At 44.0% G+C, this 72,089-nt stretch overlaps 2 protein-coding genes and 1 long non-coding RNA gene across 3 annotated transcripts in view; 2 read left to right on the forward strand and 1 right to left on the reverse strand.

Annotated features, from left to right (window-relative positions):
- The first annotated feature begins 8,669 nt into the window (after positions 1 to 8,669).
- Positions 8,670 to 18,107, forward strand: LOC144146813 (glutathione S-transferase 1-like). The gene is made up of 5 exons (XM_077678739.1): positions 8,670 to 8,882; positions 12,609 to 12,667; positions 13,702 to 13,843; positions 16,030 to 16,200; positions 17,893 to 18,107. The coding sequence occupies exons 1-5, from the start codon at positions 8,742 to 8,744 to the stop codon at positions 18,034 to 18,036; spliced, it is 657 nt and encodes a 218-aa protein (XP_077534865.1). The 5' UTR covers positions 8,670 to 8,741; the 3' UTR covers positions 18,037 to 18,107.
- Positions 18,108 to 26,907: 8,800 nt separating this feature from the next.
- LOC144144857 (uncharacterized) lies at positions 26,908 to 50,334 on the forward strand. Its single transcript, XM_077676348.1, has 5 exons — positions 26,908 to 27,242; positions 33,948 to 34,009; positions 35,795 to 35,907; positions 46,824 to 46,871; positions 50,125 to 50,334. Exons 1-5 carry the CDS (start codon positions 27,126 to 27,128, stop codon positions 50,181 to 50,183), a joined length of 399 nt encoding a protein of 132 aa, XP_077532474.1. The 5' UTR covers positions 26,908 to 27,125; the 3' UTR covers positions 50,184 to 50,334.
- Positions 50,335 to 68,346: 18,012 nt separating this feature from the next.
- LOC144144859 (uncharacterized) overlaps positions 68,347 to 72,089 on the reverse strand; it is a 7,835-nt gene continuing 4,092 nt past the window's right edge. Inside the window, exons 3-4 of the long non-coding RNA XR_013317359.1 lie at positions 70,763 to 70,819; positions 68,347 to 68,549 (exon numbers count right to left, since the gene is read on the reverse strand). This is a non-coding gene — a long non-coding RNA (uncharacterized LOC144144859). The remainder of the gene's footprint in view (positions 68,550 to 70,762; positions 70,820 to 72,089) is intronic.

Below are 72,089 nucleotides of genomic sequence, written 5' to 3' on the forward strand. Positions count from 1 at the left end.
GAGCATAACCCCTCCAACCGTTCCTTCTCCACGGCCTCGGTATCTCTGATTTCATGGAGGAGATGGATAAGAGGACTTCACAGTTGCTCCCACGCACACTGTACCGCGCGTGCCACCTCTGATGCTCCTGACGACCTCGGCGGTGGCGAATCAGTCAAAGGTAACTCGAAATGGTGCTAAGCCCAGAGATGGTGGTCCGTTGATAACTCCCAGGACATCAGACGACGACATGGTCGTCGCACCGTTCCTGCCTGCATCGCAGCGGAATTAAAGGGTTCCTTCGTCCAAATATTAAGAAATGCCAAAGAACCCCTTTGGGAGACTCACAGCCCCGGAAGACCTTACATAAACAATCACACTCCAATAGCTGTGAGTGCTTAAAAGGACAGACAACCGATATATTTCGAGTTTATTTTTTTATTTTAAATGAAAGGCACCACTTAATACACTTTAGCCTGAAACAGTTTTGCTGATAGCACCCTAGTACTTTTGAAATAGGAATTTTTAGATATACGAGCCATACATATCCCACCAACACAAATGCTGGCCACCATTACAGTGAGTCGTGCGGTAACTTACCTTTGACGGACGCCATATTAAAAGAGGTGACTAAGAACTTGCCCCAACTTTCCTCTGCCTTCATGCGATTATCGAACCATGCTTTGAAATCGACGGAAGTGTTTGGACACGTAAGTTGGCAACACGTTTAGACACTACAGTCGAACACGGATATATCGAACTCCAATGGGATCGTGAAAGAATTCGATATATCGATAATTCGATATATAAAATAGGCCTATCTGAAGATTATCTGACAACTCCGCACATCACTGAGAGTTTTCTGAAGTCATGGTAAGCGGTAATTTACCGCTTTGACCGTCAAAGCACGGAAAATTCGAACCGCAGCATGATGACCCCCGCACTTTAATTATCGTTGAAATGTCTTTGAGCTTCGCTTGTTTTTTCTTCTGCGTCGTAGAGTTCGCCAAATTGTCTTCAAGATTACAAACACACACAAATGAGAAAATCAACGCTGTACACTGTGCCACAACAGAGGCGAATAACGCTGATGTAACCTCGGCTGCAGTAGGCGGTTGGGAACGTTGTCAGGCACTGCGTGCCGTTATCTTCAGTATCCGAACCGAACACCTCCGCCACCTGGAGGCGTTCAACGAAGTCGCCTTGCACCCGACACGCTCAGGAATAGCCGGGGCGGGTTGTGCTGCATTCGCCTTTACGTCAACGTTGATGGGTGCATCGCCCTCAAAACTACAGCGAGGAATTCCGAACGCCTTTTCAACCAACATCTTTTCAGCAGCCTGCACCCGACGAATTCCCGCCTTCGTTGCTCCGAAATAAATGCCTTGTACAAAACAAACATACAACGCCGCATCGGTCCCCCTGTACGAGCCACCAAACAGCTCAGTCACAGAAAAAGAGTGCCTCCGGTCAATTTCTTTTGCTCCTTTATGTCTTTTCGCCCCAACCACTATCCCCGTTCTAGCTATCATGGAGCTGCCCCTCGTGCTAGCGTGAAAACAGCTGTTGTAGGCCATCGAAGCGACATAATGCCGCGGACGTCGCCTCTGTCTCACCAAGCCAGGCAGCGCCTGCGATGAGTCAACATTATCATCAACTCCACCCCATCAGAGGACGCAAACTTTCATGTGAGCCTTCGGCACGGAATTCGATATATCGAATTTGCCCGTGATCAGGAGTTCGATACACGCGCACAACAGCCCTATACTTTTGCATGAGATTTTCAAGGGGATGTTTGCACTGTTCGATATAGCCAATAATTCGATATATCCGTGTTCGATATATCCGTGTTCAACTGTATATGTCTCCACCTTTGAGCGATTTGAATGCAAAATTAACATTATTACCGCCTGTTTATTTAGAACTTACCGGCGATTACCCCAGTATATGAAACGATGGCTTTCATGTGGGCTAAACTACAAGCACTCAACAAAAATTGCTTGTATGTCCCTTTAATAATGGGATAAAATACTGTTCAATGGAACTGCAGAAGCCTCCTTGAAAATTTTGATAATGTCTACGACATACTGTACTCAAAGCAGCAAGCATAACGTGTGTCCAGAACCTCACCTTAATAGCAAACAGGCAAGCTTCCTAAAAAGGGCATAGTATTCAGAATAAACAGCGATGCTGCACACACTCTTCAGGCGGTGTGGCCATTTTCGCCCGCAAATCCAGAGCCCGTAGGAGCATCGCCTCAGACCCAGTCCTTGAGGCTGTAGCAATTCTTACAATGACATTTAATAGGTTAATAATGGTATGCTCCCTTTATATCCCTGCTGACTTCCAGCTATGGAGCTCTGATTTAGAGGGCCTCGTGGATGAACTAACCGAAACCTGAATTTTTATAGGCGACCTGAATAAGCATAACTCTCTTTAGGGCTCTGCCCGCAAACATGCTCGAGGTCGCCTTATTGAAAAGTTACTATCATCTTCGGCGGCATGTCTATTCGACACAAAAGGATATAGTCTATTACACAACACCTACTAACACTTACTCACACCTAGACTTGGCCATTACATCATTAATTCTTTTTCTATCTCTTGAGTGGGTCGTGGGCACGAACCCATATGGTGGTGACCCCTTCCATACGTCACTAATATATACATGCTGTTACGACAATAATTAGAACACTAAATTTTTTTCTGAGGAAACCGCTCCTCGGTTAGCGCTCGAACTTCATAGTATGGTCGCATTTTGTGTTCGGTTCAGTTTTGATACCTGGAACAGCGACGCTACTTTCCCGTTTGTTCACAAAATAACTTAAATACGATTTTTGCTTGTGGGAGAATAGCGGCCCATTTGGACGTGCGAGCCAATGCAAGCTAACTTTTTTTTTACCCCTGACACGGTTAGTGTCAGGGGTCAGGACTCCCCTGACAGCTTTAGTCCCGGTTGCGGGCTAGGTCGCAGGGACACCCTACAGCGTTTATTGATTTGATCGTACGGTTCTACGCCCCGACGCTATGCAGGTGACGAGACCAACCGTAGTGGAAGGCTCCGGATTACTTTTGACCGCCTGGGGATCTTTAATGCGCCCAAATCTTGTACAGACGGGCGTTGTTGCGTTTCGCCTCCATCAGTAAAGTGGCCGCCGTGGCCGGGAATCGAACCCGCGTCCTCGTGCTCAGCAGCCAACGCCATAGCCACTGAGCCACTGCGGCGTGTGACAGCTCACAGCGGTGAGCAGGATACAATGGTAAAAAGGTAAACAGGCAAAAAAGCAAGATAAAATTACAACGGCTTTTATGAATATATATAAACCCCTTTTTACAGTACCCATTGTAATGACTACCTGCCGCGCTGGCTCAGTGGCTAAGGCGTTGCGCTGCTGAGCACGAGGTCGCGGCGGCCACGGCGGCCGCTTTTTTGATGGAGGCGAAAAGCAAAAACGTCCGTGTGTACGAGATTTCAGCCCAAGTTGGAGAACCCCAGCTGGTCAAAATTAATCCGGAGCCCTCCACTACGGCGCGCCTCATCGCCTGCGTTGCGTTGGCGCGCTAAACCCTACAATCAATCAATCAATCATTGTAATGACAATGCCATGGCTTAGATTGGCCGAGAATATTGTTATAGTGCGGCGATCAATGTTTGTTGAGAAAGTGTCTATTTAGAAGAGATGCGATGAACGTATTTACAGAATGTACATGGCGGCCAAAAGATAGAGCGCCCAAGGACATCGACACTTCGTCATCTTCGTCGTCTTCCATTTTGAGCCATGGCAGTATGGCCGGTACCCGCCGATGTGTACCGTGACAATATTTTGGTACTTTTTAAATGCAGAGCATTTCAGTAACTCACGATGTCACCCGCATTGACGTCCGTAGTCCGCACCGCACGCCTCCCTACTATATAAAAAAAAATACTATCCGGTGGCCGGTTTCGATCCCTCGACCCTGCGGGCGAAACGCAATGTACATGGTGCTCTACCCAGCGCGCCACAAAGCCGACACAGAATGGGACACTACGAACGTGCTTTATATCGTTGACTCATTCAAATTACTGCTGGCGAGCGCTCTCTCGTCAGCAGTTTCTACAAGTGCAACAACAGTAACGTAACGTAAACTACTTAACGTCGTGCGCCCCCGGAAATTCTCTGCCTTTGATCGTGCCCCTCGCGAGGGGGATGTTTCCCTGCGTCTTCTCTTGGTCGCGGTACCCGTGGCGCCATCTGGCGGAGGCGCGGCACAACTCGTAGCACTTTCTTTGAAAAATCGCCTCAAAAGCGCGGCAAATATTAAATAGGGATGACGCGCTTTCGAGGAAATCCGCCGACGCGGCTGCTTTTCAAATAAAAGAACCATATAAGGCAAACTAGTACAGTCAAAGAAAGAATTTAGAACGTAGATTGAAGAGAGAAATAGAAAAAGAAAGAGGAACGAGAGAGCCTGGCCAGAATAATTTTTTAATTCCTAAAATTCCGGGGGCAGTACGCTTGAAAATGTTCTCCTAATATATACATTTCAATAACTGTTCGATTATTAACAGTACAAATAAGGTAATTTTACTCAACCCGGCCGAAAATTAGCAAATATGTGAAAAACGTTTGTCTAAAAAATTACGGCGATTCAGTAAGTTTTATGTTCGCTCTTACACGTCGCCCAATTTTCCCCACAAGTCGTGGAAGTAGCCCTTTCTAATGGCGTCCTATGAATTCTTTACTAAACCAAAAGTTGCCTTTTTCAGAATGTCAGCCGCTTGGTGGAGACAGCACATCTTTTATGTAATATCAAAGTTTAATCCTGGGACCCTATTCCCGGCACCATATTTAACCGCGACCTGAATTCCCCCGAATATTTGTGTGATTGGGTTTTGCTTTTAGACACGCGCTTCCGGTTGACAAAGCGATTGCGCGTGCTTTCGTCATTTTAACGTTTCATGACGTTTACTGGTAAAAGTTTTGAAGGTTTTCTTATTGCTCTGTAGGGAAAGCGCATAATTCTTGCCCGCCAATGAAAAACTAGAAATGCAGCGGACATGGCAAAGGCTGTCTTTGCTATTCAACAACAATACATCTTGGGCGACACGCCCTCTCTGTGATTGGTTGACAGGGTGTGATGTAATATAAACAGTTGGCGGGACGGTTATAAATAGTTAGCGGAACACTTCCCTCAAGTCTAGAGACAGTATATCCTACTACACCCATCATACCTTTAGGAGACGAGCCCATGTTTTCAATCGCACGTGTTTAAGGGTTCCTTACCGGCATAAACTTTTACGCCTCATTTGTTCTCATTCATCTTGACAACCTGGCCCTTTACACCAGCCACCTTTATTACCTTCTGTATTACTTTATTTTTAATCAGATGCTTTACTTTTTTTTATTGTCCCTCTCATGAATTGACTTTCGTTTGACGCTCTTTGCCCTTATTTGGCCTTGAGTCATTAAAATCCAATCATTATCGTCATCATCAAATGGAGCAAAAAGTTTCTCCCACCTTCGGCGCCGTGAAATTTCCGTGAATTTGCAGCAGACAATAGCATCGCGCGACGCGTGGTTTAAAGCGGTTTTCTAGAAAAAGAAATGATAGTTTTGACTGTTTCCTAGTCAGCCACAACGGGGCACTAAAATATGGTCTCGTGTTTTGTTTTTCGGTTGACAATAAAATAGCAACAATAATTGGCATTACAGTGATATAAGAGGGCAGTACAAGCTTCTTGCAGCCTACTACTCCGAACCTAGCCCTTACCAGCCCTTATTGCGTCATGCAATCGATGGTCACGGCCGTATGTTCCTGTGGTCACGCCATAGACTTATAACATAGCAGTAGACGATAGAGTGGCTGCGGTGGCGGTAGGGAAGGTGATAACACGACAAAACTTGTATCGAAGCAGAGAGCTCTACTACGTTACTTAAAGCAATTGAAAGAATAAAAACATACTGTATTAAAGATTGTGTGGTGTTCTGTAGCTCAACACTCGCCATTCGCTCGCTTTTGGATAAGAGTTTCTTGATCGCCGTGTGGTGTTAACTCCAATTTTAACCAAAAATGTGCTTCTCTTGCTAACCACAGGTGTCTTCCTAATTTTAAAATACGTTCCAAGTGTTTTTATGTCTCTTATGCGCTATATTTGATCGCTTCGTTGTAATCTTTGTAAGCTTAGCGTCAAACTACACTGGATATCGTCACAGCTATGTGTGCATCACGTCATTGATTGCTTACGTTTTGCGTACGAAAAAAAGAAAAGGATGAATTCACTGGGAATTTAGGCAGTAGCAAATAGGGCCCTTGAACAATAAATGGCAATAGCAGCAGATTGGTTGTCCTTACCTGCACACACCCCTATTTTTAAAGCGAAGCTTTTATCCTCTCAATGATGGTGTCTGTAGGCCATCCAAGATGCACTGCAGGAAATCCAACTTTGTCTCATGATGATGGTGATCGCGGATGCAGTCACAATACATGAAATCGCTTCCTCTGACTGGAATAAAACTTAGAACCCTCGCGCTATTATGAAGATGACGTCTATCGATTGTGCCATTCCAGCATGGTCGAAGCTGTTTGGATTTGTTGAGGATTGAATGTACGCGCGAAATCAAGCAGAAAATGCACCTCTACATCTGACGACGGCGATTGTTGAATGCTAGGGAAAGCCACGGAATGCTCATGTCAATAGAGCACTAGAGAGTACACTCGCAGTGAAGTAAACCGACCCGATAGGATATACCTTATTTGTATGGCAAGGTGGTGTAATGTGGGTCCGCCCGATTGTGGGTCGGTTCGTTTTGTGTTGGGCTTCACTTTGGAAAGCATTGCGCTCTTCTATCTTCGTCGTTTCGACAGGGAGGTGGTCAATTGTTTAAGTCTATAGAACAAAACGCTTTTGCAGGGAAATTACTTCGAAAGGTTTCATATGTTTCCTACTTGCGAATGCCCTTTGTAGCAACCTTTTTGTTCACGCTTTTTGAATTCCTGCAGAAATCGGTGCAACACCAAACTACGAAACCGCTGCCATCCGCGGAACGCTTTTCACCTGCCGGACAGCGAGTCTGGCTTTCGTGCTTATCTGAATACGCTCAGTGCACGCACAATGCCCCGATTTGTTATCGCGAGCTCTTGTAGACAAGAAATGTACAAAGGAAAGCACACTGAGTGATGAACCGGAATTCCAATACAAAGAAGGAAAACACAAGCTAGCAACTGCCCGGCACTCCTCCAGCGTGCGTGCGGACACTTCAACTAGGCGAAGTTCAACGACGCGGCAGACGATTTTGCAACCACGACCGCCATCCAAGACCCACAAAACAAACAAAGTTGGTGGAACTATCGCTGCTGGAACCTCGCCCTGCAATACAAGTCACGAAGCTCCCTTGCAGATAACCGAGTCGAAGGAAGGGAGAGCAGTAATTTTGTTACGCACGCGCTGTCGACACAATCGGTGTTGCGGCGATTGTTGTGCCTCCGCATACAGCGCTGGTAAGAGAAAAGGGATTAGCGGAATAAGCTTATAGAAAAACTGTGTGAGGGATTCGTCATCTACCTCAAAGGAGAGATGTAGCTGATGTTGACTTTTTTCAAATTTAATTCATCAACGCCTATATTTGCAGGCAGGTAAACTACGTGAAAAAATCAGCGTTAAAGCATGTATATCTGCATAACTCGGTGATCAGTTCGCTTATGCATCATGTTTTCTTACTGATGACCGTGAGGCGTGCGACATTCCATATTAACAAGAATAAATTATATAAAAAACGTGTTTTCGGCTGAACCAGTCACAAGTCAGAATGCTAAAAGTGTTAGCTAAATGAATGTCTGAACTGAAATACTTGATAACGGCGAAAGCGGCGGCTGATGTCTAAGGAATGTCCTCTCTTGGTGTAATTTATCCTGCACAAGATAAGGAAAAAATTGCGCATAACGTACCTTGGTTCAACCCCGCCTATTTCTGTTGAGCAGTGTGTGCAAATCTAAACGAAAACTTACCTCGAGCTCTGTTACACACGACGGATGCAACCATGGTACCGGGCCCTTTTTCTTCTTCCAGGCACCTAAACACCACAGCGATAAAGATCAGCCGAAAGCCCTTCCTCTGCCAGCCAGCCAGAGTCCCACTTCCCTTAGCGATATTGTAGGAACCCATTCAAATTTTGACGCTCAGTTACAAGCTGGTGCTGCGTATCTGCTAAGAGACTGGCCGGAGATAACCGGTATGGACCGATTTATACAATGTGGGGGTATCCAACGCGCGCAGAAATGTCAACGCACGCGTGAGTTTTCACTTTCTGCTGCGTTGACAAAGCACCACAACGGCCGTTACCGGAACGGCACCGTCGGCGTCAGCAGCACAGCGCATTAGGCACTACCCACTACGGCGGATTAGGGGAGGTAAGGGCCGATAAGGCGTGCTTGCGGGTTGGTTCCCTACTGCGTTGTACAACGAGCAGAAAAGGTCCAAACATTGCCTGAATATTTATTTTGTTCAATATTTGGTCTAGTAATCTACTTTCTAAATAAATGCGATATAAAAAGCTTTGATGGCTCGTCTACCTTCAGGCCGGTGAGCTACTCTTCATCACTACTTATGCGGGTACTGTAGTTCAGTGTAGCAACGCCAGTTGTTGATAGCACCATGCTCTTTGGACTATCGGCGGACTCGGTTTAACGCCCTCGTCGGCACTGTCTGTCGCTGATACGTAGCCGCGGCGCTCGTCCCGTTGTAAACAGCCTGGGTCCCTGTAACACTCCTATTCATCGCAGCCATGCCAGCGGATCTGTACAGTCTTCCCGGCTGCGCCCCTTGCGGATTTGTACGCTTGGTGGCCAGGCACCTAGGCGTCAAACTGAACGTAAAAGACCTCGATTTTTCCAAGAACGACCATCTCGCCGATGACTTCGTGAAGGTAGGGGCCGTTTTTCGCAGTTATTTTTATGCTGTGATCAGGGTTCGTGAGTACAATACAGTGCAAGATGTGGTAAAGAAAATCCACAAAATTGCAAAGAAGGCGTGATCACAGGATAAATTTTATTCTTGACAGTGCTAGTTTCGCAAGATTCGTGTGTCCAACGTTACCTAACATTGTCGAACCCTAGATGCACCCTTTAAGCCATAACTAAGTCAGGGTCACGTGTATTCCTACCGTGTTTTTTTTTAATGGAAAATCTGCAGCGAGTACTGCTCGCAATATTTTTCTCTGAACAACATTTCTGCTACTGCCACAGACAGCACAGCTAAGATATACCCCGTTTTTTTGGAAAGCTTTTTTCTGTGGGTTCACCAGAAGATTTAACCACGAAGCTGGTAGCAACCAGCAATGTCCTTTCTTGTTCTTCTGTGTTTGTAGTTATTCGCACATGTGCAACACTTGGTTTAGGATAAATTGTGTGGTTAAAAAGATGTGAAGGTTTTTTGTGTTGTTTTTTCTCTTAGGGAAGCTTACATATACAGCATCGTAGTATATACAAATTTGCAGTGTGGTGTGACTCGCTGCTTCAAAAATTACAAGGAACTGCTCCCTTCACTATTCGTTCTTAGGACCTCTGTGCTGTTTTGGCAAGGGTGACTGTCAAAAGGTTCACTGAGGGGGAAGTTGTTGTATAATGTGACGTGTGGACCTTGTGATTTTCTTTAGGTGCGGAGTACCTCAGGACCACACAAAGTCCTTCCGCGTCCGTGCGCATATCATTTACAATTGCGAAAAATTGTACAGGCGCCGTTAGGATTCGAGCCTGTGTCTGGTAGACCAGAGAGAGTTAGTGTCAGTCATCTCACAAACTGCGCTACGACCGTGAGTTGGTATCCCGAGAGTCAAACAGCTTACTCTCTCGTCTGCAACGGTGCTGAGTACCTTAGGACTTCCCTATGTCCATCCGCATCCATCCGTGCGCACACGACCATCAAGCGAAAATCAAGCGAAATTCGATTTGATCCACGAGTGGCAGTTTCATTCAGGGAATTATCAAGGCGCAACTCACGGCTCAAACCGAATGACGGTCCGTGCGCAAATCGGATGTCACTCGGGCCGCAACTTTTATGTCATTTCAAGTCCCCGTACTCCGCACCAGTGTTGTACGGAACGGCATTCCAAAGAACGGCGTTCGAAGAAACGGCGTTCCTGGAACTAGTTCCTTTTTAGAGGAACGGAGGAACGCCAACGTTCCATTAAGGGTCGGTGGAACTGTAACAGTAACTCGTTAGGTTTATGAAGGAACGGTAGGAATGCGTTTCTTCTGCAAACGTTACATTGCTAGGATTTGGCGGCTTTTGATGCCAAGGCTCGAGTATAAAAATCCATAATTCGCGACTGATAGATTGATTGTAGGGTTTAACACGCCGACGCAACGCAGGCGATGAGGCGCGCCGTAGTGAAGGGCTCCGGATTAATTTTGACCACCTGGGGATCTTTAACTTGCGCCGAAATCTCGTACACACAGGCGTTTTTGCTTTTCGCCTCCATCAGAAAAGCGGCCGCCGCGGCCGGAAATCAAACCTGCGACCTTGTGCTCAGCAGCAGAACGCCTTAACCACTGAGCCACCGCGGCGGGTCTAATTCGCTACTGTGTTTCTCTTCCTTACAACCTGGCCCTTCAGCGGAACATGCTTCCTCGAATGACTAAGGTGGAAGAATAACCACGCAGCTAGCCGCAGCTTGCGCTTGCTTTCATGCCGGTTGAGCTTACGCGACGTACAACGGGTGAATAGCGCCGCCGCAAGAAGGCTTTTCACTTTGCATCGTTTGTCGGGAGAGGTCAGGATGCGTGTCTGGGCGATAGAATTCTTCCCTGCGGGGCAGCGCTGCAGGGCTCTTGTGAAACCGCCATATCTGTATCAGAGTCCTTCAATGAAGGACTCTGTCTGTATATTGTCACCGCATTAGTTCGCTTGAGGTGCGGGTGCGTTGCTGTCTTGGGAGCTGCGCTCGCGGTGAGGTCACTCGAGGGTCACCGGCTATCAGTAGGGCTGGGCGCGCAGCAGTGTCTCGGGATGCTGGACTGCTCGAAGTTACAGAGTACGCATGCACTTCGTCACGGCGCGGTCGGTCGCCGTTCTGGCGGGAATTGGCCAACGGGAGTGCCAGGTTCCTTTGTATTGCACGCGTCGTGTACAAAAAGGGCAGGAATTTCGTCATTGTTGGGCTTAACTTCGTCGTGTGCCGTATGGACAATACCTGAGTGAGGCCACCCGATCGTGGACGGCCAGCGTTCAGACTTTCTTTAGTGTGTCGGGTTCAACCTGTGCTTTGATTTTTTATACTGTAAATGTTTTTTACGCACGTGATTAAGCTCCGCGTTATTTATTGTGCTTTTCTCTTCCGCGCATTTCTAACCACAGCAACTGATTTGTGCGTTGCGTCCACATATTTGGCTATCTGTGGTTGTTTCCTTTATCTAGTACGCTGATTGGGTATAATTTCGAATTCTTGCGCGTAGATTTCATGTGTGACTATGCTTTTTAATTTTATTTTTTTCTTCTTGTTATCGCCTCCCTACTTAAACATGTATTGCGAACCTTGTAGCCATTAATTAATCTGCTGCGTTTTGTTACTCGCACATTTTAGCTGTATTATCCGCAAAGCTTCAGATTTGTAACCCCCGTACTGAATTCTTTGCAAAGAGCCTGTACAGTAGTTTAAAGAAACTTTAATATTGAACAATCATTCATTAAACGACTATGTATTGTTCCTTTCGAAACAGTTTCTTAAGCAAGAATTTTGAAGATGTTCGGCATGCGGGTAACTTTCTATCTGCACATCCGAAGCGCACTAACCTAACTGCGCATTTGTAAGACCGAAGTGGAAAGTGCGATATGTGTTGCACCCATAATAGAGGAGCACAAACTTATAGTTGAATTTGTGTGGAGCTGACCGGTGCTCCTTGAACAAATTCATCTAGGAGCGTTTCTTTGGATTCTTTTTATCTCCAGATAATCTGCTGCCAGCGGTGTTCCTATTGGTATAGTATACATAGTTCGGTGTGAGTTTTAAATTTCTTTAAATAAATTTTAAATTCAATTTACCTTTATTTCGCCTCACAGTTACCCGAAACCATATATTAATTTTTTTAAAATTGAAATGTAACGCTAATGTAACGACAGGTTCCAATTTTTGAAGTGGAACTGGAACGCGTTCCTTTCGCAATAAAGGAACTTGTAACGGAACTCGTTTCAAAACTGGGAAGGAACGAGGAACGAGCTTTAGTTCCTGTTTTAGAGTACCGTTTACAACACTGATCCACACCCTCGCCATCATCCACGGAGTGGAGATGCGGCCATTTTTGTTTACTGTTGATGTATTGTAATAGTATTTTTCCCTTCCTCGCAACAATTTGTATTAGTGATACGGACGTACAGTTTTGTTTTCCCAGACGTAGTTAGGACTCTCTCCGAAATACCGTCGTGCAGCGAATGGTGTCTGATGCGCTCGGTATTTTTTGCACCACGCAAGATTGCTACCAATCTTTATTTTAAGGGGTTTTACTGATGCGTATATTGTGCCATGTTTAATAATTTTGTGGGGAGAAGCTATTGGTGCTTTTTTGCGCGTAAACGTTTATTGGTTTGACACCAGGCTGCGTCACATCTGGTGGGACTTTGATAGAGACGAGTTGACTATGGTTTTTCTTTATTTCAGCTCAACCCGTTTCACAAGGTGCCCACTCTTAACGATGAAGGTTTCGTGGTCTATGAGAGGTATGTTGATTGTTTTGTTTTGCATGCAATCATGATGTTACTTTCTCTACTTCTCAATGACTATTGTTCTTGGTGCTGTTTGGTTCCGAAGCTTCATCCAAGGCTTTTCTGTAGCAGTGTAGGTGCCAAGAATGAACGACCTTGGCTTTTCAGTGCCTGTAAACATGTTTGGCTTAGAATCACTTTGAGGCCTTGTTGTTTGAATTAATCGAGCACATTATTGTCTGACTCCCTCATTCTGTCGTTTTTACGCTTTGTTGTGTACTGAGTGTTTATTATGCATGAATTCATGCATAATTTTTTTGTGTTATGATCTGGTTCTGTCTGCGGTGTCAGGTAATTTTAATATTTTTTTTGAATAATACATGTCTTTAATTCCTATACAATACAGTAAATGCTAAAAAAACGTTATTTCGAGAGGTACAGTGTCGATAGGAGCTAATACAACATGGCGCACGTGAACAAAAGAAATATAATCAACGCTGGGAGAATAGATATTTTTGACAAAAAAAGTGGCTGCCAGAGAAATGTAGAGTAAGTAATCCTGGGGGATGGCTTTAGGGAAATGAATGAAAGCGTAAATGTATTTTACAAAAAGAAGTGTTTCGGGGCGCAGATATATTGATGCAGATAATGAAATGGGCAGGCGCTATGAACACAGGAAATTTCCTTAACGGCACCTATGAATAAAATTTTATGAATGGATGTCGCGGTTATTTCCAAACAATATTTAAGGCGCTTCTGAACGCTAACGCAGTGAAGCTGACACACAGCAACTGGGTGCATTTTTGCGGCCTCACCCCCACTGTAATCATGCGATGGTTTGAACTTCGGGATGTCGAAAGCGTGTTAGACGAGTTGACCGAAAATATCACGCGTGCGACCCAGTGACGCAACTCTCATTATAAACGAAACCGCAACGCCCAGACAAAAACATGTACTTGTATTTATTTCTTAGAATTCTTACAATGCTTACAATTCTTACTAATACATTTGATGTTTTTTCTCTGTTTGACCTTCATTTTTTGGCGCAGCAACGCCATCGCCTACTACCTTCTGCATAAGTACGGCCCCACATCTGACCTTTACCCTGTCTGCATAAAAGACCGAAGCCGCGTCGACCAGGTTATCGCCGCTACGGCGAATATAGTGCAGCCCCATGTAATTACTTTTTACGTAAGTACAATCGGGACTTTTATTCATGCAGACTAGGATGACCTTTCTAAGTTTAGTCCCGGGCGTTGTTCTCCGCCCAAACACGTTTGCATTCACCATTGACACCTATTGACGAGTGATTCCACGTCACGATGTTGAGTTATTTAAATTTCACAGAAATTCGAACCCACGAGAGTATAATTGTGAACAGAAGGAGTTTGTTGTTACCCGGTTTGGGTTTGATCTAGTCCTTGGGGAGTCGGAATTATGAACCATAGTAAAGTTCAATTTATTGCTCGCTCTCTATGAGGAAAAAAGGAAGGAATCGCGGGGCGCTAACCAAGTACAAAAATGCAATATTTATATATATATATATATATATATGATATGAGTTGCAAGCTGTTCAATGAGCTGGAAAATGGTCGATATTTATGTGGCCAGGACGTAGTGTAGCGAGCATGGGCATATGGCCGGCATGGTCCTTCCCGGCAGGTTCTTTGTAGCTGGCGTTGGATTTACGGTACGTGATTACATCACTAGCCGGGTGATTTCTTTCTCCCGGCTAAAACACAGGTGTTGCCCACTCAATCTTCAGAGAATGTTCATGCGCCTGCTCGACAGTGGTGTTTGTCGTATGATTATCCTTCTTGACATTACGGTGGTGCTCCCTAAGTCGTCTTGAAAACTCCTGTGTTTCGCTAATATGGAATTGATTGCAATCACCGCACATATTTTGTATACCCCTTGTGGGAACTAGTCAATCGGCAACCCGTATGTTACACACATGAACTTCCTAAAGAGCATGCTGGTCGCTACGCTGGGAATGTGCGTGCGATACTTTAAAATAAGCGCGATAATGATTTGCTGATTTTAGGGATGCGCGTGCATAGAACTTTGTGTAGTGTTCTTGACTTGTGAACATTTTCAGTGCTGCAGATAAAGCGTTTAGGATAGCGGTTTCAGCTGATTTCACAGGGAATCGTTCCTAATTCCGTTTTCAATGAATCGTCATATGAATAAACGCGTGTGGTACGCTTTATGAAGGGCGACCACGGGGTTTCTTGTGTCTGACTGGTTAGCACGGTCGAAAATTAAGTAACGACCGCTTCCTGCATACTGAGACGAGAAGAGTGCTCTTACCCTACCGAACCTGTAAGTGCCAAAAAAGTAGCATAGTTTTTTCGAAGTTCACCGTGAACTCTTTATGGGTATTCTGGGCTCTAGGACTGTTCAGGAAAGGCGGGACGTGTTGCTCCTTCAAAAATATATACAAAACCCCACAAAATAGCGCCATTAAACCTCAGTGCTAGAGTGAAGGTGGCGATTACCTTTCCCTCCCATGCTTACATTACAGAATTGACCGTGGTAACCGATATTTACGCTGCCGTTGCCATGGCATGTGTGTGCTGATTCAGGGTGCCACCATAAGAAAAGTGGGTGTTTAGATAAAACGTCAGCAGTCGCTGAGTTCGGTTACGTCTAAGGGAGTGCGCCCAAAAAGACCATTGTCTTCTTTTAGCGATTCGTTCCACGTGGCTGTTTTCTGACCCATTATCTTTTTGATTTGGTTTGTGTACATGTGTAGCACTGTACCCTTCTTTATTTTTCTCCTCCTTCTGAAGAGCTGTCCACTAGGCAAGTTGCTTATTTTTCACAGTTCTGTTTGAGTGCCAAGACGATGGACGAAGAATAAAGAAATCACAGGGCGCATGTTGTGTGTCTCTTTCTTTAGGGCCTCTACAGTTTTGTTTGCCCTTCCCCTCCAACCGCTACAAAAAGCAGTGGGCTCAACAGCTTGAAGCCGTGGTGCCGTGCTACGTTCTCAAATGTATCCCCCTTTCCACCATTCCAGTCGGCCCACCTGCAGACCCAAGAACAAACTTTAACAATCATGTTCTTTTTCTGTTGGTGTCGAATGTTGTGACCGATCCTTGCGTTGTAGAATAAGTAGTGTGATTTTTCTTGATCGCGTTTAATGCTAACTTAACTTTTCACGAAATGTTCGAGCATGGCAGGTGTTCCAATGTCACTTCGGAAGAGGAGTTGGGAAGTTGCGGTTGGTTAAAAAAAAAAGACCGCATTCCTACAATGCCATATCGCACGAACAGCAGAGATTAGTGCAACGCCGAGCCACGAACTCATTCGAACCAGAGAAATTACACTCGTTCGCAGTACAAAGCTGCTGCATTCTACCGCCTTTTATGCAGAATCTGCTCTTCTACAAACGGGCCAAGCCATCAAAGGAGCATGTTTACGCCTTCGAGGAGAATGTGCTCAAGTCTGTTGATCACCTCATCGGCGATGACAAATTTGCCGTCGGTGAGAATATCACTCTTGCCGACCTGAGCATCGTTGCCTACCTGGTGCTCGCTTTTGAGGTAAGCGCTGTACAGAGTTGGCTGTTTCTATATGTACCAAATAATGATCTCCGCAAAAACGAAGTGAGCGAGAAACCCCGTCATTTTTTTTTATGTTGAAGTCAACGAGCGAGCATTTCTATAGCGTCACCGAAAATGCTTGCTTCTCTTCGGCACTCCAGCATCTTGCTCCATTTATAGAAAGAAAGAAGGTCACTATCCCTGCTTATTTCTTTGCGGGAGCACCGGATACCCAAAACAGAATTTTTTAGTTTGAAATTTTATGTTTAGAAGAAGATTTATATGTTATCGCCTGGATGATGAGTTTTCCATATTTGTCTTGATACGGCGCGAAATGTATGAGCCATTTGTATTGGTTCCTGGGTGTTGCGTGGAGGAAGAAAACCTGCCGAAAATTTTGCAGCACAGGCATGCGAATAATACATGAAAAACAGCTCAATAAAGTGCAATATTTTTCTGGCAGCAAATCCAAGAAAATGATCTTTAGTTTGAGTAACACCAAAATCCCCGATTTCGCTTACCAACCGAACATTTTGGAAACCCGGAATACGCGGTTTGAACCACAGAAAAAAAAATACTGAGACATTTTAATGAATGCTGCTCTATTACTGATTTTCTTTAGCTGTAAATAATAAGCAAAATTTTCTTCGAGATTTTAGATCTTCGGGAATATGTCCGAGAGAAAAATGAAGGGTTCTTGTTTTTTTCGGCGCGAATGCCGAAAAAACAAGGACATTAGGCAGCTGTTTGCTGCGAGTTGGCTTAGGTCATCGTTAAAACCAAGTACAGTGGCCCTACAGAAGTTTTAAAAATGTTGTCATAGGTAAGCATGGTTATCACAGAGAAATAAACGGGGTTTTAATTCTGTACATTCGGAGTACTTCGTTTTTGTTCGGTACCGATATTGATGTTTCGTGCGAAGAACTTAACTGTCAGTCGAAGAAATTCCATAAACATACTGAAGGAAGCTTGTGTGGGCGGCAAGTAGTTCTGGTACATGCGGCAATGGCACATCTAGGGTGCAAGATTTTATAGCAGATTCCTCTAGTTGATTTCAATGAGCAAGCAAACCCAAGTATAAAGAAATCACATAGGGTAAGGAAATGTCCATTGAACCGCAAAACCGCCGGCCTCGTCGGTATCCAAAGTTTCTGACTAGCAAGAGATGGTTCTTCAGTGGAGCCAGTTCATGTGAGAAGACTAGCGAAACATAAATCTTCTCTTATCACAGACGGAAACAAACTTGCTCCACGATGAGCATTCTATTAGTTAGAATAAATTCCGTAATGCAAATGTTCATACGGAGATTACGGCGGTTCTACAGTATGCAGGCTTTTGTTCTATGCCCGTCGAACATTTTGCACTTCACGAGGGTTGGGGATTTGTCTTAAAAAGATTTATGGTACAGCGGCACATGCCATGTCATTGCTCCCAAGTTTGATATTATGGCTTCAATTCAGCCTGGAGTTACCTGCTACCGGTTAGTTACGAAGCAGGTTGTATTTCACAGCAAAGCCTTGCATTGCTCAATGTCAAATAGCATTTCTCATACGCTCGCCGTCTGTTGGCATGTTTAAGCCCGCTTTGACTTGCCCTGTTGATGTCACTGAGTTTCTCGCAAATGACTGTTTTATATTTTCTTCTTCAGCTGACTCGACTGCTAATGGCAAAACTTTTATTCTCTCACTTCAGACTGGCTTCATCGACAGCACCAAGTATCCCAGGGTAACAGCCTATTACGCCCGAGTGACATCTGAGCTTAAGTACTTCAGCGAGATCTACAGTTCCGGCATCAAGTACTTCAAGCAACGCTTGGCAGAACTTCAAATTGTTTAAGAGCTCAGATTTGAAATTTGGGCAAAGTGTAATCGTTCTGCTAGAACCATAATAAAAAGGACTGACGGTTTGTTTTCTGTAATTTTATTGATTTTAAACATATTATCTTGCGGCATTCAATATTGACGTTAAAATATTTCGTTTAAAACTAACAATCGCTTTTGTTTCTTGTTGAAAATACACAGAGATTACAAAATAGAATGACCACCTGCAAGCCGCCTTCGAGCAGACTTGGTTTTCCATCTTGTTGAAGAACACATTAGCTTACGCAAAATATAATCGGAATGGTGGTGGATGAAAAGATTAGTCGTAAAGCAGAGCACACCTTATAAGCAAAACATGAAAACATTACAACAAAACTGATAATGAACTGGAAGCAATAAAATCCTTCGCATTTAATGGGCGCCCTTAACGTATTCATCAGTTTTTAACACGTAGCATTCTTTGCCGAGTTCCCCCACAGCCGAGTTCCCCCTGTAAGCTGTCCGTGTCCACAAAAACGCAGATGTGACAAAAGTAACACCTTTAATCGCCATGGTAGCGTAAATGGAGATAACTGGTCATACTAAATTTTGAAAAACCTAAAGAGTAATAAAAATAGAATAAAAGGAAAATTTCAAAATATAATCTGCAAATCAAGAACATACATCTTATACATTTCGCCAACAAAAAACGAAAAATAATGGAAAAAGTCTGTAAATGAACGTTTGATAAAGGAATGAAATATAGCGTAAACGGACCATCTGCAGTACGCGAAAATGAAAAAAAAAACATAATTAGCGAGTGAAGGCACAACACCGCAATAATGTTCGGCTGTGTCAATTTCGTAAAATTTACTTCACCAATACATTACTCAGAAATAGATTATTGGCCCAACCAACTTCCGTTTCCACTCGCATTGATCATCGCCATAAAGTAGGACTTCCGTCAGGGCACACCAAGTGTTTTCAGGAGTCATTTGTTCCAAACACTTCTGTATGTTGGAATCATCTTCCTCATGATATTGCTGGTATGAAAGATGCCGCTTTATCTAAAGTTGCTGTCACTAATGTTATTTGCACGTAGCCTTAGTTCAACCCTGTAGCAAGCGATGTTACTTGATTGCAATTTTTCTGTTGTTGTATTTTGATTTGTGTGCTGTACATGTATGTATGTACCCACTACCCTCTGTAATGCCCTCGGGCCTTGAAGATAACTGAATAAACAAAAAAATAAATGGTACAAATTTACATCATTGGCGAGAACAATCAAAAGACAAATAAAAAATAAAATACTCCAACATCTTTTGTTTGTCATAGCCATATATCAGGAAATCACACTCTAGACAAGTGGCATGAGACTGCTACGTATTAGTATACAATTTTCTGAATTTGTGCAGTTTTTTATGTTTTTTTCTTTTGAAGCATTGCCCATAGCATGATCACCGCGATGGCAACAGATGTCCGCAGCGTATGTTTAAACCAGGGGATGCTACGTAAACCCATTACCTGTAGTCTTTACCTAAAGATACATTCTATTCACCTCCAATTTGACCAATCGTATACTACTTTCCTGGAATGGTAAAGACAATAACGTGACGTGCACCGTGTTCCTAGCGGTACTGCCATGATTCAAAGTAATTTTATTCACAATCCCACCTCGATCGTCGATGTCGAATGCAGCTGTTCTCCCCCCAGTCGGATATTTCAGAAGAGAAAGTGACTCCATTCGAGGCCAGGCTGGAAGAAGCGTTGCCACGAATTTGGTATGGCCAGGTTTCGCCCCCGCCTACAGAGAGGTGAGAACTGATCGAGTAGAAAACAGGTTTAGCCTTTAGTTCTGTACAGCAGTTATCACGGGAAACAAACAGGGGATCAAGAGTTCCAACCACCTAATATAGCATACACCACGTAGTGGTGTGCGGTCAGTTATGAGTGGAAATTTCCTAGGGAATTTTCCATTTGGAAATTTTCCATGTGGAAATTTTCTACGATTCTGCTTACGTGCTTTGAAGGCAAAAGCGCTGCGACACTTACCGTATGTACCTGAATCTAAGCACCCCATTTTTTCTACGATTACGACGCCCTAAGTGAGGGGGGCGGGGATAGCTTAGATTCTAAAATGGGAAATTACGCTCCCACCCGTCCTCGCCGCTTTTTTTTCCCGGCCCTATCTCGATGAGACAGGCGCAAAGAATGAGGTTTGATTTGGCAACCTTCAATACAGAAATAGGTGCACTGATACCAACTGCTTTTGTCTAATACCCATTCACCCTCACTGCCATTGGAGTTCCTTGTGTCGCTTGAGCCGCCAATCTCAGCATCCCACAGCAGGTCGCACTCTCTTCCCTAGAAGTGATTTGTAATTGAAAACTTCATAAATGACACGGCTAAAAAGTTACCTTGGTCCTGCTTCCACGCGTTTGAAACCCACCTCACGATGGTTGCTTAGAAAAGGGGGTGCTCAGATTCCCATGGGAACTTTTTTCCAAACTTTTTCCTCGAAAGTAGAGGAGGGTGCTAAAGACTCGGCGGGTGCTTAGAATCGCAAAAATACGGTATTCACGACTTGTTTACTGCTACATTTTATTTTCATCAATCTTTTCGCTTTCATTTCTTTGTCTTTTAGTGCGCATTACTTCGGCCTGGATTATTTTCTACTACACCGTGTGTGCGTCTCTTTCTTCGCTTTTGTTTCCCCGTCTTACGTCGGTACGTATTACAGTAAGCAAACTGCAACAGGTTACACCGTCCCTAGAATCATCGTTCCGCGGGGCTGGCGTGCAACTGCTCTTATAAAGAGCCACCACGTTCAGTTGTAATGCAGCCCGCAATATTCTACAACTTTTCCGTTTCCGATTTATAGTTTTTTGAATTTTTTGAAGCGAGAACATTAGCCCCTCAAACCTCCCGACCCATGGCCATCCCTCAAATGGGTATGCGAAACAAAAAGGAACAACTTTTGTTGCCCGCTGGCAACGTGCTGCCATAACACAGTCGGTAGAGCTCTGGGCTGCAAATGTGCAGTCCAGGGTTGAAATTACATCGGATGGCACTTTTTTTATTTACCTGCTTTTTACAGCGCGGCCATTTTCTGGAGTGGACATCAATGACAGCAATAGGGTGTTTTCACGAGAGATGGGACAGGGGTGTCCTGCCTACATCCTTAATTTTGACCAAAATTTTATATATATCTTCTTGTCAGAGCAAAACATGTCTGAAGCTTTGTTTTAGTAAAATAATGTCCCACCGGAAAAAAAATGCAAAAGACGGCTCGGGTGGCGAGACTCGCAAAAGTTAGAAACTTTTGGAGCTATAAAACACGAGCTCTTGTAGCTATATGTGCAGGTTTCATCGTATTGAAACTTTGTATTCTGTCAATTGAGCTGACATAAACCATTTTTAAGTATAAGGTAATATTATTTAAATGAAAAATTACAAATTTAGCACATTTTTGAAAATTTCTAGAACGTCAGACCCTGTTTCTCTGCATTTAGGGGAGTTAAGTTTTCAGTATTATTTCTTCATACTTTCTTATTCTTCGTCCCGATTGAATGCATGTAGAAAAACATGTTCAATATAAAAATGCACTGCTTTTCTGGTCAGTCGCGCATTTTGGTCTAAGTTGAAAGCCACTATAAAAGGTTCCATTTTTTAACTTTCAGAAATTGAAGCCAAGCTGTTCCCTCTCATAGTCCTTAAAAACATGTGTAGCATCTTGTTGTTTTTAGCTACAAAACACCAAATGTGACCTTAAAGCTGCCTTATGGGGATATAGCAGTCCGGTCTCTAGCAACTTATGACGGCAACGTAAAGCGGGAAAGGGCGGGTACTACTAAAACAATCATTAAAGTGAAATGGAGGTTAACCATGAAAATTAACCATTACAAAAGTACACAGCCTCTGAATCTGATGCAAGAGCTCTGCCTCTCATATAGAGAGTTTATGGCCTATTGACTAGTTGTGCCTAACCACACAGATTTAAAAACCGTTCTTTTGAAGACCGCTCAGCCTAAAGTGATTACAGAAATGATTACATTTGGTAGGACAATGTACTCTTGCTTTCGCCTGATGTAGGGACTTCAAGAATGATGTTTCAATTTGGACGGTTGCTCACAGCTGACTTTTCTTAACTTTCCAGCTCTTTCCACCTTCTCAACAGCTAATTGTGCTGAAGTAAACATTTCATCGGAAGCCGAAATGTTTGAAGAATCTAGTCAGTTCCTTGAAATGTGGAAACCTGTTCTCATACACTAAATGCGTACCTGGTATGTGGCGTCTTCACTTAGGGAGACCCCGCTTGAACACGACGTTGTGCAGATCGGTCATGCTGCTGAAGTTACTTTGATATAATTTTTTTTTATTTGCGCTTACAAAGAATCGGATCGAAACGGGCTTCACTGTATACTTAACTTGGGTCCTAACATGTACTGATGACTCGTGTAGTAGCCTGAATAATCTCAGGCAATGATCAGACAGAAACTGTTGCCAACTGGGAAATAATTTTGAAGGTCTTTCCTGCCATCTCTGATTGAACTCATGATCATGATTATTTTTGGTTTATTGGCTGGTTTTACATACATACATACATACATACATACATACATACATACATACATACATGCATGCATGCATGCATACATACATACATACATGCATGCATGCATGCATGCATACATACATACATACATACATACATACATACATACATACATACATACATACATACATACATACATACATACATACATACATACATACATACATACATACATACATACATGCATGCATACATACATACCTACGGGGCAGAAACTTGGAGGCTCACTAAGAGGGTTCAACTTAAATTGAGAACGACTCAGCGGGCAATGGAGCGGAAAATGATAGGTGTAACAATAAGGGACAAGAAGAGAGCGGAGTGGGTCAGGGAGCAAACTGGTGTTAAAGACATATTAGTAGAAATTAAGAAGAAGAAATGGACGTGGGCAGGGCATGTATGCGAAGGCAAGATAACCGCTGGTCATTAAGGGTAACAGAGTGGATCCCTAGAGAAGACAAGCGTTGCAGGGGGCGGCAGAAAGTTAGATGGGCAGATGAGATCAAGAAGTTTGCGGGAATAAATTGGTCACAGTTGGCACAGGACCGAGATAATTGGAGAATAATGGGAGAGGCCTTTGCCCTGCAGTGGGCGTAGATAGGCTGGTGATGATGATGACATACATACATACAGACACACACACATACATACATACATACACACACACACATCATACATACATACATACATACATACATACATACATACATACATACATACATACTTACAGACATACATACATACATACATACATACATACATACATACATACATACATACATACATACATACATACATACGTTGTGCAGATCGGTCATGCTGCTGAAGTTACTTTGATATAATTTTTTTTTCATTTGCGCTTATAAAGAATCGGACTGCTATATCCCCATAAGGCAGCTTTAAGGTCACATTTGGTGTTTTGTAGCAAAAAACAACAAGATGCTACACATGTTTTTCAGGACTATGAGAGGGAACAGCTTGGCTTCAATTTCTGAAAGTTAAAAAATGGAACCTTTTATAGTGGCTTTCAACTTAGACCAAAATGCGCGACTGACCAGAAAAGCAGTGCATTTTTATATTGAACATGTCGGTAGTACGATTCCGGCAAAACTCTCGGATTTCTCCTCTAATAAAGAGCTTTCTCTCTCTCTCTACATACATACATACATACATACATACATACATACATAGATACATACATACATACATACATGCATGCATGCATACATACATACATACATACATACACACATACATACATACATACATACGTACGTACGACGTACGTACGTTCGTACATACATACATACATTCATACATACATACATACATACATACATACATACATACATACATACATACATACATACATACATACATACATACATACATAGCAAACACTCAAAAAATGACCGTAGTTCCAAAAACAAATAATGAACACGCAATATCAATCACGGGAACTCAGCGAAAACACTATTAACATAAATTCATTTGCGATAGTAATACTCAATCATAGGTTTAGGCGCCGGAGCATCTCGAACAATTTGTGTGGGCGTTCCTAAAACATTTTCATAAAGTAAGAGATACCTACAAGAATATAATGGCCAAACCTGCAATTAACGATAGCTAAATTCAGTATAAATAAAGCACTAATACAAAATTAAATGTAGACCACTAATAACACCCTATCATTTCCCAGTGTCTGGGTGCGGTCATTCACAAATATTCTTCTGCAAATAGATGTTGCGAATACATGCAAATTTTCATGAAGGATTTAGGCGCATTAAGAAAACAGGTTTGTCTTTTCAAGCTTCCTTAGAAAGCAAAATTTAAAGGCGATCCCCCACAGAGCTTTAAAAAATCGGGAGACTTCTTAAGGCGAAAGCCCCAGATGTCTCATCAAATGCGAAAAGTGGCCGTAGTTGCTGGCAACTGCACGAATGAAACGAAAGTACGGCCGCTGTAAAAAGAACAAAAGGAAATTAAATAAAAATAGCGGCTTACTTGGGTTGAAATGGCATTTTAATCGGGTCGCCCAGACTAGCAGCCAAGTGTGTTAACCACAGACTTAACCATGCACCGTGCCGAAATGGAACAAGAATTTTCCGAATGCTTGCCGTATGACAGGTGTACGTGAGGGAACCGCAAACACGATGCAGCAGTGAATAAGGTTTCGAGAATTGCTGTCTTGCGCCTTCAAATCACTTAAGAGACTTAAGTGCCCCGTAAGCGTTTCGTTAACAGTGAAAATAATATAACTCTTACGTGCTGCATCACAAAAGTCCCAGCAGAGCTTCTGCTCACAAAATCTGCGGACGAATTCACGTTAAGGCACTGATTTTTGAAAGCGTTTTCCTCACAGGACACTAGTCGAATCAGGCCGAATTTTTCCGGAGTTCAGTTTTTTTATGTTATCCTGGTTGAAAAGAAACGAAAAGAACCCCTTATTTCTAGTGCCTTTTGTTTTCAACCGCTCACATGTCTGTGTAACATCGATGCTAGAGCAAGCGCCTGCACTTGACATCCGTTACGATGGCTATTTTACAACTGTTTACGGAAGCTTTTCATCGCAAAGATGGCGTGCAAAACAATTAAAATCAGGGCCCTTTCCTACGAGAAAGATAAATAAAACGTGGAGCTTTCTCCTATGCAACCTCAATCAAAGTCAAGTTCTCAACATAAACCTGCTTCGACCATGTGGGACTGACGCAGTTAGCTAGACGCTGGCTTCATAACGCGATGAACTCAGGTTTGATTGCCCCCTCGGGAAGAGTTTTTCTCGAGCGATCGATGTGTTTACTGTTATTATCATCATCGTTTCGCGAAACACGCAGTGTAAAACGGGCTTTGGTGCAGTGTGTTTTAGTGGTATTAACGACGCCATCAGTGAGGCGTAACAAGCTTCGGTTTAACAAAGTCGTTCAATGGTAAAGCTGCTTATCAAATCTTAATTTTTCGTGCGCGCAGCTAAACACACCAAGAAATGTCGGATCGCTCACGTGAGCGCGGGCCTGCCGACGACCGCCGAGCGTCCGCTGCGCACGTTTGTCAAGCCAATACCACCCACTTAGGCAGATACCAAGGCGTTGGAGTACGATAGTTGGTACATGTTCGAATGGAATAAAAACCGGCGGTAAACACAGGACACAGAAAAAAGCGACGGAAGAAGCTGGCACTAACAACTGGACGAACAAATTAAGGCGGACTTCTGGGCACGTTAGTATTCCATTGCAAGACCATTCCAAGCGCAAAACATAAACGGGGGACGACGAGAGGGCACAGGGCACAGCACGTGTCCCGGTGCCCTCTCGTCGTCCCCCGTTTATGTTTTGCGCTTCGAACAGTCTTGCAATGAACGAACAAGCACTTTAACGCCTAGAAATACCCTCCGGCAACTGCATTGAGCGTGTGCGAATATCATGCGTCGCATGAACCAAATGCCTCGCAAAGAGATGAAATCCTGTCTAGCAAAGAGATGAACTTCCTAAACGCTGTGGCTGCTTGAAAACATTTCCTTCATGCGACACATGACTATTCGCACATGCGCAGTGCTGTGGCGGGAAGGTATTTGTAGGCGTTGTAGTGCCTTGTTCGATCAGTTGCTAGTGTCAGCTTGTCCCGTCGTTCTCTTCGGTGTCCTGTGTTTACCACTGGTGTTTATTCCATCCCTTTAGGGTAATTGGCCAAGATTGGGGCGTCCGCACAGCCTTTAAAAAAAAATGAAGAAAATGCTGAGCGTTTGTGTCTGCGTGCCTCGCGGCGACGGAGAAGCGTCCGAGACGCCCGTTTATCAAGCCAATTATACCCAGGTAGGGATATTGACAACATCGGCAAAAAAAAAAAAAAACTTCAGCGTTTGCCGTAATCGCGGCAACACTTGATGGGAACGAGAAAGAATTTAGTGTTCGCACTTAATTCTGGCCACACTTTGTCGGAACGAAAAAGACACGTCATAGTGTACGCCGCTCCAAAGGGTGGTCCAATGATTATCCCTTCCACAAAAAGACGCTGCACACTTATAGCAACAATGATGGTGTAAAGGTAGTCGCGAAAGCGAAGAAGCAGCACATCGGCTGCGATCGTGAGCTTAGACCTTCGTGATGGTTGCGAAGGTTGCGTACAGCTTCGATATCTTCACGTCTTACGCGTTAATGAGAGGTTCCTTCGTTTTGTCTAAAGATGTACGCCCAAGTTAGACTGAAAAGCAAATCCCTAAATTATATTCTCCACTGCACGGCTGACTTCTTGAGGTGCTCAGGCATGGCGTGTCTGCACTACGTCTTAATGCGGCTTAAAACGAATTAGGTGTTGCAGTCCGCACCAGAGATGCTTTCGCTAGGAATATATACGGTTGAGTGCCGTATACGGGCTTATTAATTCAGCGACTTTAAATTCACATCTCCTTAGACTACTTTTGAAACATTTACTACGCAGATGTATTACGAAACATTTCGATTCATTGGAAGCTATCTGTTTCGTTGTCTTTGTAAGCAGCTGTAGCTAATGTTGATTGCATGTCTGGCGCTGAGAAAAACGAAGTGAAGGAGAAGAAGTCTGCTCGTCTTGTGATGGCCTCTGTCGCTTCTAAAGGCGTCAGCATGATATCGGAATACGACCGCAACGCTATGGGGGTAAGTTGACTGTTTCCATAATTCGCTTATGACTGACTTTATACGCACGGCGTCGTGTGGTCTGGCGGAAGCCACTATACGCACGACGTGAGTGATGTGCCAACGCGGCAGCTAAAGCAACTGGCGCCACGCTGTTTCCAAGCGGCTCTATCGCCCTTTTCCGTCGCACCACGGGTACCATACCACGGGTCAGGAAGCCGATGGTTCAAATGACAGCCGTACAACGCTCCTCAAAATGGGTTTTCGTTTAGCTTTCGCGCTCGGTATCGCAATAAAAAAAAAAGCACAGCTGATGTTATGGATGCAAAGCAAGACATAGAACTGGATAATGCATTTATTTCACCTACGATTGCAGGTATGCGACTTATTTAACATGCTCTGTGCCGCATCACGACCTTGACAGACCGACCATATTCCCAATTACGAATTGGAAATATTTGGGGCTCTTAAATAACGTTCAGCTCCCAAAAATAACCTAGGTTATAATTTTCACGTATGTTTTATCTCGGCTTACAATCTGCGTAGTCAATGCAGTTCACAAGCGCTCGGGTTGCGATCGCATCGAACCCTAACGGATGGCGGTGCTCTTACACAGCCTCCGAATTAATACTGCGGGGTGGAAGCACCTGTCCTATATTTAGAATTAACACGTATATGGAGGATTCCGTTGACCGATAGCCTAAACGATGCGGCAAACTGTTCTACTCATGCGCGTTAAGAAAGTTACAGGTTCAAGTTCAGTTGCAACAAATTACTAAAAAACGAAGTCAGATGCACCGCCATTTCATTTTATTCTTAAACGGATTTCAGTGGCCACATGCAAGCTATTTTTCACCATTTCGAAATGAATACCCGCGACAATTCATTTCAAGCACATCCACATGTGTGGAACAATGATAACAGCTTTCATGTTTGCTTTGGGCCATTTACGTACACAAAAAGTTAGAAACCAAATGTGCACTGAACGTTCCAAGAACTGCTTGGTTTATGTATACGTCGTGAAGGAACTTCCTTCATGTGCGTAGGGTTCGCTATCCTGACCCCCCTCGACGAAATGACGCCGACACGCAAGAAACGGAAAGAACCAGTTTATTCCGGACAATAAAAGAAAAAACGGCATGCGTAGAAGTATCAGCGTGTAACATTACAGTCATGCGAGCAACCACGACACTCAACAGCAAACTGCACCGATTGTTCCGAAAATAATAGGCCGCTTTAATTAGCACTCACGGCGATTTCCGAGTCTATTGTCCGATTCTGTTGTCGGGATGTCCGAGTCTGTTGTCGCGTTTGTGTACTTCAGTTTCTTTTGCAGTCGTTCAAGTCGTACACTTAGCCGCGAATGGACGACGTCCACTGTTTTTGTAGCTTTCACTACGAAAAAGGCGTTGTTCCGGAGCTGAAATTCTCAAACACGGGATCTAAATAACTAAAGCAACTAAATCGTGCCCCAACTTTGAATGCCATGCCACCTCCGTCGAATCCGCCAAGCGGCTTGGGGAACCCGCCAACACGTATGATGAGGGCGCTTTCAGTTTTCAGCAACTGCCGCGTTGGCGCCATAGTCGCGTCGTGCGTATAATGGCTTCCGCCAGACTACATGACGTCGTGCGTATAAAGTCAGTCTTCGCTTATTGTTGAACTGATAAATCTTGTGAGCTGCGCGTGAAAATGTCACATCATTTCCCGACAGCTAGAAACCAAAGTAAAAAGATACGACGTTCTTTCGAAATGCACCGCTTGGATTAACGCACTACAAAATGATTTCTTCGATAACTTTGAAGTTCTTCTCAAAAAGCTAGTCTTGGCTCAAAATATCTCCCGGTTGTTCATAATACACTGCAGCCAACAGAGACAAACGGGAAGATAGCATACGCAAGTGTCGTTTGTAGTTCGATGTCTACGGTGCGTAGGGCGAAATTGTTTGAGCGTATTTGATATTGTACAGCCTTGCTAAGCTCTGCCCTTTCATCGGCCGTCGTGAGCCCCACTTGTCGGGCGATCTATTTTGCTCGCTTGGGCTGCGCAAAAGGCACATAGAAGTATGTAACGCCGGTTGTCCAACGCGACTCATGAATTTATCGTTCCCACCGTATGTAGCCACCAGGTGCGTACTCGCGTTGTGGATTGATGTGCTAGGTGCTACAGACGGCGTAGAAGCCTTTCCGGTGCTGCGTTGAAATGTGTTGCACAGTCCGCGTGTGCGAAATAACTTGTTTAATTCCGTGCCGAATCCGGACTCGGCATAGCGCGTGACCTATCTATCATGTTAAATATCTCACCTAAGTGCGCCGTCTTCAGGCGGCATTTAAAACAATTCGCATTTTGGAGTCTTACACTTGGGCTATGAAGCGAGCTGAGTTGGACCGCTCTTCAATAATTTTGACTAGCAGCAGATCTTTAACGTGTGCCGATGTCTCTGCATTCGGGAGTTTTTGCTTTTCGCCTCCATCAGAAAAAGTGGCCGTCGCGGCCACGATTCGCACCCACGTCCACCGGCTCAGCAGCACAACGCCTCGGCCACTGTGCCAGCGGGGATGGTAGGCACGTTGCATTGGGTTGCGTCTGCCCCTTAAAGCGACAGCCGTCCCAGACCCCTATAGCGCTTTCACTCCAGTGTACATGCTTGCAGACATTCAGTTTCAGTTTCAGTTTCAGTTTCAGTTTATTCTCGTTTTGAAAATACAGTGTGTAAAAATACATATACAGAAAGGGGTCCCAGAGTTATAAACTGTAATGGGACCCCTTTTTATTTATTGTACACAACTAAGCATTTAGTAGCAGTCATGAACACGAATAATATGCATAAATGGACAGCTGCAGTAATAAGAAATTAACTATGACATGGAAAGAAACTGTATAATATATACCAGAAAATGAAGTACAAGTACACAAACATTGGAAAGGAATACATTAGTAAGCAACTACATCAGCGTAAATTGTCAGAGAAAAGAAATGTCCTGAGAGCATGCCTGAACGACGACAAGGATGATGCAGATTTAACATTATAAGGCAAGTTGTTCCAAGCTTTTATAGCAGCAAAGCCGACTGTATTTTTCCCATAGTTAGTGCGCACTGAAGGCAGTAACAAGTTATTTAACTCTGCAAACCTAGTTTTATTGGGGTTAGAGAGGGTATGGCGGTCAATTATGTGAAGAATACTGGGATCATGAACCAGGCGGTAGGCAATGAGGCATAGATTGTGGCTTATAAGCTCTGTGATTGAGTACAGATTAAGTTCGCGCAAAAGAGGTGCGACATGTGCGCTGTAAGTGCTGTGTGTAAGTATTCGAATAGCTTGTTTTTGAACGTGCTGTAATGGAGAGATATGACAGTTGTATGTTAATCCCCAAGATGCTATGCAGTAATTAATATGGCTATGTATAAAAGCGTAGTACAGCGTGAGGAGTGTTGAAATAGGAAAGTACTGCCTTGATTTAATTAGCACCCTAATTCCAAATGCCGTTTTTTTTCTGAGGGAATTAATATGGACATTGAATTTCAAGAACGGGTCAAGTTTAATACCAAGAAATGAACACTGTTCTGTTGAGAATATTGCATTGGAATTAATGCGCAAAGGTGGAATATTGCTTCGTTCTTTGTGACGCGAGCTAAAAACCATGAATTTAGTTTTGCTTGGATTTATCAGTAGATGGTTTTTGCGGCACCACGCGTTAATACTGGTGAGGTCACGATTAAGATTTTGTGTTAGATCGTCTATGCACATATGCGACGAATATATGGTGGTGTCATCCGCATACAAAATACAATCAGATGCTGGCGTAAGGCAATTAGGAAGATCATTGATATAAAGCAAAAATAGAAGTGGGCCAAGAATGGAACCCTGGGGAACACCTACGTTTATTGTTTTAGTAGTAGAAGATACGCCAGATATAATGACTGTTGGCGATTTAATAAATAATTGCGTATTAACTTTAGGGGAGGGCCATTAATACCATAAGATTCGAGTTTCTGAAAAAGAATGTTATGATTAATTGAGTCAAAAGCTTTCGTAAAGTCAATAAAAACAGCACCAACAAATTTACCCCTATCAATTTCATTTTTGATCTTGTCAGTTAGTGCAACCAACGCAAGATTAGTGGAATAACCGCTGCGGAAGCCAAACTGCCTTGGAGTTAGTAGGTTGAACTTGCAGATATAGTTTGAAAGACGTTGTTCTATCAATTTTTCAAGCACTTTGCTAAAAAATGGGAGAATAGAAATGGGCCGATAATTTCCTACGGATGTTTTATCACCCTTTTTGAAGACTGGGGTCACTCTGGTTTTCTTCATTTCGAGTGGAAAAACAGCCGTTTTAAAAACCAAGTTAACAATGTGAGCGAAAACGCCAGATACAATATCAGAAATTGCTTTGATGTGTTGGGCATGAATGTTATCAAGGCCGGGACTACAACATTTAAGATTAGTAATGACTGATCGAACTTCCACCGAGGTGGTAGGAAAGAGATAAAACGAGTGCAAAGAACGCTCCAGGCTATCGTCAGGGCTAGTTAAGTTCGCAACTGGAGGAGCAAAAAACGCGTCACTAAAGGCATTAGCAATGTCACTGGGGCTACTTAACAAAGTTCCATTTTGTAATATTTCTGAAATTGAATTGTCAGCAGTGTTTCTGTTCAAAAACGAGTTAATTATGCGCCATTGTTTGCCAGTATTATTACCTGCTTCATTTATTTCTTTTTCATAGTATGTACGCCTTGCGCGTTTTAGTAGCGTATTGAGTAAGTTGCTGTAGGCTTCACAAGTATGTTTTGTTTCAGAGCGTTTTCAACAACAAAAAATTTCTCCCACCTCCCCTCGCGGGAACCCCTGTGTAGATGCTACGCATAGGGGGTTCCGTTGTTGTTTCGTTAGGTTGACTCTCCCATCGCGTGAAACGTGCCGTAAACCCCCTGCCGCGGCTATGACGCAACGTGGCGCGGCTATGACGCAACTTTAATCCACTTTAACCCAATTCAAATCCAATCCAATTCAATCCAAGCCAAGCCAATCCAATCCAATTGAATCCAATCCAATGCCCCTCGCGAGAGAGTGTTCGCTATCGGAGAGGAGAGTGGGTGAGCGGCGGAAAGCGCAGCTCGCGCGGCGAGGAGAATGGGGGAGGGGTGTGGACGGACAACAACAACGCCGTATGGAGGGACAAGGCGAGTGAATGACATGCAGTCGCATCCAGAACTCTCACTTTGCTCATACATGCCTTCATTACAGAGAGCTAATAACGACGTACGATCATGTATGACAAAACGACACGATGTAGAAGCCCACAATGCGGTCTCTGGGAAAGCAGCAGAGTCTAAATAACAAACCAAGCGTCCACGGCAGCATGACTATATGATTTCTCTCCATTTTTTGGAACCATGTGCTTCTCATAACTCGATTAAAGCAACAGTACGTCCGGGAAATGACACAAAACAGCGCCAGTAGCCACCCTTCGGCAGTGGCTGGTGTCCCTGTGGTTACGCTTCGCGTCGAGACTACAAAAACTTTAATGTCTATTTAGTCGGCAACGCTCTGTGGCTCGCAATATAATGTACGCGTCTTCAAAACATTCACACTGAAGTATGTGCCTAAGGCGGCTCTACCATTACGCCGCGTTTTATTTATTTGTCACAATTCATTTTCAGTGAGGTTGTAGCCGTTACAACATCCCCCGCTGCGGTCAATACAAGGCCGTCGGCGGATGATTATTGTTAGGAAAGATGACTGCAATGGCCGTTCTATCAATAACATATATATGCAAATTAGCCTATAGAGAACTGTTACTAATTAGGGCGTATTTTGTGTACTTTTAAATGATTACGTAGGGCACAGCGAAAATGTAAATGTCGTATAATTCCCGTCCGCTGTCATGCATGGGCTGCTCGGCACCGAACGGACAGCCAGCCCTATCTTATTCGGTTATAATGAAATTCAGGCTCATCCGAGTTGACACTAACTAAGCAGAAAGTATGTTTAATCGGTTATTACAAGCCAACGTGCTTTGTTTTGTGCATCGATGCTCACGCCGATTTATGTAAAACACGCAACAACTTTGCTACTCGTCGTTCAAACAGCGGAAGGGCTGATGACTTTCTTTTGTATTTTAGCTAGTTACGGGGGCCTTGGAATGGCGAGTCAGGGCCCGTCCTACTATGTAGTAGGCAGCCTTCACTTCTTGAACAGAAGCCGCGCAATGAGTAAGGGTGCTGTACGCATGAGTTTGTGACTATCCCCGGGCCGGTCGTCGTAAACCAAGCGATGCGGTCGTCACCCGGGTCGGTTAGTACAAGTGCGAAACGTACCCCAAAAAACATAGGCGGCTTACTAAGACACGACGCGAGAGCCACTGTTTGTAGTACTTTATGCGCGAAATCTAGCACCAACAGGTTGCGACAATTATCGTTGGGTTTGTTTTTATATAGGGTTGTCTTTTCATCGCCTCCAGTCTCTTTTTGTACGGCGCGTGACTGCATACGGGTACTGCAATTGTACGTCCATACCACAATACCACGAATAGAATGATTACTAAAGATTTGGAAGTTGTCTTTTACGTACTTCTGTCTACAATTTAATTTATAGGGTGGTGTGGCAAAACTGGAAATTTAGACGTCTTCATCATGAAGAACAAAAAAAAAAACAGAAGTAGGGTGCTCCCAGTACATTCCTGTTTTTCCAGTTAAGGCGTTTGCTTCGATTTCACCCTTGCAGGCCGACCAGCCGGCGCCGACTGTGACAACACCGGGGAAGAAAGACTCGCTGATAGTGATGCGGTAAGGCCCCACCCATGGACAAAAGTTGGTGTATGAATCAACCGTACCTATTGGCGACAACACCTACCTCAAATATCTACAAAGCCTCCATATTGAGCAATAAAAATTTATTTATTAATAAATACGGAAATGAAGTCAAGACTATCGGTTTCGGATTTGGTATGAGTGCGTATGAACGGATTTTTTCAGTTCATTTAGACACCTTTGATTTGCTTACGAAGCTTCCTTGCGGTTTCCCGCTGCACATTAGTGTGCTTTTGACACTTCTTACTATGCACCATTAGCGACGCGATTATTTCGTACGCCGCGCGCTTCCTCCCAAGGGATGCGCACCGGCGCTCGGCCACATACGTCATGGTTTCTTCCTGGCCATGCGTGGTGCCACCCCTGCGGAGACGGAGACGTTGCCTGCTGAAGGCTTGAACGTGATGAAAAGCTGATTATGTTGCTTCCTTCTCCTATCTTATCAATAATATAATATTAATAATATGGGCTGGGTATGCGCAGTTATGTATTTTTTTACACTAATGGCTTGCCTGTAGGGCTACCGTTGGTCAAATTCGCAGATTTAGTGACGCTGACAGGTCGTTCTGGGGCGTTGTGGTGAAGCTCATATGCGGCAATTTCTGTGAAGGTAGGGCTCCTTTATCCAGGCAGGCATGGGAATCGGTTCGTAACGTTGGGGTGATCCCTTCGCACTCCGGGGGCAGCGATTGGAAATGCAAGAAAGTTTGTCTTAACGTGATTACTTTATATTGTTTACAGCGGCCTTTCTGGAGAATTCGACTTGAATGCGCGAATTTTCTAGGTGTTTTCTGTCTTCGCACCGTGCGCTGTTTCTGGTAAAATTGCCCCATCACGCCCCCCGCGCCCAGATATTGCGGAATAGGACAAATAATGCTTGAACAAGAAAACCCCGAAGTTATTAATGCAACGGACAACACATATTCCGCAATAAAGTCGGCAATAGGCTCACGTGCTAGGCTTTCTCTGGTCAAGTGGCAAACAACATTGTATTAAATGGCAAAAAACGCTTTTTCAGCACGAGCGCTGTAAACCTTGACTGTATTCCAGTTTGTCTATCGCGTTCCCCCATTTCATTGGCAAGGTAATGTTTTTGTCGATCTTGCGCGCTGGACGCGAAAGTAAGGATTTAAAGGCGCGGATGCTGAGGTTCACCTGCTTAATCGGTTCTCATGGGATCGCTCGCCCGTGGCGTTTTTGTCACGAAACTCAATTGCAAGTTATTGTACGTGCACTGTAGGCGTGCTGTTTCCTCTCGGTGGCACGTACATGAAGTAGATTGATGAAATGACGGTAGTCAGGTGCAGGATAGGCTTAGGAGAAGCTATATGGTTTATATGTCACTTCCGGGCTGAATTCGTCTTAGGCGTTGCCTGTGGGCCGTACAGGCGCGCGCCTTCCGTTGGTAGGGACTGCGGCGCTCTATAGGTTGGTAACAGCCTAGCATGGAGGGTAATTAGTGCACGCTTAATCAGAATCTTTATTATTGGATGACTGTCATGTTCGTGAACAAGCTCCATTCACATCGCTTTTGCTGTTTCTCGCAATTGACGACGTGGAATTACGACCATGGAACTTTGCTGTAGCTCTGCAACTACGTTCCGTGATAGTAGAACATAACTTAAAAGGTATGACAATGGGCGTTGCATCAGGCAGTAAATATACAAATGCCGACACGTTGATAACAATTTACGGACGCTAGCTATCTTTCGCTTTAATAATAGCATTTACGCGTACCATTTACTTCGTTGTTTTATGCAGAAAACGTATGCTGGAGAAAGATGGGCCACAAGAGGAAGGAATCAACAAACAAGCCGTGGCAGCCGTGGTCATAACCATCGGGCTGGCGATCATCATGATCACCTACATCGCCGGTGAGTGCCCGTAACGTATGGATCAATTAGGAACAATGTCGTGCGGCGCGCTGCTTCGGGAACGCTGGGGCGTTATTAAATACGATAGTCTTTCTTGGGCTACTTAAGCGCTGAAATTTTGGTCTGTCGGTATGTCGCTCTGTCAGTGGCTCGATTCAGCCACACGGCCAAAGTTAAACAGAATCTGAGCCTTGTCTTGTATGCCCACATCCTCGTCAAAGTCCGGTTTTAATGCACATGCTTATCAACATTGTTGAACAAGAATAAGAAATTACGCAAATATAAAGGAAAAAATCAATACATGAGTAATAATTGCATGCCCCTCTTTTAAAAAATGCATGAGTGCTTCGTTTTTACGATAGCGAATAAAATACTACTTGAACAGCAGAAAACCACCGCCTGCAGTGGCCCGCGCTGCCTGCAGGCATTTAAAAAAATGAAACGGCCACAGCAACGAATGCTCCAGTAGATAGGTTCCACTTTCCGCTTAGAACGCTCGTGCAGTAGGGCAACGTGGTTCTATAAACGTTGTAGTAGAGTGCCCGGATTCACGCGCGTCCTCGCCGTACGGTAGCACTTCCGTCGAGACACCCGACTTGAAGCAGTGGAACACCGTGAATTTAAATTGATTTGAAAAAAAAAAACTCTAACGTATTATCTAGGGAGGAACGAGACGGGAGATGAACAGCATCGGAGGGGAGCTGAAAAGAGAAGGTAGGCATTATTTACTTACCAGGGGCGCCGGTCGACTATCGTCTTTTTTCGGCATTTGCAACGAAAGGAGCAGATACACGGCCAATTTTTTAATCGGTCATAAATTTACTAAATGTGTTGAATAGCCGGCATATTTTGGGCTCTCGAGGGCTTATAGTAATGGGTGAGATTATGTTGTTACTGATTCGCAAAAGGTAGCGGTGTGTGCGAAGGAATACTGCAGGATTATCGAAGGGTCGCGGTTTTTGGGGTTAACGTGTTGATACCCAGCTTTGCGGAAGAACAACAACCCAAACAGCATTTTTTTTCTCGCGAGATTAGCGGGTTTTGGAAACTGAATGCCATATGCTGATAGACGAAGGTACCTGGACCTTCAAAAAGCAAAAAAGGACGGGGCAGTGCGTAATTTGACCACTAAAAAAACAGCCTTGTACTTATGCGTGTCGACTTAAGCCCGTCCAGCCCGACGGCTCGATAGGTTCGTGACAGGTAAGCGAAATAGTGCAATTTTGTGGTTAGTACAACTGATTGCAATGAGAACCTTACGTTTTTGCCGTTACTTGGACCTTAAATCATGCTGATTAAGTTAGCATTCTTGTCCAACAGATACATGTTGCAGCATGTGCCCAGTGCTTACGAGGTGTAACATCTTACTGTGTACGTCCTAACCAACGTAATTGTTTACTGCATATGTGTGATTTGGGGAGTCCTTTCAGATCGTAAACATGTTTTCGCGATCTTAAGCAGATAACCGAGTTTTGGGCATAAGAGCATCAAGCAGCCAGGATGACAAACTATAACTTTGATTCAACGAAACTAGCATTTGGCTACTCTTTATGGTCCATTTTAGCCGCACAAAACATTTTTAATGGATAACACGCCTGAAATATTGAAAAACATTAAACTTCGCTCTAGAGTGACGTAATATGGGCAGGACTGACGTATTGGGGGCCAGCATTAAACATACTCTAAGCTGGGTAACCGCTAATAGAGGTCACATTTTAAAATTTTTGTAGCCTATAATTGATAAGGTACGAAGGTAACCTTTATCTTAGTGATATTTATATACGTATACACGTAAGGGTTACTTAGTTATAGGTTGCTTCGCAGCTTTCAGAATGTATACCTTTAAGTGACATCTACCGTCGTAAAAGGCCACACACCTGGAAAGTGCCATGTTGCGTGCCACGCGTGCGCTTTCGCCGGCGCCGCTATGGCGAGACCCCGAATGCGCCTTTTCCGCGTGGTAAACAAACATTGCGTTAGTGGAAGACGATACGTGCGACCATGCTCTTCATTGCGCCGTGTAAACTGGGAAATCCTCGGGTGTCTTTTGTTCGTCCCTTGAATAAACTGCCGGCCACACGGCTGGGACTAAAAGGAGTTAATTTTACAATACTTAAAATTGCGGTGCCAGAAAGTTTGAAAATGTTCTCCTAATGTAGATGCATTGTATTACCTGTTCGATAATCGTTGCCCAGGTGCTCACTCACAAATCTTCGCGAGTTATTGCAACGCTTAAGTCTCATGAACAGGCACAACTAAATTTGTTGTTTGCATCAGCTTTGTGCCGTTGAAGAAATAAGCAGCAAACATGCATGATAGTTCTTTTAGTAAATTGTGGGCATAAATTTGAGCTTTAGGTAAATAACATTGGGCTTTAGTGAAACCAAAGTTTAGTGGAAATATGCACTTGATAGCATACCTCAAGAGGCCCCCAAAGTTGGGATAACATAGCCTTAATCAAAAAGTCTTGTGTGACAACTTAGGTGTTGATTACCAAAGCAGAATTGCAGTACATGCACACATGTTTGCACATTACACAGGAGAACATGTCCAGAAGTTTGGGATCTGTAGTTTTGAACACTCACATTAATTATTATGAACCACCTGTGGGTTATTTATTAAAAAGCTGTGAACCACCCAATGGTATTATCGTCCCTTAATGGTTCTTAGACTTCTCCTATATTGCTTTAAATTCCCAGGTAAAATTTGGTTTATTCATATGTCCTTACTAAACGTATTAACTGCTTCAAAAACATGGCCAAATATACCGATTCTCTACCTCAATATTTGTGCGGATGTGTACAAAGAATTTCGAAATGTTTGGATACTAACATTAAAAAATTTTAGACGACTTCGAATTTGATGTAAATTTATGACATGGTTCTTCGATGGGCACTTTCCCAGTACAGCGTATTGTCATGGTTCCGCACAGAAAGAACGAGAATGTGGGAAAGTAGAAAGAACAGTTATTACAAAATCATTGTTTCATACAAAGCAGTGTTTATGGCTATATTTGCTACATTCTCCGTTTAACTCAGAGTCTTTAATATTACACTTGGAATTCATTCGTATTTATGAATCCATCTTTACACTTACCCCTTAGGTTTCTCTTTGCAATTCCACCTTAGTTGTGATTCCCAAGCCAAGTTATCTTTTTTACACATCACTAACAAGCTTTTAGGCTGATTAAAAGCGGTATTTTGGACAAACTTTCAATGGAATCTAAAATTTCCTGCATAAAAAAAGGCACTTGGAAAAATTCAAAGAGACAAGCTTCGCAATTTACGTTCTGCACAAAAGAAGGGCACAATGTAGATTTCCCGAGGTCATCTGAATAACTTGCTCCCTGGTTCTGTTAATGGAGGTGTACATGGGAGCGGCCGTCACTTGGATTTTCCCACCTTGAAGAGCCATCTACAGAAAATTTCTGAAAAAGAACCAAATACAGTGCAACCATAAGCCCCTCACACCAAACCGCACGCATGCGAAGTACAAAAAATATATCGCGCGGAAATGAAGACGCAGACCAGATAATGGAATGAAAGGACACACCAGAGATAGAGTGATTTATGGCCTTTCAAGTAATTTCACATCACTTCGGTAATCGCTACAAAGAGTAATTTGGCCGCATTGTTCAGAACAAGCGAAGCCGCTTTAGTCATACCGGTCAACCCTCGAGAGAGTTAATCGTGCATTGTTTCAGTTTATCTCGCGCAATGTTTCTGTATTCTCACGCAGAAAATGCAGAAACTTTGCGCTACGAGATAAACTGGGGTGCCGCACATAAATTTGAAAAAGATAAAACAAAAATATTTCCGCGCCTTTATGAGGAATCGCTAGTACACGCAATAGAACGAACGTCGCACTGCTCCCAGGAAACTTGCTTGCACGTGCTTTCACGATGCTGACGCCGTCTGCGTCACATTTTTGGATGTACTTAAACATTAGTTCCCACCCCCCCTTTATACTGGCAGTTTCATTTTGAACTAGGGTTCCATGTGGAAGCCGAAAAGTTTTCTTTCAGTAAAGTGTTCTGTTCGGTGGTTTCTTCCTCGGCTATTAGTAAAAAGGCATCGCCAACTTGCATTTTTTTTTTCGCTAAGATGTGTTGTGGAGTGGATCCATCTAGAACTTGTCCCGAACTTCAAGTGGAATTTCCAGGCGGTCTGTACCTCTCATAACTCGAAGGGTTATTTGGGTTAAAATGCAATAGGCTTGGCAGATGACCGGGCGGTATACATTCATAATGAAAAAAACATCGCAAACTTGACAAGACTAAAAAAAAAACACAGCAGAGGCACTCACTAGCTGGAGCTTTATTAAAGAGCCCTTTTTCTTGATGAGAGCTCTTTTTCGTTATAAGAGCTCTTTTCTAGAAAGTGCACTTTTTTTCTTTCATACCCTACATGCAGTATCGAACTAATAGAAAGAGTCACTAAACATGAGGCAAAATAAGATACGAAATATAACACCATAACACTTGAATAAAGGGCTCCCATTTTTAAAAGGGAATTATACTTTTGTCTGTGCAGGCCTGGTTGCCATCTTTACAAATAATATTTGAATGAATGTGCTTTAGTGTTTGCATTTTATACTGTTATTACCACTGGATTCAGACGTAATTTCAACTGGTGTCATACGCAGGGTAGTCTTGGTTGTCAGCCCAAGGAACACTGTCTGCAAAAAAAAAAAACAGTAGTGCTGATAAGTCATAGCATAGGTAGCCAGATGCAACCACACTTTTAGAACAGCCAGGAACCGATGAGGGTGCAGCACCCATTTTTACACCTGTACCTGTCTCTGTGTGACTCAGCCAGCATATCCTGTAACCGAATTCGTAACAATTTCTGTACCATCAAAGAAACAACAAACAGCCTGCATGCTGGCTCATGCATACCACCATTCGGTAAAGTCGCTTTACTGCATTGCACTAGGATCACGCAGAACAACAATTTGCCCTGCAATGCCACACGAATAAATAAACGACTGATTTGTGCAAATAAGAATAATGAACCCACTTAACATGGTAAAAATGGCCCGCTGTCTCAAGATGACGAACAGCAAATTTATACACTCAAGGAAAAAAGTCACAAAAATGAAGAGTTGTACATATGAAAAAATTTTATTATGCGGTAGGGCAATATTTCGCAAAAAAGAGGGTTGTGCTGGACAAAAGTGAGTTTAGAAATTTAGGGCAGCATTTAGTGGAATACTTTTCTGCAGCACACACCTTGTGTTTAACCAGATATAGTGTCCCGTGACATCAGGAGGCAATATTTCTACAATAGCAATAAACTAGACACCATTCCAAAGACATGCAGCTGGAAAAATGAACATTCCCCGGCGGGTGAAACAAAATCATAATACCTAAATAATAGCGCGATAATATACATGTTCAATGGGAAAACATTAAAATATTCGAACAGAGCTACCTGACAATTATTTAGGCCAAAAATTCGTGAATTGTGCCCGATACAGCCAACAGCGTGAAAAAAAAAAACGCTCAACACATGACAAATGCGCACAAACAGCGCCGAAGGCAGGTCATAGGTGCCGTTATCTGTTACACTGTGCGGGCTTGCCCGATTGTCCGCTTTAATCGGATGCAATGAACGCAAGCCCGTGATTTCATTAAATTGCCTTCGCGGACAACAGAAAACATTTAGCGAAGCAACCAGCAAGTTATTGAACATCCGTCTCGAATCCTGCAATTTTAAATGGTAAAGCCCCCAGCGAGAAGATACATCCAATGAAAACACGGAAATCGTTACGGGAATATACTCACCGAGTTCGCTGTCACTGGCGCCGGGGAATTGGAACAACATGCGAACTTGATGCTGGTCGTAAAAAAAACTGGCGATGTAGTACTGCCAGTCACAAACGGGCTCGCCGCAGCCTCTGCGACTCACGCTGAAAAACAAGCCATGTAACAGCAATCCTCACTTGATCGTAGGGGTATCCCAGCGGGAAAAAGGTTCGACTGGCGCGAAAACGCGGCCACCGGGCCTGCGGGCGCCGCCATTTCTCTATATGCCGTCATGCAACGAAGAAATCACAGGTCGCCTGGCAAGATGGCGCGACAAGCATCCCTCATAGGTTACAGAGCATTTTTTACGTTACAACGTACAGGTTACATATCAGATTTTGTTGAAGTAACCTATAAGTCGGGGACGTAAGCCTTACACCGCTTTCAACTTCACGCCTGTAACCCTTGAAATGGACTGGGTTAAAGAAAATATGAAATTAGCTGCATTGTAACCTTTATGCGATAAGTTACTTCCGATTAGAAGTTACAATAAAGGTTACCAGGATTAGAGTGTAGTCTGTGGTGTGTTAACTGCACGTCATTGTTTAACTAATACGATAAAGGGAAAACAGAGGCCCCACTACCATTCACAGGTTTTGTCTCTTAGCGGTGGCTTTGCATGTGGCTGCCAGTGCCAGAAACTACATACTGTGACTTAGGGGGAAATTGGCGGAACGTGCTGGCGATTCGCCACTCTTCCATCTGCTTTCCTTAACCTATCCTGTAATTTCCTGAAGTTTGCGATAAAATTGATACCATTATTATTGGGGCAAAGGAGTTCTTTTATAGACTGAACCTTGTATGGCCCGTTTAGGGTACATGGAAGAAAAAAGGTGAAAGTAGTACAAGCTGTATACAACCGGCTAAGTACGTGGATGATGGGGTTGACAGTTTCTCAGAGCACGTCCAATGGCGAGAATTAGGTTAAACTCCCAGTGCACAATTGAGATAGGAGACTAATGCATATAGAGAAGACAAGCAGGTAGGCGAACATAGTTAGAAACTTGTGAATGGTAGTCGGAACAGTGGAAGTGATACGCTGGTTGGCATTGCAGATAGAAAAACCTCGGCGTTAATAAATGCATTCTTCCGCAGAAGTAGAAACAGAAATGGGTAGGCAAGGTTGCAATCGATGCAAACGCAGGATTATCGTTCATATGAAAGGGCTATTGTTTTTCGCGAGAGTGAACGTTGCACAAGACACCATCTCCCTAACTCCCTAACACGATCTCCCTAAGGAAGGTTTTTTTGCACGCTATAGCGGCACTGGCGACCACCATTGTGCGTAGCGAATAATTCACGCACATAAAAATGCCATAACGCCAAAAATTGTAATGGAATAGGTAACTCAGGGTACCGGGACATTATGCTGACGACTGTGAATTTGGTTGCTACCTAGTGGTGGGAACGTATGTTTTTTTTATACTTTATGCAGCAGTGTGGGGGGATAAAACTAGAAAGGTTTTATGCAAACAATATATTAGAAAACGACAAAATGGAGAGGTCTGAGACCTATTGGATAGATCTTCGTCCTGCATGGGGCATATAAAAGCTGATGATGACAGAGATGGGACTTTTTTTTATAAAGGCGGCCTTCTTTTAACGCTAAGTTTTATACCAGGTACACCTGGGTTCAGGCGCGTTATTGTCATTACAAATGCACAACAAATGAAACGCGTGTTCTGGATACAGAAAAAGACGGTCATGGAAGTGGGACTACTTGCACCGGACGAGTCATGGTGAACTAATATTTGAGAATCGCATTGTGGGATTATGTGACGCTCGCCCTTCTAGTGCTTTACGTTCTGGCTGTAGCGTGACGGTTATAAACAAGCATCCGACCCTACCTGACGTCTTTTTTAGTCGGCTTCGGAAGTAAGACAACCACCACCGTCACCCCAGGTAAGTCATTAATGGTCAAGGGCTCTGCCACCTCGTATCTCCTAATTACTGGGTTTCAATGAATGAGTGTTTCTTTAAAATATATCAGCGGTGGGAACCGTGGTCAAAAATCCACCAAACAGCCTTGACGGGAACCACGGCCCGGTGTAGAAGAGAAGCAGCAGCAGCGGCTGGTTGCAAAAATAACCATATTCCTACTTACCCGCATCTTTTGATACCTGAAATTTTCAATCCATGCCAAAGCAAGAAGATAAGCAAATACAAATCAAGCACCAGTAACAGAAATCTGAACTGCAAGCGAAGGGAAAGTGAACCCCGAGAGCAGTGATCGCTCACTGGTAAAAAAGTGATACCAGAATAGAAATCCCGTCTCTGAATAGGGTCAATGAATGGTTATAACCCCCTTAGAGAAAGTGCCTGGTCCTACGCTATTACCCATTTATGACGGAACCTTGCAGGTAATGACACTGTCACAGAAACGTTTTTTTGGATGAGTACACACTTCTACACGTGTACGTATTTACAACTTTGAAACTGCCCAGTTTGGCGTGTCTTGCTACAAAGTAATTTATTTAAGAGAGTAGTAGTTTGCTCATAACGGTGCGCAGGCGTTAGCGGTTGATTGCCGGCAGGCTGTATCTTGTTCAACCATGCGTCAATTGCTAGTCCGTCGAGTGCGTTGTCTTCTCTCCTCCGTGTTTGAACCTCATTTTCTTTGTTTTTTCTCAACGATGAGCATTTTTGCGTCATATTGGCCCAGTTGCTCTGACTGGCGATTTTGGTTTTATTGTACAGTTGAACCTCATTTTAATGTACACTGGTATAGAAATTACCGGCTACAGCGAAAGAGATGCGAACTTTGGTTGGTCACGCTTTATTTCCATGACACTTATTGTTTTGTAACGAAAGCGAAACCGTGAGGGCCGTGCTTGATATCAGATATGCGAAAAAATATTGGCCAGTAGGTGGAGACGCTACTTGGATATTCCCCCAGCGTCCGAAACGGTAGAAGTACAAAAAACGCTTTTCCTAGTGGACACTGTTATATGCCTCATCCTGGTCAGCACTGCGAATAGCCACCAGATGAAGATCACGTCTTTCCTCAAAGTATAACGCAGGCCTGTTTTGTCAAATGACCTTCGCACTTTTATCTGTTGCGTGTTATGGTTGATTAAGTTTGAAAAAGGACGTTACCTTGTTTATAGTGGGTCCGAAGGGCAAAATATTGCTTGCATGTATCAGGAATGTTTGCGGGGATCAGATTGCTGATTGCTTTGAACCGATTTTTTATTCTTCTGTTAAAACGAATATCGGATATAACGAACTAGATTAATGGCCCTATACTACTTCGTTCTAAGACGGTTCGCCTGTAAATGGAATCTGTCATTGCATGGTTCCTCTTAGTGTTTTCTGCTGCGACTATATGGTGATACTTTTTGTTGTTAATTTTTATCCGGTATAGCCAATGTGAGGTAAGTACAAAAGGTTACATTTACAGTTTTCCAGCGCAGAGAAAATCACCCCACATACCCGAAATAAATAAATAACGTAGGACACCTAACATACATGTCTGTGGTAATTTTTACCCATTTATTCACTTGCAGAAACTAGGCTAGTTTGACTGACGACCACGTGGGTAGCCATACAGAGCCTGGGAAATATTGTATGTTGTATCCTGTGAACTTAGCCGGTGCTTTTTTGCAACAGGCCTTTGGTCTGGTGTCCTTTCAGGCTTTCTTGGTGCTCACTACCTTTTTTTGAAGAAAAATCATAACCACTGAGAGATTACAAAAACTGTAGCAAAAGTTTTGAAGAAAGCATGCCAAACTCGCAACTTTCATGCAACGAATGAACTCAATGCATTTTGGAATTTTTGTACCAATACGGCCGTACATTCAACGTGTTATATTGGTCACACAGAATTGGCAGCTACAATTCTAGGTTCTGTGAACGTAACCTCTTAGACCATGGAATCATTACGCTCACCACGAGCGAAAGTAATTCATATCTGCTAGTTAACTTTCGTCAATCGGGGCTGGAAGTCCTGGGATTGCCAAGTTTTTAGATTAAGTTGTGTGGCATTGTTCAAGAGCGCGATGTAGTTTGAGTTAGAGGAAAGAAGACAGTTTGCACGAGTAAGCGCTGTTTATTGTCGGACTATTGTACGTCAACTTGTCGCCTTTTTTTGGCATGTCTTGCGGTACGTCGTGGACAAACGTCGCCTTTCTAATTTTCACTCGCTATCTTTTCTAGACACACCCACTCCTGAACTACGGAAGTCTTTAGCCATTCAACTCAGTTAACGATTTCATGAAGCTGGTTCTTGGGCAAAGGAAACAGAAAAGGTGATGCTTTTGTTTTCTTGTCTTTATTTTCATTTCAGCAGCACGAGGACGAGCACAAATACGGTAAGACGGCTGGTAGGGTTTCTGCCACCACTGGTGGAAATTTTCGAGCCGTTCTTTTTTAATTTCTGTATCTTCTCTATAGTCAATAAATAACCGGTCACTGGCTCAAACACGAAAAGCTAGTCATTCGGGGAAATGGCAAGTTGGTAGTTTTTAACCCTTGATAAATTATACTAATAGTTATTTCTGACAAACTCTAATTTCGGCCAAGCGTGAATGCTAGGCGCGGGTTTTATGGCTGCGAATATTCTGCGAATCTTCCCATGACTAATCTTACAATAGGGGCGAATCTTCCAATGACTAGACATTTTGAAGCTGAAGTGACTGAGAAAGCGAACCCCGACTTCAAATTTCGTGCGTGCACGTAAGCGGGATAGGGAAATATGCGGGTGTGTACCAAAGCTGACGAAAACAAAGTTTATGATGCGAGCCTTAAGCAAAACCCAGAGAAATTTCTGACGCTTGTTACATAATAACATGGAGCTATAAAAGGACCACCCCGGTTGTCACTGTGCTTAATACAAATGAAATTTTTAAGGTGGCTCCCTTTCGCCATTAGAGCAGCTCGAAACTGCAGAGAGTCTTTGCTTTTCTTTTTCTTGTGTTTTTAAAACTAATTTGATTGATATATAAATCGGCAGAACGCCCGGAAAATTAATTTTAAGATATCCATCGGTTGGGTTTGCCGTTTTGCTGAGCTTTCGCCGCGGACGCTTTTTAAATCTTGGCCTATACATGTACCAGTTGGTCGGGTAAAAAAGTGGTGTGACCTTTCAACATTTATTGCATTTTTTCTTTAGCAGCGACCGCGTGCGGCTGTCCCCGAGACTACTCTTCGGGACGAACAGGTGTTGTACTTTTATTTCTACTACCTGCTTACTCACCTTTGTTTCCCCTCTATCATAAAGACACTTGTGGTATAGACGACCAACAAGACATATCATGGTTAATGATCCAGATAATACTTGCTACAGATTTACGGAATTGATATTAACTAGCAGTCGGTGGGCCACTGCTACGACGTTGTTCTATGCTCAAAAGCTTTGAGACGTTTGCTGACGAATATAGGAGCCTTTTGATGAATATGCGACAGTGTTCCGCGGAGGTTTGGCTTATTGTCGCCATTACTATTTCAATGGCGAGCTTTAATTTCGGCGCTGATGCGACGTAGATGAATATGGTTGACCTTTATTTGTTATTTCAAATTCTTTCAGATGAATATTTATTAACAGCATCTACCGGAACTGAAGCGCACAGCTCAGGTTGTCATTTGCAGTAGGTGTGCCTGCTGTACCAGGCGGCGCCGAAAACATTGAAATGGCTGCTTCTGGAACTGTGGCATGATATAATTGTATAGGTTTACAACGGACATCGGCACTAGCGGGAACTCAATGATGAACGCAGGAAAACAGGAGCAATGCGCATATCAAGCTTTTTTTACCTTTTCAATTCACTTCGTGACACCGGCTGGTATGAACTTCACATTAATTTTTTTTGCTCTGTTTTTCTATGGAATAATACCTCTGCTCCGGGAATTGCACTTGCTTTTGCTACGGAAGGATGCTAGCTTTCAAATTACATTGTTGCAAAGTACGCGAATTGAAAGATCTTATTTTGCGCAATGTTATCAAGGTGGAACCTATGTTTGATAGCGTTACTCTCACGTTAAAGCATTTGATTTGCTTCCACTTGTTACTTTATACTTGCACTCCGACTGCAACATGTTTGCATTTTTGTGAAAAAGTGAATTAGACAAAACTACGCTGAATGCGGACGAAGTGCCTGTATGCAGTAGTGCATGTGCGTGAAGATCGCGTTTTACGGTAGGGCCCTCATAACAAACGGTGCGTCTGTAATTTATACAGACTCTGAGTGTGGTGCGTGCCTCGTCATCAGCAAAGGAATACAAAAGCCACGTCAGCAATATGGTTGCTAAGACCATTCGCTCCGGGTATGCCTCGAATCTCCATGGACAGTGTGTTTGGTGCCAGGTCACACTGGTGCCGCTGCGAATAAGACCGCAGATCGAGTAGCTGCGGCTGCTGTACTTACGAATGCAGTGGACATAACAGTTCCGTACAGCAACCTCTAGCCACACATCAGACAAAACCTTCGTAAGACATGGCAAACAGACTGGAGTCAACATACCGAAAATGAACTTCGCATAGTAAAGCCACTTTTTTGCCGATACACAACTGACTCACACAACATACACACAGAAAGTTACATTCGCAAGGCTACTGATAGGCCACACACACACACACAACACACGCACGCCTGCGCACTGGTTCTCCACGTCCTTTGCGCAGCAGTTGTGGTAAACACCTATCCGTAATCCCCATTCCAATTCAACACAAGGCCGATGACAACACAAAACGAACACTTCGGCCTAGTCTACAGACAAGATATCCCACTCTACCAAGCACTCTTCTAGTCTGACTGTCACACGATGGCTTTTAGGCACGTTTCTTAGTACCAATCAGAGAATAAACTTTTATATCTCGTTAGAGTTTGTAAACAGTGAACACTGGACATTTAAATTAGCCATCCTCACTGGCTTTCATTGATTCCACTATGTTCTCACTTTCGATTTTATATAATATTTACCTTTTCAGCTCTGTTATCCAATCACCGGTCTTTGTCCCAGTTGGTCTCGCGCCAATAAAATCGAACCATCATTATTAAACAATGTTAAGAAATTATGTTATTTTCACAAAACATTTTACTGCAGCAAAAAACTTATGATCTTCTAAAACGAGAAAGGTTCCACCAGCAGTATGGAAGTAGGATTTTGTGGCCCCCATTGACCGCATGTGGTTGCACGCTCGTACCTTCGGCGGCCCTTCCTTTTCTCCGCTTTTTAACCATGTGTACCAACTTTGAATCGCCACGGTGGTTCATAAGACGCGTGCAGTTTATACCTATGGTTTGGTTTTGACATGTTTTATTTATAAGGTAAGGCTTCTTTAATATAGGAGCGGAAAGCATTGGAAAGTTGCCGATTTCGGCAATGGGGGATGTATTGGTTGAATAGCGTAAACAAGGTGTCGGTGAAAAACGCCCAAACGTGCTCAGCAAGTTTTTACCAACAAGTTAAGGTGGACATTCCATAAAATAGTGGCTGAACAATCTTCAGAAGCGCGTAGAGTACTTACGGAATTGTTTTAATAAAATTATCTGCATTACCAAAATCGGCACTGGCAATCAGCGATTCTTTTCTAGTTTGGTTACGACAACAGGCTGACCTGTAAATCCCATCATAGAAACATCCTGCTAGAGTTTCGCTGGTGTTAACATAATTATGTGTCTAACTTACGCAAGTTAAAGTTTTTATTGAATTTTTCTTCCAGTTCCGGTATGAGCGGCGTAGATGGACTTTTAGTGAAGTAGGAGCAGTTTACTCAATAAAACAGTATTTGATGTCGCTAGTAAAAAAAGATGTCATACCCCTGTGAATGTTAATCAGTGCTCCTGATCATAAAAAGTACTTGGCGTTACTATGCAAAAAGGTGTTTTTATAATCTTTTTTTAATCTTTCAAAGATGCTGGCTTTGCTTTTTTAGGCCCTTTAGCAAGCGTGCAATAGATAACCTGTGAATATATAGCCATTCCTGGGGCACCAAGATATAACACGTCAGTGTTGTTTTTGTTTTTAAGGTTAAATGAGATTGCCAGTAGGGTGGTGAATATTTCGTGTTGTATGGCGTACGCCTTACTTTTACTTGCCCATACACTTGCAAGCCCCTACTGCCATCCCGCCATGATACGCGGTTACGTGTTAGGTACACATATATGTAAAAATGTTAAATGTGAATCTCGGGATTCGAGCTTTCTAGCTGTTTAGATTCAATTTCCAGAGAAGTGTTATGTATAAATTATTTGAGAGTAAATGTTTTGACAGTCAGTGAGGAAATCAGTATTCGTATGTTTGTTAACATCGCGGTATGAGTGTGTTTACGCTGTGTGAGACATTTTTAAATTCTTTTGAATAGATGAATGGGAATTTTGAAAAAATGATGGTTACGATGCTCCTTTGTGAAGGTTCACGCATTGTTGTTTATTATTGCGCGTGATAGTTCTAAGCGACTTGTATGCCCACAGGACGAGCTCCTTACGGAGCTCGAAGACTATCTGGAAACGGAAGAGACGTGGCCGTCTGAGACCAGCGAGGAAGATCAGTTCACGGGGACCGCCAACCACTCGCTTCGCAGCGATCCCGCGAACGACAAAAACGACGCCCATGGGGACACTTGATGTTCTATGGATAGTGGAAATATTTTAGTGCTCGGGGTCCTCTTTACGTGTTTTTTACTGAGCCAGAATTTTATTAAAACGTAAAATATTATCATATACAGCCTTTCTAGATGACGTCCTAATGATATTTATACGATTTCTGGTTGGGAGGCCAATGGTAGCTGTCGTACGGAAAAGGTTGACAATAGAAGCCTGTTCTAGGTGTGATGGTCTTATCATCCACTAGTCATTCCACAGTTAATTCACACTGTGTTCTGTTATAGGGCGTATATGTATAGCGCGTATTAAAGGGGTCCTGAAATACCTTCCGCCGATGCACGGATGTACATGTAACCAAATAAGACTATGTATTCGCAATCTCCTCCCTCAAGAATTTTGTTAACGCGATGAGTATTAGCTGAGAATTCGTAAATCAAAAACCGCGCATTATCGTCGCGCCGTGTTTCCTCCTCCTTTCGCTGTTGACGGCGCGTGAGCCTTCCCTCCCACATTGCTGCGCGCTTCAGCGGTGACGTACATCCGCTATGGCGCTCCGCATACTGCCGGCTGCTACGGGCAAGCTTTGTTGCATTTGTGCGGCGGCCTGGCTTTGCCCTTTCGCGGTGTGCGTTGCTGCAGGGCAGCACGTGACTTTTAATCGGCGGCGTACTCGCAGCCGCTCGGGGTGGATCGTGCGCTCGGTCCCTTTCATGCACCGGGCACTGTTTATCCAAAAAGCGCCGTATCAGATGTGGCCCCGCTGGTGCCGGGTCTTATTTTGCGGTGGTGGTAATTCCTGCCGGCGGCATGTGAAAAAGACATTTTAAACCGATACAGAACCCGTGCACAAAACGCGTCAATCATGTGACCAGTTAAGCTTGGGGCGACGCGTGGTGGAGAGCGGCAACGTTGGCAAAACATGCTCCGGCGCGGGTCTGAGCTTTCTAGTGCTGGAGCGAGCGCCATTTCTTTGGCAATCTCAAACATCTGTTGCCTTGGCAACAAGGCACAAACCTCCCCAGAAGTCAGTTACGGTTGCGTGATCCCGGTTCAGCTCGGGGCCCCACCTCGCGACATGTGGGCACTGCAGGCGTACCACTCACTCCCATTGGGAAGTGTGAGATGCGTTTGGCATTACAGGAGGCGATGGTGTGTGTGTTGTGGACGCCTTCGTTTCGTGATGAAATTCCACGTTGTGCTTCTGCGGGTGGATAGTGCGTCCCATGGTCTGGATTATCTTTCTCGAGGGACGTACGGCTCAACCTCGAATGGGGTATGTGCAGTGTGCGTGGCTAAAAGCCATCTCGGCTTGCGCGCCAGAGTTAAGTGACTTGCTGTTCGTCCCCGCAAACCGCGCGCGAGGTGAGTGCCGAATTTAAGACGGGCAGAAGGAGGCAACCTATCGCCTGTCAATCGCGGTTCAGACTTGCAACGCATGTTGTGACGTTGTGTTCGTTCGAAACGCATCTCTGGTTTGTTTTGAAGTGGAATAAAATGTATCCGTCGAACCCGGGCATTCGGCTCAGGGCGTTCTCTGCGATTGCACGAAAGAAGTGCCACGGGGCTTCAACGCTTTCTTTACGGAACGTACTCAGGTAAGAGAATATCCATGTCGTGTTATGGCCGTGTTGCATTCATTACGAACGGTTAAGCGTTTGTTTACACTTGTTTCGTTTGTCGTAAAATGTCCAAGCACTCCGACACTCCGCTGGCAGATCAGCCGGCGGGCCGACGCTGAGCAGACGACTCATCTCTTTGCCGGAAGTGCGTGAAAAAGCCGCCCAATAGCAGGATGTCTAGCTCATGGCGAACATCTGGGAATCGATGATGTAGACATGTGAAGATGGCGGCGTCCAAAAACACGACGAAAAGGGTGAGAAAAAAGCGACAAACTTTGCAACAAAAGTGTGAGCTTTCCGCTGCGCGTAAAAGAGTAATACTTGGCCCAGATGACCTTGACGACCAAATCTAACGATTGCGTTACTTCATTTAATGTGCTCAAAACGCCTTTCAGGGCCCCTTTAATGGCTGTTAAATGACAGCGGCTTTATTTTGCATACTGGAATGAACAAAATTGCTTGTAGTATGAATATTTCGCGCTAATGTACTCCCGCAGTGCGAAAGCATTAAAGTTTCTTTTATTCAATGCGGTGATGAGAGCCATGCCACTTATACAATAAAAAAGCATTGCGGATACAGAACCAACGAATGCATTGTGTTTGCTGTTGTGATGCTGCTGCTGATGATGGTGCAATCATTTCAGGATTCAAGCACTAGGGGGATATGCCAGGGATAACTAGGTTGTTGAAATGCCTGAGATTTCCTGTAAGACAGGCCGTAAAATGAAACTTCCTTCGTTATGAATAAAACCCGGATTGCCGATCAGATTGTACCCTTGAGCAACTCAAACGACCGGAAGCAGAAAGAAAATCTTCAATACTTTATATATATCCCTTCTTGCATACCCCACATTTGTTGCGCAAATAGATAATATAAGTGGAATCAGTAATGGCAATCCCAAACGCTCAATTGGGTCCTTCAAGAGCCGTTGTCTAGCTGCAGAAAACGGCGACAGGCCAGAAAAACAATGTTCAATTGTTTCATAGACCTGGCACCACGCAGATAGTTCCGTAATTGAAAGTCCCTTTCTGCAAGGATAAAAATTCAGCTTTAGAATCCTGCAATTTAGCTTGCTGATGGACAGTTCACATTGCTCCTATCATTTGAAGAGTATCAAAATTTAATGTTGGGGTTAAATGTTCATTTTGTGGTTCAGTATTGTTATCGCCGTTATATTTTTATTTTGAATTGTTTTCTTCTTCCCTTTGTGAAAATTTTAAAGTCGTGGCCAATCACCCTTGTTTCGCCTACATATATGGTATTGGCTGAAATGTGCTATAACGTGTGTGATTTCGATGCGGAAATAACACTTCTAGGCATTACGTGTGTTCAATATTTATGTTTCTATATTGAAGTTAGCGACGGCTTAGCTGCGCACATGTTTCGTCAGCTGTGCTTGTGGATAGGCTGTGTGGAGAGGATGCATGTTAGCGTGCAATTCTGAAGGTGCCTGGTTCAAACCTCGTGTTGGAAAACTTCTTTTTGTATTTATTGTCATTTACGTTGCGGCTGTCTGAGGGAAATAATGCGGGAACGCCGTAGAGGGACACTGGCCTTTGGTGTAGTAAGTTTGAAGGGCCTCAAAAATTTGCAGTGGTTCAAAAATCTAAGAAGGCGGTGCGGGTTTCAGGTGGAATTGTCCGGAACTTGGGCTCCTCCACAGAGTTGCAATTTTGCTCTGTTTAAAAAGCATTTGTAACGCCAGATACCCGTACCAGTGTTAATCATCCGGAGAACAATTTTAAAGTCAAACCTCAAAGATTTCGGCATGAAACAGCGCATAACGTTCTTTCATAACTCATGAATGCGCAGCGCACTAATCAACCTGCTCGGTTGTCACTCCACCATACCGCCCCATGGTCCTAACGGCATTACGCGCTCCACGCACGACCACAATACCTCACTTGAGTGCTCCTCCTTTTGTATCCGGGACAACACTGAGAGGCAAACATTCACGCGCTACATGCTATCGAGCACAAGCCAGGCTTCCGAAAAGAGAAAACACACCTCGAAGAAGGAAAATTCCGAAAAACTGGCAGTCAGCTACATGGCAAGCGTAATTCCTAGCGCAACTGTAGACCTTTACCTGTCTTCAACCACGGCCGAAACCACCACCATTGTTCTCGCGGCATGCACACCCACCTAACACTCACGACGTGAGTATTCCAGCCAATTTTCAGCTCGCCGGTTAACACTACCTCTTGGGAAGAGTATTGTCAGATGTTATCGAGATCCTCAAGCTATTCCCAGCCTTTCCACAATCAGCGTCGTATGGACCATGGCAGATGCCTCACTCTGTAGCAAGTATGCATCACTCGCTGTGATGCATCAGCTACATTTCGATGTGTTCCTTACAATGGCGGGTGGCTCCTCTTCTTCAATGGGCATTGTACAATCTGTGCACTCCTTCTTCCCATAAATACTATCCCACTACTTCGTCCACTCCCCGAAGGTGCACCCTGCTTTACCAAAGCATATTCATTGAAAAATCCCTAATCTGGCGCTGACACAAGCTGGCAGATACTCTAAGTCGATCAACCTATCTTAAACAATCCCCCCGCTTTTCACATACCGCTGGCCGAACTGTGAATAGCCTGCCGACTCCGCCCACGTCATCACCCTAGCTCTCAACACCCCCTTTCTCTCGCTTTCTAACCCCGAGCAGTGATAACGCGCACTCAACAGCTTGGGCCTGCAGGAGCTCCGCCGCCCTTGCAGGTTCAACATGCCGCGGCTTTCGTGGAGGCGCATTATTCCCAGTATATGCGCATTCCGTATGTACAAGTAAATCGGGCTACTTTGTTTATCACTGCCGTGCTCTTTGTACATTTAGTGCCGTATGTTTGCGACATACTGTGCCTCGTCTTCGTGTCAGTCAGTCTAAAAACTACTATGCGAACCGCTGGTCAACGGCGGAGAACACTTACCTACTCAGATCCAGCATCGAAGAAGCCAACATGGCCTGCGTAGTATGGCCGCCTACAAAAAAGTTTTACTCTATAAAAAAGCTTATGGCCAGCTTGATGTCCAAGCTCGGTGGGATATTATTCTCTTGTATACCGGCCTAATGTGCACTAGCGCAAATTAGTAACTATTATTACTGTGGCCCTTTCCCACGTGAATCCCTTTGCTGCTTTTTACATGAACGCGAAGGATTGCTTTGGACATAAACAAACTGAGAACAATCGTGGTTTGCCATGTCCGCTAGGTAGGGAAGCAGCGTAATATTGCCACAGGTGTTACCTCATTTGAACTCCTGAACGGGGTCATTCTCACTGCTTGGGTATGTTCCCCTCTCGCAACGTTGGGCGCGACAAGAGGAGGATTGAGCTGCTGGTGCGGCAGGTCTCGTTCGTTCTCACCGTCAGCTTCGATGCTGTTCGTAGTTGTTCCTGGCGTTGTAAATACGTTGTTTTTGCCTTTTACCCTCTACATCTCTAATAGAGGCGCTGGGTAAACCAATGCACTTCAAACCAGGTTAAATTATGGAGCAATGCAATTGTCCCTTGACGACAACACCAGTGCACAAGCCAACTCGCCGTCTTCGGGGTCTACAGCCAGAATTCGGCCTTCTGCTTACACCACCTCATGTTCCCGCAATGGCGATGGCTTTTCGAACCAACTAGTGAAGTGGAGCCTTCTCACTACTTGATATGCATCCACCGCGCACACCGCTGTCGTTGCACGGTGATACCTTCGACGATGTCAAGGACTGGCTTCGTCATTTCCACTAAGTTGCTGAGTTCAACGAGTGCGAGGAGAAACGTAAGCTGAAAAATATTTACTTCTCATATGAAGATTCAGCAAGAATGCAATTTGAAAATCACGAGCGTTCATCGAAAAGCCGGCCATTGCTCGACATTTGCAACAGCAGCGGGAGGAAGGAAGAGACCGAACTCACTCTACTATCCAGGCTGAGCTGACCCGGCTGTGAGCGAAGCAAAGACTGTGCGTTACCTGTTACGTGGTGTGAAGGTAAAGCTCTTCGCTAGCCTTGTACGGAGCCCGCTAAACACAATTGCTGTCTTCGTTTGGGAAGCGACATCAAAGGAGGGGGGCACTGCAGCAAGGAACCATGCTGTACGGGGGTCAAGACAGTTTATCCGTCTGCACTTCAGCAATCGCCGACAAGCAGGCCCTCCACGAGCTCATGCGAAACGTTGTGCGCAAAGAAATGGACTTCTTCATCAGAGTGACTGCCGACAACGTTATCTTCTGTTAATGACGTTATCCGCGACGAAGGTCGACAAGCAATGACACCTGCAGCAGCCTAGTTCCAGCGTGCCGTATGCCTAGTTCCAGCGTACATGAACGTGCATCGTAAGCTGGCTACAGGAGCAAAACATGGCACTTACAGAAATGGGCTGCGCGCGCCCACCTCGACACTGCCTCAGGTTCTACCCACTTAGCTTTTCGGGTGCTTGGTGAACCCGGCCACGCGATATGTAACACGACGTCTCGAACGTAAAGCGACTGTGTGGCACAGATCTGACAATCGGCGCCTCTGCTACAATAACAGGTCACGTGTTCCGTCACAGACCTCACCGCCATGCGGGACTTCGCGATGTTTCGCCGAACGCACGTTGATTGCGCTACGGGGAACGACCCCAAGAAATCGAAGACTACCTTTCCGCCCACGAGCTCACATCAACTTTGTCCGCAACTTATCAACCCCGATCACGTTCACCTAGCAGGTAGTCGTCGTTGAGCCGTCCCGGCTCTCTTTCGTCGACCGGGAACCGTTTCCCGAGCCCCCGCCGGGAAAACTAACCCAGCGACCCTGGGTTACCCCCAGGCAACCTGCGTAATGCGGCATCGACCTCTGCGCAACAAGTTCAAGAACCTTTACCTACGTAACCCCATCCACATGATGACCGCTGAAATCCAATGTGTTAGGGGCAAAGCCCATTTCGGTGCTCGACCGCTCGTCGTCTCCTGTCACGGTAAATAAAGTTGTCAAACAATGGTCAAAAGCAAGTGTACATAGGATAAAACCTGTTCGTAATAAACTAAGATACCTTAACCTAATCTAAAATACAGGAATAATCAGGATTTGATTGCATTGTAACAGAACTTTGTTAAGTTCCGTCTCGAAATTGATTTGAAACGCCAGGCTTTCCCCTGTAAAGCATACGTAGCATGTTGTGGCGCGTGATCCAAAGACATCGTAAGAGTCTTTGTCTCATTTATATCCTTAAATTCGGTTCAACGCAAGAGAGGGTGTCGCGGCCTCAAAGAGCACGAGTGCTCCTCCAACCGGCGGTTCCCCGGAGCCCGATCAGCGCGCCCCGTTTGGCAAGAGAGGCAGTGGTGCGCGTTGGCTCCAGAAAGGCTTTTTCTGCAATAGACGCTTGCCTAATAGCAGCGATTTGGCCGTGGGAAACACCGGCGCACACTACATGCTTCGCCCGTTCCCAGGTATCACGTTAGTGGAGATGTCCCGTCATCATTCCGAGAGAATGAACTCCTCTCTGGCGACATCCCGGTCCTCGTCGACACTCACCCGGTACTGCTGTCATCGATGTGTGCACGGGTTATTCTGTTATCAGCTGGTGACTCGCTTCCAAGCTGCGTAGAGTAATGACGCCATGTTTTGGGACGGAAACCCGCAAAGCTGATGGCCTCCTTGTTGTACGGACTTCTGTGCGTACCCCCCTGATTAAAATTTGATGTTCGACTTTTCCCCGCTGTTATGGTTTTTGCGGGAATGTTCGAAACAACTAATACTCGGTTTAGACTTTCTTCGGGAATACGGGGCCTTGAACAACTAGCGGATCTTTAACTTTAGTGTGACATAAAAGCAAGCAAAAACAGAGCACAACTCGCGCTCTGTTAATGCTTGCTTTCATGTCGCACGTGCAGGCACCTAACTGCGCAGTTTGGAATGCGCTGCTTCTGGAGGCCACTTTTAAGGTCTTTCGAAGGGTGAGGAGGGCCACACAGCGTCTTTGGCTTCATCTCTCTCATTGCTTCCCCCTCACTGTTTTTTCATGCGTCACCGCCAAAGAACGGCCTCCCCCACCCCAGAAGCTGAATCCAAACAACCTCCTTGTTTGGATTCAGCCTCGTCTATCGCCTCGTCTATTGAGCATCGTCGATTCAACCTCGTCTATCGCCACGTTGAACACGTTTGGGTGTAGCTTAGTCGTCAAGACGACGGGCTCTCACTCCTATTATCTACATGGGCCCAGGTTTGATCCTTGTTGGTGCCACCAATTTATTTCTGTAGCTAGGGTGTAGCCAGTAGTAGCCTGATATGTTTCTTTGCGTGGCCAGTAGTAGCGTCGGAGGTTTCTGCTTACACCGACACGAAAAATTTTATTGTTGGTAAGAGAAATACCGCTTTCCAGTAAGACGTTTTTCCCTCCATGGTGCTGGCCAGTGAACCTCTCGCCGTATCGGGCGCGGGTACACAATACGTAACATCGTAGTCTCCCTAACCTTCTATTTTCTCAATGTTAGGATCACATCCGGTCATCTCGCGCCCGCGAGCTTCATTTACCCCTTTCTCACAAAACTTACGCCTGCCGCTCACATTTTTTTACTAAAACTGCAGCTGAAGATAGTAAAGGATCGCGGTTGGAAATTTGCTTTGTCAATATCAAGCACCGCGCAACCGTGATAATGTGGGGGTGTGAAAAAAAGGTGCTTGTACGGAGGTGGCACTATGGAACGAAAATAAGTTGCAAAATGAGGAATTTCTCAACAACAGGTTCGTTATATCTATGTAAACCGTACTTTGAGTACAAGGCGTCGAGAGTTTTGCTTATGTTTTAGTGACAGCAATTATCCGGTCGTGTTTGAATTATGCGTCATGTATGATATGAATATGCTTTTCCACTCCTTCTGACGAGAAGGAAGATCAAGAAAGACCGGGGAAACCACATGTTTTAATTTTCAGCTAGTACTTCGAACAACCGCGCTAGACAGTGGGTAGAGCTCGTCTCCTTCTTCCACTTACCAAGCTATCACCCCTGCCTGGAGCATCTGTTTTATATACAACGGCAGGTTTGGTAGACATCTGACCTTCTATGATGGATGGTTTATCTTGAAAAGAAAATAATTGTAATAGATTTTACATTCTTACGTATACCTAGTATGTCTTAATTTAGTACGCATGTGTTTATATAGTTTTTTCTTAACACGCCATCAGATTGATTGCTGGTGAAGTGGTTAGATTGATATTTGTTTAGTTGTTACTTGAAAATTGGCAAGCTATATCTGGCAGAGGAGTCATTCCTACTTTGTCACATTGCTGTACAAAGCATTTTAGGATAAAGACGTGAGGTATACGCTATCAGAGTAGCGAATTTAGTGTTCAGTTTCCTCGAGTTGTAGATCTCTTATATGTTGCATCGGGTATTTTGTTATGGGGACACTACGATGAAGAGTAATTCAAAAGAATTTTTTACACTTACTTGAAAAATTATTTTCATTAAATTCATCGGCTCCCATTGTATACGTGGTATCTGAAACGGCTGAAACAACGTTTGGCTATACAATTACCAATATTTCATGCTCTATTGATCTGGTACCAACCATTACTAAACGATTACTAAGGTTTAGCCAGGAAATAAAAATTTTAAATCCTCTCGAATTACCGTAGGTTTTGGTATAGTACTCTACCCCCTTTCTAGTCTTTCACTTGATGAAAGCTTTACGAAACATATTCCCCCCAAAATCTACTTGGCCTATCTAAGAGACGTTTTTCAGTTTAAGTTTTATCACAAAAGTGTCGGTTCCTTTTACACAACTTGAATAGCATTTGCTGGAAATACGGTAAGACGACCATAACGATTTTCTTACGACATCTATGAAATTGACAAAAACAGCGACATAACGAAAAGATTCTTGGACCTGTCATTGACATTGTAATTATTTCAACAGCACGCCTAAGATTTCCCACATTGTAAATATCATATAAGACCTTTCATTTCCGTGCCATCTGGCTGCATGTCATTAAAGGGCGACTGTAAGTCGTAGAAACCACATTTTTATTTGTTTAAAATAGCAACGTAGTTTAAGAGGTTTGTTGTGTGTATGGTATATCATCACCAAATACATCCAACATGCCGTTGTAGCTGCCGACAGGTGTAGCATAATATACACACGATACAATGCATAGTGTCAGAAATATATTCTGCCCGGTATCGTACATTACACAACATAAAAAGGAATAACGCAAGAAGTAGCGCAGAGAGCATAGATTAGTAGTTATGAACTTGACAGCCGCAGTAGATACCGGTATACACAAGCTAATTGCTCTTCTAAATTTATGAAATCATGTGAATAAATTTTCAGAGCAAACAACACTGTATAAGCGTCCTTGAATTGTTAATTCTCAATAGTTTTAAGATATAAGAAATGCAGAGACAAGTAAAAGTTTTTTTTTGTTTCATAAAAACTTTAAAGATACTTAGCAACCCTACTTGCTTTTTAATGATCGCCTACAGCTCAGGTATATCAACCAGTGCAGGCAACCATCTCCTTTGCTGCACAGTACTGAAACCATGTGTTCTAATACCTTTTCTGCTCTTTAGAGGATGGGCCGAAGTTGTTTACTGGTGTTTCCTTGCGGACACTTGTGTAGAGGTTTGGGTAATCATAACTTCAAACTTTCCAAGGCAAAATAAACTCGCGGTAATTCAAACGAAATTTATATTTTGTTCGGCCTGCTATTTTTTTGAGTAATTAAGTGGGTTTAATTTAATTTAAGTATTTCACATAATTTATACTTTTTTGCGTGTTCTCACTGAAACATATTTTATGGTAGAACGCCCAATAGCTACAAATGCGCGTCCTTTATCACTACAACAGTCGGAAACTTAAAAATTGGCGAATCAGGCTTTCAAAAAAACCCTTCCCTAGTGAACAAATGTTTAAAATCAAGCAAACGATTAGTGTAGAGCGTGCGCCTTCTGAATTTTCTTAGCGCTGCACCGTATTCAGAGTAGGTCCTTATTATCACAGTTTGGTCAATTTCAAAACACGCCTTTTGATCGCGACTCGATTAGTTAAAATAAACAAACACCGGACCACCGTCGCGCTTCCTTCGTTACCCCGCTGCTTGTCGCACTGGCACTGGTTGCGATGGAAAGCGTGTCTGTCGGAAGCGATGTCGCTCCAACTATTCCCACTTCTCAAGCCTGCACTACAGCCGAGGGCATGAACTTGATTGAAATTGAGGTAACCACGGCGGCTGCCATCATTCCTGCACCGCCTCTGCCACATGTGGCACCCTTCACACCCTCTTCGGTGGCGGTTCTGGCCGAGAGCACCCGAAAGGGTGAACTCTTTGCGATGCTCCGTTCGGTTAGAACTCCGAAAGCGTCCGACGACAAAATAAATGTCGCACAGTGTCTGCCTTCATTGCATTTTAAGGAACGGGGTTGGACCTATTTTCGACGTGAACCGATTGGTTGAAAACGACGTACCTCGTAACACAGACCCTGATTTCTTTTTTGAAAGGCCTGGTCAGCAGTCCATGAGCAATAAAATGGTTGTGATCTTTATTCTCTGACCCCTGATTGTTTCGTATATTTAAGGCATCAAAATATTTCAAAATGTGATTCGCGGTCCAATCATAAAGATTGCTGTCATCCTGCCCGGAGTCACATGTATGAAAGCTCCTGATCATTCAAACTTGGTTGACAAATCAATTCTCCTAGTCCCTTCAAGTTTGCATGCATTCGAACATTTCGAAGGAGTTTCGAAGGCCTTTCAGCCGAATGTCATTTGACACAAATGCCACCTTTGAGCTGCTATACGACGTCCCTCAGCGAAAAATGTCACTTGATTCAAAGCAGCAAGCCAAACAACCTTTGTGGTGTTACAAGGTGATTGAAACGCAAAATGTTGCACTCTCTGGCGTGGTTTGTGCATTCCTAATATACAAAAATAATCCATTAGTAGTAAAACCGAGGTTTCAAAGATCATGCCCTTAGTAAGTGTCACTTGTTTCTTGTTTTTATCCCTAAACCTACGGTTACAAGGGTACATCTTACTCACACCTGTGGTGCGAACACGAAGAAATGCATTGCGGAAGCCCAATTTCCTAGTGTATTTATTCACAATTTGAGACTTTTTGTAGGGTGTAATGAATTGTATGTTTAGTGGTAGGGGTTTTTGGTGAAGTTTGACTTTAAAAATAAATTTCTTTGCAAAGTTACGAAAACAAAACTGGACAGCGGAAAGTGCACTGCTTTGGTGAATTGCCGTGTGGATCCGCGGAAGTTCTTCCAGTTCAAAGGGCACTTTAGAGTTCGAACGCTAATTGCGTTTGTGGCAAAGGTCCTTTCAAGTACTTGTGAATTGTAGGAGTGACAAAGGCAAGCCAGGAAATGAAATGGAGGAGCCCCAACATGCGTCATAGAAACAGAAGAAGCAAGCAGAATGAACACCAGTCCCCAACAAAATCTTTATGATACAGGCCGGCTGCTGGTACGCGTGTCATGCAGATTCTTTAAGCAGTGTGATTCGGATATATCACACAATACTTAAAAGGCACCGGACAACGCCCAGAGGGCGATGCGGAGCCCGCGACACTCAGCGCCACCTTCAGCAAATACGCGCTACACTGGGTCGGTCACCGCACGCGAGCACGTTCGTGTCCGGGGCGCGATCCTCTTTTTGCAGCACGGACGGAGGATACTAGTGGCTTCTTTTAAGAGCAGACCATTTAAGGCGCTCGCCTTGTCGTCCTAGCTTGCTCGCTGGAACCAAGCATATCGCCATGGCGGTACAGTGTAGCATGTCACGGTCCCTTCAACGCGGCGTAACCCAGAGACTTCGAAAGGCAAGCGGCTATGCCAGGATATACGTAGCGTGGGCTACGGTTCAGCTGGTCATTCTTAGCTTTCCTCGTTGTCTGTGATTGGCTGATTATCATGCCTACTGTCGCTTATCATCCAATCCCAATCCAATCCAAAACTAATCCAATTCAATCCAAGCCAATCCAATTCAATCCAATAATCCAATCCTCGCGCTTCCGCAGCACGGCTCTCCAGGAGCTGTGCGAAACTGGTCAACCTCCGCCAGTGTAGCCAATTCAATCAAATTTAATCCAAGTAACGCTGTTGTTCGTGGCGTAGCCCAGAGGCTTTGAAAGCGAAGCGTTATATATAGTCATACGCGTTTGAAACTCGTGAAACGCTGGTACGTGTAATACATCTTCCCGTTGTTTAGTGCAATGAAAACTATAGGTACATCTGAGGGAAAATATATATAATTACCCGGCAGCGCCCGCGTTCCTTTAGTTAAGGACGCCCGTTTGATTGGTTTCTACGATGGTAAACGCAAAATGTGGCAGTGCAACGCCGGCACGTGCGGGGAGAAGAGCACAAAGAGAACAGAACTATCGCTGCAGTTTCAGGCAGGGGGCGGACGAGCACTGTGAAGGCGTGAAATTTGAATTGCATAGGGTGGTAGCAGTAAGCGGATAACGGCGGTAGAGCCCATTATGGCGAATCACTTGTCTGCACTTCCGACAGCTCTCACATTGAGTAGAACGGCTTTATTTTTTTTGGTTTAATAACTATTTCAAGATTACAAAGTAATTCTACCACACAGTGGAGGGAATAAAGGCGGATTTATTCGGTTGAAGTTGCGTATGGTAAGGCAGACAAAGGCCGAATCAGCATGCGCCCAGAAGAGAAACGCTTCTATAGCCCATCTGGAGGACAGCTATACAAGACCTGCATGTTTCAATTGTCCCGAAAAGAGGAGGTTACCTTGGAATTATATCACACGTTGCGTGATGTTTCCGCGCAGGGCACTCCATTCATGTCCGTACATTTGCGAATACGGGGCTAATAACTGGGCTACGTAGGTGTTACATATGTGTCTTTCACCCGAATGTCGTGTTCCTTACATATGTCGCGTTACCAAATGCATATTGGTTTACGTATAGCGATAATGTTGACGTTAATAATTGGAACGTACGATTGAATAAGATGTATCGTTGGCTGAAAATTCAATGCGGATTTGGAATTGATTGGGTTCATTATAATAGGAGCGAAATATTACAAGAGTGCACCATGCTCAAGCTGTTTTGTGCGTTTCATATATCGTCGCTGTATTCTGCAGGAGCAATTCAAGAAACATAATATCCCCCTTTTTAGATTTGCGAATAGAACGCAATTATTGAGAAACGCAATTTATTTGCCTTCGCAAAGGGGAGGGGGTTGTGGTGAGGAGGCCCGGACTCCGACTCAGAATAGTCCCAGTGTCATGGCCGTGGCCTCAGATCTGCCTACTAACAGGTGCCCATACCCGAGGAGGGGCTGCGCATGGTAAGTCTCAACGGCCTAGAAGCGGGCTGGGCGTGAACAGGGATGCTGCTGGTTGTAGTGGCTTGTTGTGGCGCCGGCTGTGTGGCCTGTCCTAAAGGCAAGGGGAGGATGAGAGGCGGGCCGAGGAACCGGGAGAGGGGAAAATTGATAGCTTTCGGTCTATATTGCTCCTTTCGGCAAGAAATATGCAACTCTTCCAGCACTTACAAGCCAGCTGTATAAAAACACCCCTAAAAAATTCTAAACGAGAAGGGTATAGCAAAGTGGGGAAGGGAAGGGCAGGGGTGGAAGATTAACAGAAGTTCTGAGAGGCATATAATATTATATTAAACGGTATTTACAGTCGATAGTTTTCTTCTCTTTATGGTAACTGCTCCGGCGTGAGACTTCTGTTAGCACTTTTATTGTTTGTGGTTTTGTTTGCTGCTTTTATGGTAGCGCTTTTATCACCGTCAACATATTTGCATCAGAAGTCACTGAAGAAAACTTAGTTGCAACGCGAAAACATCGTTTTGCGTTGATATATTACGAAATTTTATTTCTGCACGTCTTATCTTATCTTTCTTTACTTTTGAATAAATTATGCAACAATTTCATAGTGTGATTTGGAAGAAAGGACAACGATTTTATGCTATAGAATATCTGGCAAAATATTTCGGAACGCCATTGCATGAAGATACGCCAGAGGGCAGCGTGATTTGGCCTCTATGATTTGTAATTTTTAATAGTGATTTACCTGACAGTGTTAAATCTACTGTCTGACTATTTGCGGACGAATGCGTAATATATAGTAATATTAACACTAACCGCGACCACGGTATTCTTAAACCTGACCTAAACGATGTGAGTGCGTTCAGGTCAGATTGAATAATGCCTGGGTAATGCATTTAAACCTTGCTAAAACAAAATTGATCTCTTTGAATATTCAGGTACCCCGCCCATCAACATCGTGTATCGTAAACAACAATCGGGTGGAACAGGTCTCTACCCACAAATACTTGGCACTCACCTAACCGATAACTTGAAGCCAAATTTCTTTATTTCCAGATACTGCGGACAGCAATGCTGTCCAAGCAGGGAGGGTTACAGAGAAGATGACAACAAGCGTTCAAAAGAATTTGCATCACAGCACTCCACAAATGATCCCATTAACCGTATTATCTTATCTGCGAACCGTTTTCTTCGCTTTCTAAAACGCAACCTCAAACATGCTCCTGCACACTTACGCGAAGTGGCATACACAAGGCTCATATGTCCAAAAAGAGGGTACGCTTCAGTCATATGGTATCCTCATCAAGCATACCTAATGACAATTTAGAAACCCTTCAAAACCACGCTGCACTGTATATTTATTCGGTTTATTCACCCCACATCTTTGTAAGAGTATTAAGAAATCGCCCTGAGCTTGAAGTCTCATCTTATCATCGTAGTGAATCTCGGTTAACGCTATTCCAAAAACTTTACTTATATGCGTCTCGCCATGATAATTTTATTGGTTCAACCTTCAACCATCTTTCCGCTTCATGATCATCCGCACAAAGTCAAACGCATCACGTGTCGTTCCATCGCATTTGATTAATTATTCATATATTCCTTTGAACAGCGATAGAGGTCAATAATCTACCATCACAAGTTTTCATCAAAACAAATGGCTCAAAATTTAAAGATGCTCTGCAAAGACATGCAGACGTATTCGTATTACGCTTCTTAACTTGTAAATTTACATTTTCCTTTTCTTCGAAAGAACCGGGCATAGTGCTGCTTCAGTGCTTTGAATATAGCTTTCAACATTCTAGTCAATGAATAAATTGATTCGCAAGATGCACACTCTATGAGATTTTTGTATTCCTGTAACAAAAGCGTGTTTTTATCTCAATATCCAGTTGTTCAACAGACGTTTTGCAAATCGGGCTGAGTAGCAAGGGGTGGAAGTGCTGCACCATGTGTTTCACGCAGCGCCAATCAAGCTTTCCAGCTCCATCCTTCCCAAAAAGGCACTATTGCGCTGAAACTGCACCAAAGTCGCAAGATGTGAGGCAACTGTCAGGTGATGTTCAATGCCAATAGGGTGGAACAGGGAAACAATAGGGACTACCTGGTTGAGCTGTCATTCATGACGATGCGTGCTCCGGCAAATTCCTTGAAGGACTCTAAGTGACGGTTTGAATTCACGAGCCTTCGGAGTGACCTTCGTGTGCGGGTGATACGCGCACTTCGTCACAAAACGCAGGTTTACCGCATAGCGTGTAATGCCGTGATGCACGCGTCATGATTAGCCGTCATTGCATTATTTCTGCTTAGCGTAAAAAGTGAAAAGTAGAACAGTTGTACTGTTCAGTGGGACCCTCGCCATTGTATGTTATCGCGAGTGCGCTTGCCATGACAATGGTTAAATCCCACCGACCCGTGTCGAACAGGATGAGATAATAGGCGATGCCCTGCCTGAAGCTATAGGGGAGATTTTGCTAAGTGAGCAGCTATCTGCAAGTGATCAGCTGCGTAGATTTGCCTTGTGCGGTGCCGCCGGTTTCCTGCGGAGGGGGTTCGGGAAGCACGCCCCAACGTGTTCTTCCACTGGTATTCCCGCAGTTTACGCTAGAAAAACAGTAGGTTGACAAACACTGGTGCGTTCGTTATTTGGATAAACGCAACTTTTAATAAACTGGGTGGAGTTCACAGTACTTTCTTCCTGACATGGAAACATGTTATATGCTCGGGCAATAGTGCGAATATTGTATAAGGATTTTGTTTTTTCTCGTCGTATAAACGAGAGCATTTGATTCTTTTTTGTTTCTCAGGAGCCCAGCCAGGTTTATTTCGGATTATCTCTGGCGTCCTCCTAGTTTCTTGTTGTCTTAATTTCGACATCTTTTTGGCTTTTCTAAAGTCCCGTTAGGTAAAGGTTTTAGATGCGCGACAGGCCATTTCACCCAGATCTCGTTTTCCCTTGTTTGGCTCCCATGGCTGTAGCGGTGTTATTTTTCACCTACCGGAAGCAAGCATCGCTCAGCTCTAGCTTTTCTCGGTGCTTGCGCTGACAGCTGTGCTATTTTGTTTATTGGAATAATATTTTTTAACTTGTCGGAAAAGTCGTCTGCCCAGTATTCATCGAATTTTGAGTAAAATTCATCTGAATTTTTTCGTCTTTACCACAAATGAAAAAATTCACGCATCTTCACGAAGTGAACCATGACGAGTTGGTGAGGCACTGGGGCTATTTCACTCACCCGTGAGAGTGCTTACTGCTGCTAAAAAGATTTCGAATCCAATCCAATCTAATACAATTCAATTTAATCCAATCCAATATACTGCATTTCAATCCAGTCCAATCTAATGCTCCTCGGCCATGCGGAGCGCGCCTCTCCAGAAGCCCTCTCTTTCCCTCCCTCATCTTCGTCTCTCTCTCTCTCTCTCTCTCTCTCTCTCTCTCTCTCTCTCTCTCTCTCTCTCTCTCTCTCTCTCTCTCTCTCTCTCTCTCTCTCTCTCTCTCTCTCTCTCTCTCTCTCTCTCTCTCTCTCTCTCTTTTTCTTTGTATCTTTCTAACCTTTTGTGAACCTTTTAGTTTGTTCTTGTTAACCTTTCTTAAACATTTTGTTCGCAAAGTTTCGATTTACATGGTGCTATGCGTCTCTATCTCTGTCTCTTTCTTTACCCTTTTTCAACCTTTCACTTTATTTTGTTAACCTTTTGTAACCTTTCGTTCACAGATATTTCAATATACACTGTGCTGTACCCTCAGCATGGACGCCGGATGCCGGACAAGCACTGGCATTAAAGGGCTTCGCCACAAATAGGCAACAGATGATGTTTTATCTAGAATAGTGGTCCCAAACAGACTTGCACTGCCCCGAAATTTGCCTTTTGGTATTGGAGAGGCGCTCCAAACCTCTTTTTACTGCTCCAAATCTGCTCGGAAACAGCATTATTCCTTCTCTCTGGGCTGCTCCTAAAGGCTCAAGCCCACTTACTCACCTGGGTAGAACATACTGGTAGAAATTAAAATACCAGCGCGATAGATGGGACAGAAGATTTAAGACACAAGCACAGGAAAAATATGTATCTCCCTCTTCCTGTCCGGTCAGATTCGTTGTTGTTTCGATAAAAAACTTGAGCCGATTCAGTTCCGCCATTATCTCCTTTATTTGAGCCTTTTTCTCTCAGATAGGCACTGCTTGCCAAATCTAGGGCGGGAACTTTTGATCAAGCCTTCTTCGTTAATGTCACCGCTGATTTCGTTACAGTGGTATTTTCGCATATCTTATTACTCGTTTCGCGAATACATGTGCCATTTCTGCATTTTCCTATGTCACACAGAAACGGTGTCCCAACTGTTGGGGCTGCTACAGTTGTGGTAGTGATGGTGTTGGCATTATGTGAAGGCACCTATAAGAAACAAAGTAGACACAAAATTAGGGCACAATTCTTAGACGTCTTCTCTATGTGTAATCAGCTTGTGCCAAGTAATGCCAAGTAATGCCCTTTGCATTACTACTCGTGAGCAGTTGACATGCCACACGTCAGGCTGCACGAACCGGTAGAAAGAGTTAAGATAAGCGCTTGGCTATCGTAAGAAATGGTGAGGAAGATTTATGCGAAGTAGGACGTAGCACTTCCAATACAAAATGAGGCTCGCATCACAATGTTACTGCAACAGAGTTTTTCTTAGAGTAGTGAATTACAGTGAAGCGCACGTTTTTCGCAACCGGTTGTGTTCTAACCCGCCCAAATGAGTACTCTATATTTCCCGTTACATTTGTGTTGAGCTAGGCCCTATATTATTATTTGCATCAGTGGATCCTGGCGAGTGAATAAAGCAGTGGAAATAAAAAAAGAAAAAGGGCGAAATTGGAGACCTGTACTCTAGGTTACTGACATCGTTACGTTTAGTTTGCGATCCCGTCAGGATAAACTCACTCTTAGCCTGTATTCCCAATTTTCTGCAGCGTCAATTGAAAACCAAAGTTTCCGCTAATGTGCTCAACCAAAATGGTTGGGCCACAACCTCTAACAGTTTAGAATATCCTTTCACACTAAGAGTCTAATGTGAAGCAGGCTGCACAAAAGTTTGGCTTACACCGGAACGTTCACTGTGGAATCAAACTCAAGAAATATGTTGTCAATTTTCATTGAAACTGAATCATTTTTTAGCCTCACAATACATTGGCCAGTGCGAGGAGCGTCTTACAATTTATATCGCATGAACTCATGATCGAGTTTTAATGACGCGGTTTGTGAAATCCAAGAAATTCTGGATGACAGGAAGTATTGTGTAACTCGACGCATTTTGCCGTCAATAATCAGCTAAGTATTAGGTGTAGGGCGTCTAGATAAGGGAATGTTTAATGCTGTTTGGTAAAGTTACTCATGCGTCAATAAACAGCACGCGCGACAAACCGGACACTGTAAAGAAAACACCAAGCATTTAAATTACAGGCGAAACTTTTTTCTTGGTGATACACAGCAGTCTTACCGCTTCCTGCTGCTTTTAAGCTCATAAATGCACACATCAAAATATCAACAGGAATGAACGCTTGCTAGGATTGCTACATTTCGATCTACGTGAATAGCTTCTGATTTTTCATCTCATTAAGAGCTGAAAGCTCATGCCCGTGTACGGGATGTTGCAGTGCGATTCCGGGGCGGAGGACGTTTCATTTCCGCGTTAATAAACGGGGTGGATAACAATATATAATCCAATATTACTCGTGACATATTTTTCCGCATGTGCCCGTGGGTTGCATTTTTACCTTTTACATATTGACTCGCGGAATGCGCTTTGGAGGTCTGCACCAAGCTGTCGCTGGGGCTACCTGCAGCAGTCCAAGGCCATATTGGCATCATTAAGTTACTGCCACCCGCACAGTGCACTTTGGGGGTGGTATACGCGTCCTTCTCTGACCAGGTCTCTACAGGAAGGGAAGGTATATCTGCCCCGTGCGTTGCGCAAGCTTCCACGTTTCCCTGCTTTCGCTCACCCAACCATCGCTCATGAGCGCGATTAACCTATGGCCTTGGTACTATTTTCTCACCACAGCTAAGGCTAGGATGTAGACATTCCTTTGGCCAAAAATAAAACTTTGCGTACGGTCCTCCTTGTTCACAGCGTCGAGGAAATGGCCAGTGCGGTCATGTAGTCTCCTCCTGACGCACAAGTGCACCGAGGCCCACGCTCGAGTTTGAAAGTGGCACTTTTACCTAACACTATGAGACATACGACAAAAAATTGCAACTACGTTCCTTCATTAGATAAACGCAGGCCTCTGTTAGAGAATATTGTGCAACCCTTTACTGCCCATTTTTATGATCATGAGCTAGATCTCCACGATGACTTTGGCTGCCTACGTGTAATTAGCAGTGACGCCGCCAACCACACAAACAAGTCCCCGCGACGTCTAGGGCTGATCGAGATACCAGCTGCTCAGACGCTACGGGTTAGTCGGTTTTGTTGGAATTTCAAATATTTGTTTGAAATGTGCGCTAATATTGGTATAAGTGCTAGAGGTGAACGATGTTATTCAAAGAGCCAAATCTTTGTGTTCTCGGGCCGTTAAAGTGGCACTTTCGTGAAATGCACTGTTTTGCCACCATTTACTTACAATGCAAGTGGCATCCTCGAGGAACGTTCCGCAGTAGTCTTTGCAACCCCAAGGTACCTGGAGAAAACAGTACTGATTTACAAGCAGTACATTTACCGTAAATAGTAGCCAAAAAACAATGCTTCACAACCAATAACTAAGGCGTAGTTTGAATATTGCCCCGAACCGTGTATTGGGTTTGTTTTTTTGCATTTTGCGTTTACTTCCCGGCCGCGCCCTGCAGTGTTATCTGTGTCGCAAGCGAAGCATATGTTCCATTCTTTAAACTATTGCCGCACAAGTAAGCCTATTCTGATAAAGAGAGCGTTCCGCCCCAACGACACTGCCCTAGAATAATCTTCTTGATCTAAAACGTTCTGGATGTTAATTGACGGTTCGAGAAACTCTCGAGCGGAAATATAAATGCCTGCAGAGCAGACGCCGCGGTATTCGACTCGCCGACATTTGCCTCCGGACTTCACTTTGTTGACTGCTGCTTCGCCACCTGTGTATTCTTTGAGTTGTTAGGGGCGCACAAGTTAGCTCTCATATACTTGTTTTCCTTGAAGATAACACCGTCGTCTTTGGCTTCGGTACAATATGCTGCTACCCGGCTATGTCACCCCAGCTACCCACCTCATATCCTAAGCATGTGTGTGAAAGTTTGATTTCCTGCTATAGTAAGTTGTTTGGAATATTACTCACAAAACATGAACCCTGAATGTGAACAATTCAAACGGGTTTGTTATAGAGCCCGCTGAGAGCGATCCTCTATAGTCGTGTTTCGCACCGATAAATATAAAGGTAGTTTGATATTCTTTAATTCACAATATTATTCCAACACATATTTATGATAGATTCGATACACAAGAACTCCGATATTTCTTCGCTTTTAAAAGAATGCAGTGTGCTTCCGTCGCTGTGCAGCTGTTGCGGCAGCGCATAAGGCGGCTACTCAACTGCGTACATTCATGAAATACCATCTTGGAGTCTTATACTGCGTGTTAGGGGTGCTGTCGTGTGTGCAGCATAATTGTACACTAACCTTTCTTGCAGTATTCAGAGGTGCAAAGAGAAGCGCGAAAAGAACAATACCACAAGCTTAGATGGTGGACTCTCGAACGCGATAATCCGAATCACATGACACGAACGACCATCGTATCGAAATATCTAGAAATACCTTATGGATTAGTTCTGTGCAATTTCGCTTGGAACCATTCGTTGAGGTAAGGTATTCCTTAAATAATCTTGATAAAAGCGCGCCTAAGAAATAAAAATTTCGCATGAACAAGGTTGTAACAAGAATGAACACGGGCTGTGGATATGTTGTGAAGGTCCTTCACACCGT

The sequence above is a fragment of the Haemaphysalis longicornis genome, unplaced genomic scaffold (assembly GCF_048455015.1).
Source record: "Haemaphysalis longicornis isolate Haplotype H1 unplaced genomic scaffold, Haemaphysalis longicornis Haplotype H1 scaffold_7, whole genome shotgun sequence".
Lineage (NCBI taxonomy): Eukaryota > Metazoa > Arthropoda > Arachnida > Ixodida > Ixodidae > Haemaphysalis > Haemaphysalis longicornis.

Excerpts from the sequence above, each read along its gene's own strand:
- LOC144146813 (XM_077678739.1), top strand. The coding sequence starts at position 8,742 with ATGCCAGCGGATCTGTACAGTCTTCCCGGCTGCGCCCCTTGCGGATTT. Across the intron at positions 8,883-12,608 it reads TCGCCGATGACTTCGTGAAG|CTCAACCCGTTTCACAAGGT; the intron begins GTAGGGGCCGTT and ends TCTTTATTTCAG. Across the intron at positions 12,668-13,701 it reads GGTTTCGTGGTCTATGAGAG|CAACGCCATCGCCTACTACC; the intron begins GTATGTTGATTG and ends TTTTTGGCGCAG.
- LOC144144857 (XM_077676348.1), top strand. The coding sequence starts at position 27,126 with ATGTCTGGCGCTGAGAAAAACGAAGTGAAGGAGAAGAAGTCTGCTCGT. Across the intron at positions 27,243-33,947 it reads ACGACCGCAACGCTATGGGG|GCCGACCAGCCGGCGCCGAC; the intron begins GTAAGTTGACTG and ends TCACCCTTGCAG. Across the intron at positions 34,010-35,794 it reads GACTCGCTGATAGTGATGCG|AAAACGTATGCTGGAGAAAG; the intron begins GTAAGGCCCCAC and ends TGTTTTATGCAG.